The 72,089-nt window shown below is 37.7% G+C and overlaps 3 protein-coding genes and 1 non-coding gene across 11 annotated transcripts; 1 reads left to right on the plus strand and 3 right to left on the minus strand.

Moving 5' to 3' along the window:
- Nucleotides 1-13,607: 13,607 nt before the first annotated feature.
- Nucleotides 13,608-18,531, minus strand: LOC107807474 (BTB/POZ domain-containing protein At3g05675). 8 transcript variants are annotated; one of them, XM_016631882.2, is made up of 6 exons: nucleotides 18,424-18,500; nucleotides 17,638-17,689; nucleotides 16,491-17,550; nucleotides 15,101-16,017; nucleotides 14,884-14,995; nucleotides 13,608-14,773 (listed from the first exon to the last, which is right to left on the minus strand). In XM_016631882.2, exon 3 carries the CDS (start codon nucleotides 17,412-17,414, stop codon nucleotides 16,548-16,550), a length of 867 nt encoding a protein of 288 aa, XP_016487368.1. In that variant the 5' UTR covers nucleotides 17,415-17,550; nucleotides 17,638-17,689; nucleotides 18,424-18,500; the 3' UTR covers nucleotides 13,608-14,773; nucleotides 14,884-14,995; nucleotides 15,101-16,017; nucleotides 16,491-16,547. The 8 variants fall into 8 exon arrangements, with proteins under 8 accessions (XP_016487368.1, XP_016487369.1, XP_075093671.1 ...); XM_016631883.2 differs by having other exon boundaries at nucleotides 17,623-17,689; nucleotides 18,424-18,496; XM_075237570.1 differs by lacking the exon at nucleotides 17,638-17,689 and having other exon boundaries at nucleotides 18,424-18,531.
- A 20,504-nt stretch (nucleotides 18,532-39,035) lies between these two features.
- LOC142172783 (uncharacterized) lies at nucleotides 39,036-39,938 on the minus strand. The gene is made up of 3 exons (XM_075236470.1): nucleotides 39,823-39,938; nucleotides 39,597-39,780; nucleotides 39,036-39,485 (listed from the first exon to the last, which is right to left on the minus strand). Exons 1-3 carry the CDS (start codon nucleotides 39,936-39,938, stop codon nucleotides 39,036-39,038), a joined length of 750 nt encoding a protein of 249 aa, XP_075092571.1.
- An 858-nt stretch (nucleotides 39,939-40,796) lies between these two features.
- Nucleotides 40,797-40,903, plus strand: LOC142173088 (small nucleolar RNA R71). The gene has a single exon (XR_012702517.1). It is a non-coding gene; the product is annotated as a small nucleolar RNA R71 (small nucleolar RNA).
- A 4,826-nt stretch (nucleotides 40,904-45,729) lies between these two features.
- Nucleotides 45,730-47,935, minus strand: LOC107807473 (uncharacterized). The gene is made up of 2 exons (XM_016631879.2): nucleotides 47,529-47,935; nucleotides 45,730-46,524 (listed from the first exon to the last, which is right to left on the minus strand). The coding sequence occupies exons 1-2, from the start codon at nucleotides 47,813-47,815 to the stop codon at nucleotides 45,972-45,974; spliced, it is 840 nt and encodes a 279-aa protein (XP_016487365.1). The 5' UTR covers nucleotides 47,816-47,935; the 3' UTR covers nucleotides 45,730-45,971.
- Nucleotides 47,936-72,089: the final 24,154 nt, after the last annotated feature.

Consider the following 72,089-nt stretch of genomic DNA (forward strand, 5'->3'; position numbering starts at 1 on the left):
TTGGAAAGACACTCCTTTCTTGGCTAGCCAGGGAGGAGTTTTGGTGGTTTATTTTGTTATCACTTCTGTTTGTCCGGGTTATTTTAGGGTTGTAATCCGGATATTGTCTTGTGGCTCAAACTCTTCTTATTCTCATTTTGTCTAGTTCGTTTAGTTGTAGTAACTCGTCTTGTGTTATTTAGGATTGTTCCAGGGTTGTAACCTATGTCTATTTTCTTGTCTTGTTCAAACCCTTTTCATCATCTGTCTAATGCAATCTCCTATTTTCTGTTAGTTCTAGTCAGTTTATGTTTAGGTCATTTTTCCTTTTATAGTTCTTTTCATGCCGACTCTAGTGACATGACATGCACGCATAATTCTCAACCTGATCTTGAAAGTTAGTCTAATCATGAAGCAATGGCACAGTTTTGAATATGATAAAAGGATGTGTTTGAGGAAACAATTAAAGATTCACGCAGTCTGAGATGACCTGAACTTTGAATTGAGTGAAACTGAGGCAGTAAGTCTGGGAAATCAAGAAGTTGATAAGAGCATACAACAAGGAAATGTCTCTCAAGCAGTTTGAGGTAAATCGGTTAGTGTTGAAATGCATTCTTCCACATCAAGATAAGGTTGAGTCAAGTCTACTTCGAACTGGCAAGGGTCATTCATTAGGACAAAGGTATTGCGCATTGACACTTTTTGTTTGTGTTGATGCCATCAATAGATACTATGTGTGATTTGTTTGCTTATCTTCAATTGCATATTTGTACTTGGCATTTTTAAGTTTGGTGTGACGAAGACATTTTATTCTGTTACCCAAATACTTTTATCCTTTGCTACCCATTTTGAGCCCTAATTTTTTGTTTTATACCCCTCTTTTGGAATCAGAAATAGAGTTAGGAACTAGAAAAGGAAAAGAAAAAGAAGGAAAAAAAAAGGAAAAGAGAAAAAAAGAAAAAAGGAGAAAAGAATAAAAAGGAAAAAGAAAATAAAAGAGAAGGAAAAGAAAAAAAAACTTTGTCGTTTGAACTACGTTCGACCTGATTCTTGTCACCATAAGATACGTAGGCAGTCTTACAGTTCGGTCACGCCAAATAAAATATTTCATAATCCCCGAAGTCAAGAGTGGGGCAGATTTTCTTAGAAATCCCATCAAAGCAAAAATCAAAAAAAAATATTCCCCAAACTCCAAGAAATTGGGGCAGAAGTTTTAATTTTGCCAAAAGGCCTAATTCCAAAAGTTGTAATTTTGAACCCTTTTATATTAAATTATTTTGAGCCTCCATGCCACCCTTTCTTTCCAACCCTGTCCAAAAACCTATATTACGGTCCAAAGAAAGACCTTCCGACCAATTTTTTGAGGATGTCAAATCAAGTGTGTGGTGAAAGTCTGATCTTCTTGTATCATGGGTAATACCTTGTTCTCGGCACAAATAGAGAAAGTGATAAAATGAGAGAGTCCTATCGGTGAAAACCCCCATGGGCACCGTAAGGCGACAGTGAGTTGAGAAGGAAAAAAAGCAAAATGAGAGAGGCTTGATGGTGAAAACCCTTCAGGGCACTACAAGTCGATTGAGGATTGTGGATAAGATAGGACAATTGAAGCGGTGAAGCCCAGTTTCACAGCAAAGAGGTAGAACAAGAGTTGAATATTAGACTTGCTTGAGAGATTAGGCCACTTAATCCAAAGGTGCATGTCATGGTCATTAGAGTTGGTATCCACATCTGATAAGTTTCTACTTTGTAATTTTCTTGTTAGGTATCATCTCTTTCTCTTGTCCCTTATTTTGTTCCTCTTGTTTTGTTTGAGTCCCTTCTTGAGTCTGTTTGGTCAGAACAAGTGAGAAATGGCTTTAAAATTTGCTACCAGCTTTCCAATTGCACAAAACGAATTTGGCTAGCACATCAAAGTGGCATAAGTTAGGGAAAAGCAGCATGCGCACTGAGTTGGTAACAATCAACATGCTTTAGGATTCATGTGAAATGCAAAGGTTAGGTAAATGTCAATTCATGATCAAAATGCAACAGATAGAGGATATTGGGATCGAATGGAGCAGGGGTATTTTTTGTGATAAGGGTTGAAAGAAAATGGGTAGTCGATAACAGGCAAGGTCTTCCAAGTTGAAATCAAAGTTATCTTGGCAAGTGCAGAAGCAACCGCCTTCAAGGTCAAGGCCACAAACTAACCATCGTGTTTTAAACTCACAAGTTTTCTTTGTCTGAAATAGGGATGGAGGCTATGTTCATAACAAAGCTTGAATTTTTCAGGTGTAATGCCCTAATTCTGCTTGCGCGAAGGCTATTGAGAAGATCACACATCACCCTAGGAGAAGCACTTCCTAGTCTAGGCCTTTCAAGTTATATTTTGTTTTAAGAGACGCACTTCCTAAATTGAGATTTTACCCCTAGGAGATGCACTTTCTAGTCTGGGTATTTCAAGTTATATTTTTATTTTAAGAGACGCACTTCCTAATGTTGGTCAGTTAAATTCATCCCTAGGAGACGCACGTCCTAGTTGGAGTCATTGAAGTTTTACCCATTAGGAGACGCACTTCCTAGTGGGGGTCTTTCAGATTATACTTGTTAGGAGACGCACTTTCTAGCTTTGGTCATTTAAATTCATTCCTAGGAGACGCACTTCCTAGTTTTAGTCATTGAAGTTTCACCCCTAGGAGACACACTTCCTAGGCTGGGTTTTTCAGGTTATATTTTTATTTTAGGAGACGCACTTCCTAAATTGAGTTTTACCCCTATGAGACACACTTTCTAGTTTTGGGTCATTTAAATTTATTCCTAGGAGGCGCACTTCCTAGATTGAGTCTTGAAATTTCACCCCTAGGAGACACACTTCCTAGCTTTGGTCATTTAAGTTTATTTCTAGAAGATACACTTCCTAGTTTGAGTCATTGAAGTTTTACCCCTAGGAGACGCACTTCCTAGTTTGGGTTTTTCAGGTTATATTCTTGTTTTAAGAGACGCACCTCCTAAATTGAGATTTTACCCTAGGAGACGCACTTCCTAGATTTGGTCATTTAAATTCATTCCTAGGAGACACACTTCTTAGTTTGAGTCATTGATGTTTTACCTTTAGGAGACGCACTTCCTAGTCTGGGTCTTTCGGGTTATATTTTTGTTTTAGGAGACGCACTTCCTAAATTGAGTTTCACCCCTAAGAGACGCACTTCCTAGTTTTGGGTCATTTAAATTTATTCCTAGGAGGCGCACTTCCTAGTTTGAGTCATTAAAGTTTCACCCATAGAAGACGCACTTCCTAGTCTGGGTTTTTCAGGATATACCTTTAGGAGACGCACTTCCTAAATTGAGATTTCACCCTTAGGAGACACACTTCCTAGTTTAAGTCATTTAAGTTCAGGCCTAGGAGACGCACTTCCTAGTTTGGTTTATTCAAGTTTCACCTGTAGGAGACACACTTCCTAATCAAGGTCTTTCAAGTTATTCTTTTAGGAGACACACTTCCTAAATTGAGATTCCTCCCCTAGGAGACGCACTTCCTGGTTTGGTTCATTCAAGCTTCACCCGTAGGCAACACACTTCCTGATCTAGGTCATTCAGGTTTTATTTTCAGCAGACGCATTTGATGGTAAAAGTTTCTTGGTTTTATTCATAGGAGATGCACATCCTAATCGAGTCTCTAGTTTACTTTCATCATTGCATCAATAGCATAAGTGGTTTACAGTTTTGCTAACAACTCACAAATCTTCCGAGTGCAAACTGGGGCAGAATATTTTATTTGTTTTGTTGTTGTGATCGCAGGCACCCACCTGGAGAACAAGGGAATACAGTTCAAGTTTTGGTAATCAGGAGCTCACCTGGAGAACAAGGGAATACAGTTCAAGTTTTGGCAATCAGGCGCCCACCTGGAGAACAAGGGAATACAGTTCAAGTTTTTGGCAATCAGGCACCCACCTGGAGAATAAGGGAATACAGTTTAAGTTTTTGGCAATCTGGCACCCACCTAGAGAACAAGGGAATACAGTTCAAGTTTTGGCAATCAGGCGCCCACCTGGAGAACAATGGAGTACATTTCAAGTTTTTGGCAATCAGGAGAACAAGGGAATACAATTCAAATTTTGGCAATCAGGCGCCCACCTGGAGAACAAGGGAATACTGTTCAAGTTTTGGCAATCATGCGCCCACCTAGAGAACACGGGAAGACAGTTCAAGTTTTTGGCAATCAGACGCCCACCTGGAGAACAAGGGAACCTAGTTCGATTTTTGGCAATCAGGCGCCCACCTGAAGAACAAGGGAATACAGTTCAAGTTTTAGCAAGAAGGCACCCACATGAAGAACGAGGGAAGTCATTTCAGAATTCAATTCAAGTTAGAAGTAGCAGAAGCTCGCGGCAAGAATGCGAGTCAACAGCCCGAGATGACCAACAAAAGTAGTCTTAATCCAGAAAAAAAAAAAAAAAAAGTGAATCCAAAATGCAGAAGCAGAAAAAAGATGTGAACTACTCAAGACGTGGTTGAAGTCATGAGCGCTACATGTCCGGTCTTGATCCGAAAAAGCTAAAAAAGAATGAACTAGCATCGGCAGCTAGCAAGTGTCAAGGTTCAAATCTAAAGTCTGTATGAAAAATCATTCAAGACTCAAGATCAAGCTTCAGAAGACTTATACATAGAAATCTTATAACTCATAGTTGACAGACTTAGTTAGTCTTTTTCATTTTTGATTTTGATGTAATAACAGGACCGCAGACCGAAACCTCGACGGAACGGCACCTCGACCGGCTCTCTACCTCAGTATACTCCATCACCGTTCCTACTTATGAACAACACGTGGCCTGATTCCTTTATAGCCAAGGATGTGTAGGCAGCTCAGATACCAGGGCTCGGTCACAATCTCTTGTCCATCTTTGTTTCGTTTTGAATAAGCGTCGGGTCATAAATAAATTACGTTGCTTATTGTTCTTTTCTCCGAAAACTCTTTGTGTTTCCAAGCAAAGAGGGGCAGCTGTAAGCACGTAATTTTTGACCCGCGCAACTTTTAAAAGTTGTATTTTTGAAAATATTTACTTATTTTTATTTTAATAGGATTTAGCCTATTTTTCACTTTTACTCTAATAGTAGAACATAAAATTCGAAAATACAAAAATATTTTCAATTTTATCTTTTATCTTTCTACTTAAGTTGAGGTCATTAATCTTTTGTGGTAATATTAATCTAAGTTTGCTATCATTCTAATTAACTCTCTACTTTCATTTTAATATATAATCTTTGAAAAATGATGGTTTCATATCAATATAAATTTTATGTTAGTTAAAGTCAATTACTAGTATTCTAGTAGTATTTTGCTGTTTATTTTTAGTCTTTGAGCCCAATTTGGAAATCCAACAAGACTTCACTCATTACCCCTTCTTATTTAACCCTTACACCCTAACCTTTCTTCTTAACCCTACACACTAGCAAAACCCTAGAGAAGACCCCTGAACACTCCAGCCGTCGAACCCTCTGCTGCCCATGACCAAACCAACGACCCTTCTTCTCCAACACACAAAGAAGCAGCCCTAACACCCTAAAAACTCGCTGGAAAAACCTCCAGCCGTCGTCCGCCGCCCAAACAACCTAACACACAACAACCAGCTACCTGCCACCCCCATCTTTTCTCTATCTCCAGCGTCAAACAAACCCTAGTAACGGAACCCAGTAGCCGTCGTCGTTCCTAAAACCAGTGTCTCTGCCTTTCACCCTCACTGCACAAAGCCACCGACCACCAACTCCACCAGCCCTTCAGCGGCAAATATCCACCAAACGAGCAGCTGCTGCTGCTTCCTAACTCACTCCAAACGACTTTCACAGAACTAGCAACCCTCTCACCTCTCAATCCCAAACACACGCACACACGGATAGAGGTGAGGAAGATAGAAATTTTGAAGAGGTTTTTGGACATAAATCGGAGAAGTAGATCGAGAGTTTGGAGAATTTTAGGGGCTCATCATTTACTGCGTTCGATTTCAACTTCCAAAAAAAAAAGAGAATTAACAAAACATTTCAAATCTCTTTTACTTTATTTCTGATTTCAATGGGAATTTATGAAGTTTGGCTACAATGGAGTTAAGTTGAGGTTGTTTTGAGCTCGTCGCCGTCCGCCAAAATCCCGGTTCAAGTTCGAGGTTGTCTCTTGCTCTGTTTTCTCTAAAAAAAAATTGGCTTGCTATCTGATCTTATAACTTGACATTGAATGTGTTAATGGTTGTTGATTGTTTAAAGTACTTTGATGCCACAAATCTGAAATTTTAGTAGTTTGGATTAATTCTCTCGGTTATCTATTATTGTTGATAAAATCTATTAAAAATAGAGAGGGTGCAAAACAAGATGAATGTGTCGTGGGATTTGGGGCAAACAAAATTAAAAGTGTTCTGGCCTTAAAATAGTTTTTGTTTTAACTTTATTTATTTTAAAGTCGCTAGGAGCATGCTTAGGCCGGCAACACTCGGGTAGGCAAACCTTAGGATTTTGTTATTTCCGAGGCAAGAGGTCATTCCCTTAGTTAAATGTATCTGGGGAATGCCCCGAGGGGATTTGTATATATTTTATTTCAGGGGTATGCCCCGAAGTGAATGTAATTGAAGGTCGTGGTGAACATCGTGGAAGAAGTAGCGTAGGATAATTTAGTACTTTAATTTTTCTTCTTTTAATTTTCTTTCATTTAGGTGGGGATGACTTCGAGCCTCTTTTGATTGTTTATTTTCTTTTTGTGTATTATTACCTCAATTCAAATATTTTAAAAGCTGACTAGATCAAGTACGCAGTTGTACTAGTTACGGGACTTGGGGAGTGCCTAACACCTTCTCCCCGAGTAAAATGAACCCCTTTACCCGAATCTCTGGTGCAGACTTAGTTTTGAAGTCCATGTGTTTTGAAAGGAGAAATTGCTTTTGAACGGTGACCTGGCACACCGAAACCAATGTCAGGTGGTGACTCTGAGTTGTTTCTTTTTTAACACAATTTTGTCACGTTCTAACTGAAAAAATCTTTTCAAGCTTTACAAATCCTTTTATTAATTTTAAGAGGGTTAAGTGAGGTTGGTTAAAAAAGAGGTGTGACACCTTCAATATGTGAAAACAGCATGGGCTAGTCAGTTTTCGGATTGGTAATTGTAAAATAGTCAGCATTTGCAAAGTCATTGAAAAATAATCACTATTTTGCTATAACACGAAAAGTTCCAGCATAATATACTGGAGATTGATGCACATGTGTATGAATTTCCAGCATACGGAAGTTTCATCATACTGGAGATTGGAGCACCTGTATATGGACTTCCAGTATATTATGCTGGAACTCCAGCACACGAAAAGTTTCAGTAAAATATATTGGAGATATTAGCACCTGCGTATGAACTTCCAGCATATTATGCTGGAAGTTCACGTGTAAAAAATTCGAACTCTGGTACATTATGGTGGAATATTTTTCGGATTTTGAATAGTGTTTTCGTTCAGATTTATCTTTACATAAAAGGTGACTAAATTTCGATTACTTTTGAAATTGTAGCTATTTTTCAATTATCACTTGTAAAACTAACTATTTTGAATTTCACCCCTTCAATATTTGTATTGAGCCCTGACTAAATTTGGATTTACATAGAAAAATCCCACTTTTGAGGTAAAGGATTTCTTAACATAGACGACTTCATACTCATAGCTCGAACTCAAAATCTCTAATTCATGATAAATAAATACTTATGACTTCACCACAACTCTGTTCATACAACAAATCATATTTGTTCATCTTCGTACGAATGTTAGGGATATCAAGAAATTAAACGACCGATGAGAAAGAAATTGGTTCCTAAGGGCAAGATTACTTAATTTACCTGTTATTGATTTCTTTTGATTAAACAAATGATGCTTTCTTTTAGGGGCGTACATAGGTTGAGTTGGTTCGGATTTTACAATTATCAAATTAAACCAATTGTATCGGGTTATTAAATCTAAAGATCAAACCAAACCAATAAAACTCGGGTTTTTCAATCTCGATTTTTCTCGGGTTTTCAGGTTATTCGGGTTTTTGGGGGTTTTTTCAATAAAATCTTCATAGAAAACATATAACGTATGCACAAAATATTTTGTTAATCCTAGTAAGATACAACTATATATATAAAGTATTTTCCAAGAAAATAATACAAAATATGAGATGTGTCATGGCATTATCCTAAATTACTCAATAATAAAGACAATAAAATTATGTAATATAAATATCCATAATCTAAAAGCCATAATAAAAATAAACATAATCTAAAAGTACTAAGTCATGCTAAAATAAATAGACTAATAAGGGAGAATTAATTACATGACTAAACGCTAAAGAAAAATAAAAATAGGTTATGCATTTTTATCTAAATTATTGCAAAACAAAAAATAGATATTCAATACATTCACGTTCGTAATATTGAATTGAATGTCTTTTGTTAGCATTAGTATTGATTTGATTTTGGTTTGGGCTTTTGTTAGCATTACTTAATTTACTAATATTAACGGTAAAAATTGCACGGGGCGCCCTATTTGGTCGCCCCATTTAATCTATACCCATATTTTTAAAATTATTTAACATATATCCTAATTTTTACAACTTCAGGTCCCTCCTTCTTCCTGCTACCTGTGCGCTCCTTTCTTCCTCCTTTCTTCTCTAAATTTTTCTTTCTCCAGCTATCTCTGACTCAACAGTTTGAATGCAGTGCAGTGCCCAACATGGAACAAGATTGAGAGTTGGAATTCCATGTTTTCATTGTCAATTCATTTAAACATAAGAAATCAGATGGGAAGAGTTTATTCACTAGAAAAGAGAGAGAGAAGAAGCTGAAAGAATTAGGGGAAAGGACTGACCAAGATTGATGGAGGGAGAAGCGGATTTGCAGTAAGAGCGAAGAACATTATTATTACTGCTGCGGAATTTGGCGGATCTATGAGCCAATCCAATAGAAACAAAAACTGAAAGCTTTCTCATTTGCACAACCCCTTTTAATTTTGCTAACTACGTAGGAGTATTTGTTTTGAAACGGAGATGGAAGTGGAAGCGGCGTGAGGAGAATGAGGTTCGTTAGAAGCATAAATCAGCTAAAGTTTAGCAAATATAGAGCAAAACTTCAGCTAAAACATGCTGAAGTTCAGCAAATAGAGAACAAAACTTCAGCTAGTAGACTGTAGGACAAAAAACTTCAGCTTATTTAGTGCTGAAGTTTTTGAAAAAGCTTTATGATAAAACTAATGAATTCAGGACAAAACTTCAGCTTATTTAGTGCTGAAGTTTTTACAAATGAACTAAATAACTTCAGCATCTTCGGCTGAAGTTTTTAAAAAAGCTTTATGACAAAACTAATGAATCCAGGACAAAACTTCAGCTTATTTAGTGCTGAAGTTTTTACAAACGAACTAAATAACTTCAGCATTTTCTGCTGAAGTTTTTGAAAAAGCTTTACGACAAAACTATTGAATTCAGGACAAAACTTCAGCTAAAACATGCTGAAGTTCAGCAAATAGAGAACAAAACTTCAGCTAGTAGAATGTTTAAGTTCAACAATTACAAACAATTTCAGGCCCGTCTACTAGAATGTTGAAGTTTGCGTGATTGTTTTTGCTACTTCAGGCCCGTATGCCTGAAGTTTACGCGAAAAGTGGGTACGCTTGCAATTTTTTTTACAAAGCGGGTATAAGTTAAAACGTGGCCCAAAAAGCGGGTATAGATACAAATCCCCCATATTAATGGCTATAAAACTTATTGGAGCATTCAAAAGTTCTGAGTTCAACCTTGAAATAATACCTTAAAAGATAAAATTATGAAATTTTTTAAGAAATATTAATAAATTACATCACAATAAGTATATTTATATATTAAATATATCTAAAAAAATTATATATGTAATGTCGGGTTGGGTTGGTTTCGGTTTGACTTTCTTTAGTTAAAACCAAACCAAATCATTATGGTCGGGTTTTTTTCCAACATCAAACCAAATCATAATCGGATTTTTTTTCTCGATTTGATTCAGATTATCGGATTGATGCGGTTTGTCGGTTTCCTTTGTACACCCCTAATTTTTTTCTATTTAAATTTTGTATCAATCCATTTCTCATTCTTTCAATTAAAGAAAGGTCCAGAATATCAAAATATATCGATCGATCTTACTTAGACTGCATGGCAAATCCAATAAAATATTTTATTAAACTTTTTTTTTTCATAATTTGGTTATCTGAAATTTGAAATGTTAATTAGTTTTATTTTTTAATAAATATTTGAAGTTTAAATTTTATTTACAAGAATATGAATTCATTGACCTCGTTTTATCCTTAAAAAGATAATAACTAACCCTTGTAATATATTTTAGCAAGGGAAGAAAATACTAGGTGATTTTTTTTTATTTACCTAATCATTAATGGATAGAATTACCCGATATCTTTAGACTTCCTTTTTTGCTTTTCTTCGTTTCTTCTCTTGGGGAAGGAGGGGGGGGGGGGCGTCGATTTTTTTTTGTGATGTTTTATATGGCTTGCTAATGGTTTTCCTCTCTCCAAATCACGAGGATTAATCTATTTGTTTGACCAGTCCTCACTAATAATTAAGGACATCTCTTTCGTAATCAGAGAAAATCACTGGTCATTATCTACTAATATTACAGGAAAACTCTAATGGAAAATACTTACTTGCAACTTGAGTCCTAAATGTAATTAAAATAAATAATTTAACCTTAGCAATTACACATTAAACTAAATTTATATATCACTTAATCATGCTTAAGTGATAATAAATGTATAAATATATATACATGAAAGGGAATTCATTATTTTTATATAAACACATGGTGTCGATAAGGTTTTCCCTCTCATAATCTGTAAACTTAGCTTTTTTCTTTATTGGCATAACTATTATGATTTGCGAAGGATATCTGTGCCCATCTTTATTACTCACGTATTAATAAAAAGGGCCGCCCGGTGCACTAAGCTCCCGCTATGCGAGGGGTTTCAAGAAAGGGTCAAACCATAAGGGTCTATTGTACGCAACTTTATCCTGCATTTTTGCAAGTGGTTGTTTTCACGGCTCGAACACACACAAGATGAGACTTTACCACCGTGAAGCGTCGTGACCTCCTGGTCACATGGCAACAACTTTATTACTCACATAATAAAAATAAAATAAAAAAGGAACGTCCGATGCACTAAGCTCCCGCTATGCGCGGGGTCTGGAGAAGGGCCGGACTATAAGAGTTTATTGTACAGAGCTCCTACATATCTGCAAGAGGTTGTTTCCACGGCTCGAACTCGTGACCTCCTGATCATATGGCAGCAACTTTATTACTAATGTATTAAATAAATAAATTACTTTGGTATCTTTAGAAAGCAATAAATTGTCTATAAAAGGATTCAAGTGACTGAACCAAGAATATTAATGGGCAAAACATAGAATTATATAAATTGCAAGCGTGCAATCAAGGTTATGATGATAAGAAGCTAGGGAGGGGCCTATCATCCACTTCAACAACCACTAATTAAATCAAATTCCATTACAATAAATAAAATAAAATAAAATAAAAATTCCATGCTTTATTCAGTTAGTTGCAAATATAATCATGTAACTTTTCTTCTTGTTGAGCAACTTATTAATAATTGTAATTAAAAAGAAACAAATTGATATCCACAAACCACCACCATCCACCAATGATGATGATTATGGCTATGGTTTTCCTTTTCTTGATTTTTCTATCTTCTTTTTTTTTTCCTTTTGGAGAACACGTGGAATATATTGCTATGTTACACAATCATGCATTCTAGAAAGAAAGAAAGAAGGGGTTTAATAGTTTCTTAAAAGTCAATCTTAGGTTAATTAATTAAGTGCTTGGATTTAATCATGCATTCTAAAGTTGTTTTAATAAATTGACACTAGCTAGTAGTAGCAAGAACAAGTAAACCTAATACCAAATTCTTTAACAAAACAAACGTGCTCACAACACTAAAGTAAAACTTAAAATAAAGTATATTAAACAATAATTTTCTATATCTTCAAATCCTAAATCCTCCTCTATATATATATATATATATATATATATATATATATATATATATATATATATATATATGGATATACGAAAATAATAGTTTAATTTAAGGCAATTTAAAAAGAAGAATGTTTATAAATTTTTGCTCCAGATGAATATGAAGTACATAGATACAAGTTATGCTTTAGAATGAAAGACAATTTTAATCTGCTTTCTCTACGAACTTAAATTAGTCGTGGCTTAAAACGAGCACCAGATTGTGGTAGAAAACCAAAAAAAAATGAACTTCTATCAATGTATCACCTACTATTGAAGGAAATTTTAAGGGATAATGTATCAATTTATCCCGAACATTATATTCAAAAGTTTCAAGAACTACTTATAACCTATGGAAAAACTAACCCAAAATCTATAAAATCCCCAGATTAACTAAATTCACGTGCTAAAGATAATAGTGTGCAGAATGAAATAAATCTAAGAAACAAAAAATAAAAAATAAAACATGCAATCAATGAAATGGTGAGTGGTGACTAGTATGCTTTTGACCAAAATTATAGCGATAATGACTGACTACTCGTGCAGCCACAGCCATTCATCATTCCAATCTAATAATGCTATGTTTACCATAATTGATGACAATGGGGCGGGTGCGGGGCGGGTTTGGACTTATGTAGGACGGGGCGGGTTTGGCATTACTATGTTTACCATAATTAATTATATATGGCCGAAAGCCCGAAGGTGTCATTCAGAGATTGAATTTCATCAAAATCTTCAAGTCAATAAAAGTGTTATAACTCATTCTCTTTAATCATATGATATCTAGAGTTATTGATCCGACTAATTTAAATTTGCACTGCCAAGATCCATTAAAAGTTTTCCATATTTGTTTTACTTGCCCCTTATTAAATGGGAGGGAAAGAAATCTGGAAACCCTTTAAGTGAAGGGTAACGGGTAACGTAACATAAATTTAGAACAAAAAATTGAAGTATTCAAGAATCAAAGAATGATACTAATAGTTAGATAGAATAATATAACCATTTTTACTTGAAATAGATTTTATATTTTTTGGTTGTATAGAATCAACAATAACTTTGAGATCTCTGCACTTTAAGTTGGAGACCAACTCGGACAACATAAATCTTTTAAGCCTCGTTTGGTTGGGAAACAAGCTATCCCACAATTAATTATCCCGGAATTAGTTATCGCACCTTCCCATAGGTATAAAAACATTACAATCCCGAAATAACTAATATCGAGATCAATTATACCACGATTTATTTCAACCAGATATGGGATAAACACATCTCAAATTTAATCCCATGATTAATTATCCCTCATACCAAACGAGCCCGTCGTAGTTGGATTTGAGTTAGAAACTTCTCTATCAACATAAACCTTTTATTGAAAGATGATATCCTGATAATGACTGCCAAAATAGCAGACTCCTCCAATATCTAAAAAACTTGGATAAACTATGCTTCTGCAAGCTAATTACTAGGGCTAATACACTTGACTATGTATATGCTTGATGTGCTTTACGGCAGCACACAGAATACAGGGATCAGGTAACATTTGATTAAATTCAGGAAATTGTGCTTGTCTTACAATTGCTAGTCAAGATTAAAAAAACAGAATAATATGTCAACCTTTCAATACAAAATGTCTTTGAACTCAAATAACAACATTACATTTAAAGGCAGAAAAATTTAGGCAAAATCTATGCAAGCAGTATTTTATGTTCTGTCATGCACCTCTGAAGAAGCTGTACTATGGAAAGGAGAAGCATGAGAAGTCCTCACTAGCATAGATCACACAAGAGTAGTATCCATGTTGTCGTGATTTGTCAATAGCAATATCCCATTCATATTTGCTTACTGGACCAAGTCAACTATTAGATTTTTGTGGTTGAGAATTTTCTAATGAGCTTGTTCCACAAAGTAATATTTATAATCCTTTCTATTGGCAATTTACAAGTCGATGCCCATTTCTAGAATATTACTGAATTATGTTTCAGTTAATGATGAAGAAAAACATGGATATGAAGGTTTAAAACATAACAGGACACTCAAGAAGAGAATTGAAACTAATATTTTATAACCTTGAAGTACTAATTGACGATAAGCTTGTTAAGACCTATAGCCATGGAAACCAAAATGTGCAACTCCAAAAAGAGCAAGAAAAGACCTGCGAGAATTTCTACAAGCTGGCAAGTCTATTAGTAGACACTCCGAGATGGATGGAAAAAGTTTGGAGATCAAGAACCTTAGAAAGATCCTGCGAGAATAGGCTTTTGATTCTAGGAATATTGAGAATGATGATCCAGTTGTTGAAGCTGTAAGATCCAAAGTGTTGATAACTTCATGTGCGGCTGGACATCTTCCGAGGATGTAAACTCCTCAAAGAAGCTTGGTTCATCATAAGTGCCTTCCAAGGCTCTCCAAGCAATAGTTTTACCATATTTCTTCACTTGTCAATCTTGCAAATTCTATTTCCAAAATATGCCACTAAAATCCATTGCAAGTATTAAACAGAAAATTTGAGAAGAATCAACCACATAATAAGTGCAAAAAAATTCAGTTGTCCTCAAAGGGAAGGCATAACAAGCCTCTCCAAACAAAAGCTTGACCCCTATTTCTTAAATTGTTATGGCTAGAAATGTTGTTTCACTATCAACTCCGAACTTTTACTACTTTCAGCACGGATCCACTTTTACTGCTAGGTACTTGAAGCCTTATTTTCTTGAAGAATTGATCAGGTGGCATCCTTCCTCAGGCTGTCCTTTAAACCTTCACAAAGTTACATTAAAGGAAATATATAACTGCTTATTAAATGGCATGACAGACATATTATCAATCCAACTATGTGTATAATCACTGCAAACCACCTTCTCCATTACCTTCCGTTGAACACATTGAATATTTCCGCTTCTGTGTTTTGCTTTTCCTGAAAGAATGGCTGAACTGTTTTACAACTTCTGTGTTTAATTTTTAAAATGGTCGATGGAATGCCTGCAATGGATAAGAAAATCATACTTTGGGTTAGAAAGAGAGGAGCTAACATTGAAACAACATTTGTAGCAATAACAGTTGAAGAAAGAGGGAACAAGCATTTGCCTGGAGAAGCTTGTTACGGCCTTCCTAGAAGAACTGAACTTTTTTGCACTTATTATGTTTCTGATTCTTCTCAAATCTTTTGTGATACATCGACAACGGATACTGGCAGCATACTTGGATCAGAAACAGAGGAGATGACAGAGAAACAACATTTGCAAGACCGGAAGTTGAAGAAATATGAGAAACCTTTTGGCCGGAGAGCCTTGGAAGGCATCGACGATAAACCAAGCTTCTTTGAGGAGTTTGCACCCTCCAACAAAAGTCCAGCAGCATAGGAAGTTATCAGCACACTGATCTCGTAAATAAGGTTATTAATAGCTTCAACAAATGAATCATCATTCTCAATATTCCTAGAATCAAAAGCCTATTCTTGCTTGCAGGATCTTTCTAAGGTTCTTGATCTCCATGAATAATTTGTCCATCTATCTCGGAGTGTCTACCAATAGACTACAGGTTGTAGAAATCCATCTCCACTTGGTTCATCCAAATTTTCCCTTTTCCTGAGAGGTCTTTTCTTCCTCTTTAGTTTCAGCTCTCTTCCTCAGCATCTTGTTAAATGTCAAGCCTTCATACCCATGTTTTACTTCATCATCCGCCTAAATATTAGTATTTAGTAATACTCTGGAAATTTGCATCAACATCAAAATCGCAAATAGAAAGGATTATAGATATCACTTTGTGGAACAAGCTCAATCTTGGAAAATTATCAAGCACAAAATTCTAATATTTGACTTAGTTCATTAAGCAAGTATGAAGGGGACATGGCTCTTGACATATCGCAAGAGCATGGATGTGACTTTTGCGTGATCTATGCCAGGAAAGGACTTCTCATGCTTCCTCTTTCCAGAATAAAGCCCTCTTTGAAGGTGCAGATAGAAAAATACTAGATGCATGACCTTCACCTAAATTCTTCTGCCCTGAAATGTAAAAATGGATCAACCAAAAGAAAGCTTTACAGTATCAAGTCAACAAAATTATATCTACAGCCTGTAGACTACAGGTAACCCTTCCATAAAAAGCAGGTGTAATCTTGAATACAAGGCAAGTTACTAGCTATAATAGGTAAAGGCGACTTGATAATGTAAAAATTATTTACACCAGTTTTTTGCAAAAAAAATATTATAATAATTAAATAAATTCTTTACACCATGGGTGGATTTGGTAAAACTCAATGTAAAAGTACTTATTTGTTTGATTATTGTTGAAGTTGGAGGTTTTTTTTAATTTATGCATGTCTTTTTATGGTGCATCATTTCCTATCTTTAGATGTCTATTAGATGAAAGAAATTTTCAATTGCAATTAAATAAGCAGATTACAATTACACATCAAATGACTAAAATTAATCAGATAGATGCAAAATCATCACATTTTCACAAAGCTCCAACTCACCGGGGAATATGTTGGGCACTCTACTACAAGAGCCAGGTGAAGTTTCCTCTTCAGAAATTAGCTAGAGGGTGACAATGGCGTTGCTGACTCCGTCAAAGCCTCATCCAATCTTCTGTTTGCAGACTTTGTTCTGTAACACCATATCTCGAAGGCTTCACTAAGGTCTGGATATTTAACTTGCTCAGCACTTATCCAATCTGCTAGAATGTCAGCTTGATCATTTGATGGTAATGCTGAAACCAACGAAACTATTGCTCCCTCAATGCATTGGGAAAGGTCTTCACTCATCTTGTATGGAAATGCAGCCTCTGTTTTGCCCATTTGATCGGAAAGAAACTTCATTTTTCTTATGTATGGAAGCCATGTCTTGAGCAGTTCTACTCGACTTTCTGCTGGAAGAACTACAGTTCCATAACCTACTGCGTCCAATACTTTTGATGTCACTTCTATTAATTTTATCTTCAAACCCCACAAGATAGAATCAAGTCTTTTGTCTTCGATGACCTTCAATAAATTGCTCGATATATTAGCCCAGTGGGAAACGAAGTCCTTCATTAGATCCATCTTCAAAAGAGTGTTACACATCCATTCAAGGTCAGATAGACTCCGCATTACTTTCTTTTCAATATCCTTGTTTGCAATGTCAGGTTCCAAAATCAAGGAGAATAGTTCATTTTCAAAAGAACAAAATATTTTAGACACCAGAATTCCAATCTCCACTTTTATTTCATCATCAGCTATGGCAAGAGGAATCTTTTCATCATCCTCGAGCATGAACTCAACCTGTTCTTGGGCTGAGGTTCTTAGATCATCTTCAAATAAAGGGAAAGAATCACTGGTGGAAGTGGCAAAGCGGATAGCAGACAAGAAAACTTTTTTCGTACCACATAATTCTGTTTCTTGTATATTGGTAAATATGGGCATGGTATAAGCACTAAGTTCCTGAAAGGTTCCTTGTCCTCCTTATTCTCCGAGGGAAAGCCGAACGACTGAATGCAGGTATGAAGAAGCAGAGACTTCAAAAAATATCAAAAGTATATCCAAGACCAAGAGAGTCCACCTGAAGCAAAAAAGGGTCAATCTAGAGGAATAGAAAACAAAGAGTTGAAACAACAGCAACAAGAACAATAACCTAGTAGAATCCCACCAGTGGGGTCTGGTGTAGAGGGGTAGAGGGCAAAGAGGTCGACAGAAGCTCGCTGACAACAAAAACAAAGAGTTGAAAGAAACAAGAATTGTAAGGAGTTGCAAATAGGGAGACAACATGCAGATTTCAAAGACAGTAATAGGTAGCAAACAGCAAATAAATGCATTTCAGAGCAAACATCATCCTCATTCTTTTACAATGAGTTAACCTTTATAGTTTGTACTATCTTGTTTTGGTGCATGCAAGGAGTTATCTCTAACAATTAAAACAAAACCAATTTACAGATACTAGACACTAACAACACTGCTGACCTATGCAAGTAAGATAAATGACTGTCAATTTTCAAGCAAAAAGACCCTCTTTTTATTTTCATTTCCTCAAAAAAAAAAAAAAAAAAAAAAAAAAAAGGTATTCAGAGGCTGCTTCTGTACACAAGCGACGGACACACAAAAAAGAAGTTCCCAACTTGGTATTTCTTAGTAGATCTCCAGTTATGCAAGGAATATAAATTACTAAAAAAAAAAGAATCTTTGACTCCTTTAATTTTACTGGGTAACACAAAACCAAGATATCAAGATTTAAAATAAAAAACTTCTGTTAAAAAACTCAACTTAATAATGGAATACTTAAGAAATTAGGACATCATGCAATTAACTTGGGAAAAATCAGAAAGAACTATGAAAAATAGAAGCTTCATTTATGCAGTGGATTCTTTTTTGATAAAAAAATCTTGATAGAAGGTGTTCAAGGTTTAAGAAAGAGAGAAAGCGAGACAAAGAGAGGTACCTAAAACATCGGTTTCGCCGGAGAAAAAGAGGTGGAGAAGTAGCAATTTTTCAGCTTTAAGTACTGAGCTCAGCTAAAGAAGAAAAGTAGAAAACTATGGTGTCATTTGGATTTGGGTCTTGTTTTTCGGGTCTTAGTTGAGCCCATTAGTACATTATTTGGGCTTGCAGAATGGGCCCCCATATTCATATTTCTATTTCTAATGTGAGAAGAATAAGCTCAAATAGCTGCTCATCTAATCGCTTAAATTAGAAATAGCCGGTGGAGGTATAATATATGCATAATTTTTATATTATATGTGTATAATAAAAAATTAAATGGTGAATATAGCTGGCTATTTGTGTAAAGAGCAAAGATTACTTTTAGCCCGTGACCGAAACTATTTACATCTGGTAGTCACAGAAGTGTATAAAATTTGAGTATCTTTTGTGTATACATAATAACATACATAAATATATACTAATGTATGTGTGTGTATGTATAGGCCATTATTTTGAAGGTGACTATACAGTGTCATATTTCTATTGCTCATAAAAAAGTTACTATTAGTAAGGAATACTATGTTTCGCCAAACTATGATTAATGTCAGATTTAATTTTGGAAATACTATGACAAAAAGGGTGTCTATGACAGTAATACTTAAGGGTGGCAAGTGGGCTGGTCCAGGATCGGGATCTGCTTGGGACCGCGGGCCAAACAGGCCAAATGGGCTAAGTGGGCCGGTTCTTGGCTTTGAACCGTTTGGCCCACCAAGGGACCGGGACCGGACGGGTCCCTTGGCGGGCCAAATGGGCCCAACGGTTTTTTTTTAAAAAAGTAGCCGTTTGGAGAATTTAAACACAGTTGTTGGGCTTTAGAAAATAGTCGTTGGCTATTTAGAAAATAGTCATTTAACCCCCTAACTTTGTTTTAACCCCAAACTTTTTATAATTATATTTTTTTCCTATTGTTAACTATAAATACCCCCTCATTCTTTTATTTTTCTTACAACATCAATATCAATCTATCACAATCTCTCTCTAATTTTTTTCTATACTTGCTACTATTGCTTATTATTCCAAAAATTAGTAAGAAAATATTGAAGTTATTACAATTTGTGAAAAAATTGTGAAGTTGGTGAATTAAAGTCTTCAAGTCTTCAATAATAATCAATTTTCAATACGTTGTTCGTCAATTCGGTAAACTCGTTCCAACTCTTAAGTCTTAATATTATAGTTTTGTTTGTTTTATTTATTTGCTATTACTTGATTAATTAAGATGACTTCCTTAAAACATATTTTTGGTAAAAATAAGAATAAGTGAAAATCCAAGAGTAGCGCATCTAATGGTCATGTTGTTCCTACTCCCCTGCCCCCGGCTCACCGAACCAAACCCCATATCCGTCCTACACCTACTTTTTTTTTATAGCGATAATAATTTATTTCAATTTACCGAGAGTCAATTCTGCCATAATATTGCAGCCGGTGAATAATTAGACCATGAATTAATGAATGCTCTTTATTCTAATAATTATAATACTATTGATGAAAATGATGATGAGGAAATTGATCTTGATGAACCTCAACGGGATGATGATACACCCACTAGTCATGCTCATGATGTTAATCCAACTAGTGATAACCCTGTTAATCCAAAAGATGACTCATATGATACTCATGTTACTGCCCCTACTTTTTCTAGACAACCTACCAAACGGACGATAGCATCTCCTGTTTGGCCAATTTTACTCAACTAGTTCCGGAAAATAAGATTAAGTGTAAAACTTGTGGTATGGAGTTAGCTTTTAAATATTTTGGATCGTTGGGGGAAGGGGAAGGGGGGGACTTTGGCTAGACACATAAAAATACACCCTCAAGATAGAGTCAGATATCTTCGTCTGAAAGCTTTCGCCGAGGACAAAAGTATACCTTATCCTAGTTAGGTTGACCTTAGTACCGGTTTAACTCAATTTCAATCGGGAATTAACACTGATACCGGTAGTATTTTGTATTATGATTAAAAAAAAAGATCGAGAAGAATTGGCAAAAATGATATCTGTTATGTGCTTACCCTATAGTTTTTCTTCTGACCATTCGTTTGTGCATTATATTAGAAAAGTTTTTAATCCTACTTATAAAGGTTTTCTCTCGCACAACTGTAAAGAGCGATATTTATAAATATAAGCATGAATATGAATAATATTTGTTCTATGTATTTACTCATATAAATTGTCGTATTGCTATTACAACTGATATTGGTAGAAGTGGCAACGACTGTGATTACTTTACTGCTACTAGTCATTGGACTGATGAGGATTTGATGATGTAAAAGCGCATAATTGCTTATAGAATAATTAATTCACGTCACACATGGCAGTTTGTTGCTAACATAGTTGCGGATATCTGCAGATATTTTTGCATTAGTGATAAAATAATATCAGTTTTAGTGGATAATGCTACTAAACACAAATGCTATAGACTTGCTTACCACTACTCTAAATCCTGTATTTAGTAACATTTTTCATGTTAGATGTATTTGTCATATTTACCATTTAATTGTGGGTGATGGTATGAGAATTTTAAATATTGAAATTGAAAAGGTTAAAATGGCTCTTACTGGTTTTTTTATTCAAACCGTAGAAGTAGACTTATAGAATATTTTAAAAGATGCGATGAATGTGGCCTAAGAGAAAGAAATGTTCCTAAACATTGTCCGACCAGATGAAATTACACGTATGAAAGTTTGGTTGATGCATATGAATATAGAAGCCCCATAAACTCAACGTTTAATGCACATGTAAGTAATGATGATGAGCACCTTACGAATGGGGATTGAGCTAATGTTAAAATGCTTGTTGATTTTTTAGAAAAAATTCATATTGCTACAAATAAATTTTGTGGGCAATATTATCCTACTATGTCTAACCGTTTTGTTTATATTGCAGAACTTGCTAATTTGTTTGCTCATTTTTCAAAGGACGGGGAAATTTATTGTGACGACCCGCCCGGTCGTCTTAAGAATTAATGCCCCGATCCCTATTAACTACTTTTTCCAAGTTTATTTTTGCTAATTTGATTTGCCGGGATGTTCGGTTTTGAGTTTCGGAGAGTTTTCGGACACTTAGTCCCTAAATGAGAGCTTAAGTGTTGGAGAGTTGACCGTAGTCGGAACAGTAGGAAGATGGCCTCGGAATGGAAATTCGATGGTTCTGTTAGCTCCGTTGGGTGATTTCGGGCTTAGGGGCGTGTTCGGATTGTGTTTTGGAAGTCCGTAGCTAATTTAGGCTTGAAATGCCGAAAAGTCGAATTTTGAAGTTTCCAGTTCGATAGTGAGATTTTGATCCGTGGGTCGGAATGAAATTCCGGAAGTTGGAGTAGCTCCGTAGTGTTGAATGTGACGTGTGTGCAAAATTTCAGGTCATTCAGACGAGGTTTGATAGACTTTTTGATCGAAAGCATATTTTAGAGCTTTTAGAATTCTTAGGCTTGAATACGATGAAAAAGAGGTGTTTTAATGTTGTTTTGAGCGTTCCGAAGGTTGGAAAAACTTTGAATGATATTTTAGGATTGGTTGTCATGTTTGGTTGAGGTCCCGGGGGCCTCGGGATGAATTCGGATGGTTGACAGAAGGATTTGGAGTTTGAAAGTTTGCTGCAGCAGCTAATCTTCTGTCATAACCGCACCTACGGTTTGGGTCCTGCAGGTGCGGAGCCGTAGAAGCGGCGAATCAAGCGTAGATGCGGATTTGTGGAGGATCAGCAGGTTCCGCAGATGCGGGTAATTCACCGCAGAAGCGATACCGCATCTGCGGAAGGGTAACCGCAGATGTAGAAATTGGCCTTTAAGTGAAAGTCACAGATGCGACGAAGTCCTCGCAAATGCGGTCCCAGGGCCACAAATGCGGAAATCGCTGGGTAGAACATATAAATTCTTGTCTTCACGAAATTTAGCCATTTTTCATCTTTTTCAAAATGGGAAGAAGCTTGGGGAACACTTTTCAAGAGGGATTTTCAGATGAGTTCATTGGGGTAAGGTCTTTGGTCTCTAAACTCGTTATTGGAATAATTTTTATCAATTTAAGCATGAAAAATTAAGAAAAATCAGTGGTAATTGGAGGGGTTAGGGCTTGTCTAATTGGAGACTTTTGAGTGATGATTTGAGGGACAAATTGAGGTCCGATTTTGTTTTCTGGAAATATAAATTTTACCCGATTCCGAGACGTGGGTCTGAGGGGCATTTTGGTCATTTTACATAATTTCGCATATTATCTTAGAATTTTATTGTAGAATCAATTACTTGAAGTGTTATTTACATTATGCAATTGAATTGAATTTATTTGGGCCATTTGGAGTCGAGTACTCGTGGCAAGAACGTGGTCTCGGGTTGATTTTGAGTCGGTTCTAGGTAAGTGGCTTGTCTAACCTTGTGTGGGGGACCTTCCCTTAGGATTGGTATATTTGGTAATTGAAATGTCTTGTACGTGAGGTGACGAGTGCGTACTTGTGCTGATTGTTGGAAATCCGGTTTTCTTTAAGTAATTACTAGTATGTTTCCTTTCTTGTTTCTATTACTTGCACTATTAAGCCTGTTGTTAGCTTAGGAAAGCACGTCTAAGTGACTTAATTACGTTATTTTCTCAACCTGCCTTACCTGAATTCTGTGCAGCATGCTAGGCTAGAATCACTTGTTGCCTTAATATGAAGTTTGCCATTTTTGTATATTTTCCTGTTGCTGTTATGTATTTATTTTTGGGACTACTGATGTGGGATTCCGATAGCTCCCCCTTGTCTGTTTATTTTGGGACTACGGATGTGGGATTCCGGTAGATCCCCCTGCACAGTTATATGGAACTACGGGAATGCACCCGGTAGATTCCCCCAGTATTGGGTATTTACATTTGGGACTACGGAAGGGGATTACGGTAGATCCCCGCGCACTATGAGTTGGACTATGGGACCGGATCCTGGGAGATCCATTGGATATGTACACATGGAACTACATGACGGTATCTTGGGAGATCCCCGATCGTTATTATTGGTGCTGAGCTGTATTTCCTTTCCATGTTTACCTTATTTCTGTATAGTTGTTGATGTCTTATACATCCTGTTTTATTTTACTGTTGTATTTATTCATACTATTCTGTTCTATACTTGTGAACTTTATATTTTATTTAACCTCAGTAGGGCCCTGACCTTCCTCGTCACTACCCAACCGAGGTTAGGCTTGGCACTTACTGAGTACCACTATGGTGTACTCATGTCCCTTCTGCGTATGTTTTTCATGTGCAGATCCAGGTACCGCTATTCAGGCCTACCATCCTTGAGGGAGGCGACTTCTCTAGAGACTTCGAGGTACATCTGTCGCGTCCGGACACCGAGGAGTCCCTTTCTATTCTAGTTGCTAAACATTGCCTTTCTGTATTTTCTTTCTTGTTAGATATTCTGGAGTTATAGCCTGTTTGGCCAAGCTTTTTTTGGCCAAAAGTGCTTTTTTTTTTTGCCAAAAGTGCTTTTGGCCAAAAATTGAAGTGTTTGGCCAAGCTTTTGGAAGGAAAAAAAGTGTTTTTGAGGAGAAGCAGAAGCAGTTTTGGAGAAGCAGAAAAAAATAGCTTATCTCAAAAAGTACTTTTTTGATAAGCACTTTTGAGAAAAATACACTTAGAAGCAGTTTTTAAAGCTTGGCCAAACACTAATTGCTGCTCAGAAGTGCAATTCAAACTAATTAGCCAAACACAAACTGCTTCTCGCCAAAAGTACTTTTGAGAAAAGCACTTTTGAAAAAAAGCATTTCTCAAAATAAGCTGATTTTTGCAGCTTGGCCAAATGGGCTATTAGACTGTTAGATATTCCAAAGGCTCGTGTTTCCGTGAGTTTCCGAGTTTTGGGATAGTGTACTTGGTTTTGAGAATGTTGTGTTGTATATGCCAAGCGGCATTATAACTATTGTTTCCATTCAGTTATTTTGGTTTTTGATTATTTCTTCCGCAAGTTTCATTTATGTTCCGCATTTGTTAGACTTACCTAGTTGTAGAGACTAGGTGCCGTCACGACAGTTCACGGAGGGTGAACTGGGGTCGTGACATTTATAAACTTGCTATTGATTCTATGAGAAAAATATTTAAAAAATATATTTTTCATATTCCCCCAATTTATGGTGTTACTGCTTTGTTAAATCCTTATATGAAATTAGGAGGTCCTCAATTTTAGTATGAAACTATTTATAATGATTTAGAACTTGAAGATGATAAGTTGTCTCAACTTCCGGAAGTAATAGCCTCAATTAGAATAAATGCTCAAACTATTTATATTGTTTATCAAGTTGCATTAAATCATGCTACACCAAATGTTCCAACTCCGTCTTCTTCTATTCTCAATCATCTAAAAAAACTGCGGGAGTAAGAGCACCTAGTGCTTGGGCAGGGTTTAGGGGTTCTCAAGGTTCTAGTAGTAATGATTTTTCACAACTAAATGAGCTTGAAGTTTATTTATCGCAGGGAATTGAGGAAGTGAATCCCGACGGCTCCTTTAATCTTTTGTAATTATGGAAGGACAAAGAAAAATAGTTTCCGGTACTTTCAAGGATGGTCCGAGACATTTTAACTATTCAAGCTTCAACAGTAGCATCAGAGAGTACTTTCAGTCAAGCAAAACTTCAACTCGGTGATTATAAAGCATCTATGAGGGAGAGCTTGGAAAAATTAGTAATTTTTAGAGATTGAATCTGTTCGTAAAGAAGAAATTTTGGACTTGCTGAATCACAACTAGAGGAAGGCGAAACTTACAAAGAAATGTTAGCTGAACTTCCGGAGGATGCTGCTTCGCCGGACAATAGAAGCGGCGATAACCAAGCTACTTTTCCGCCACTACCAACGAAAATTCCTCCGGACCTTGAAGGATTTATGAAGTTTGTAAGAGATACCATGTAACTTGTATGAACAAAAATTAGTATGTATTATGTAACTTGTATTTTGGCACATCTTGATTAGTTTCTTTTTCTTCTCAATGGTGGTATTAGCACCTTGTTGTGCTCATTCCATAGGGGGGAGGAAGACTAAGAAAGATATTGCCATATTTTTTCAATACTATAATAAAATTATAACGCATTGCTTTGAATATCTCTTTACAATATTTTTGTTTTAAAATTTGAATTAAAAAATTTAGGTCACATATAATTTAATAAAATTTACATGGCATTGCCTTAGATATTTTTTAATATCTTTTTATCTCTACTTTTTATTTAATTAAAAAAAATATTCAGCCGTTGGGCCAACTTAGCCCGCGGGCCCGGCCCGTTTAGCCCGAGACAATGAGTTGGTGGGCCCGGTCCCGAGCCGGTTCCTAAAAAAAGACCGTTTAGTCCAGAATCAGTAGACCTATTTATTTAGGGACCGGCCTGGGATCGGGAGCGTTTAGCCTGGCCCACTTGGCCCGTTTAGGGACCGGACCGGACCACATGCCACCTCTATTAATACTCCTTGTAAAACATTAAAAAGATATTTATTTTAATGTTTTCCACTCCGTAGAACTTCATTAGACGGATTAGCTAGCTATAGTTTTACCAAACATTCCAGTATCTCAGTTCTTTTAAGGTCATACTTGATTATGTTCTCTGTGTCTATTCTAATTTAATGATACTAATGTTAGACGGAATATTCTACAATATTTAACACAATTTTGTTAGAAAATTATCCTATAAAAAAATAGAAATTTTTTAGAATACGAGAAGGTACTAATTAACATACATAGACACAATATTGAGTGGTTTGAATACAACAACGTTAGTTTAAATTAACTTAAACAACCTAATAGCTTGGTCTAATTCAAAAAAGGAATATCGTTCAACTGGTGAATATATTTAAAGAAGTGTGATCACGCCCAACTATGCCCTATAAAAAGGACTAAGCGGTCGTTGCAAATATATTTCAGCTAACAAGTCCGGAGTCGCATCCCACAGGGAATTAACCTACTAAACACAGCTATTGGACTCACACAAATTCACGTAATCAATCTTTAGAAATATTTAAGTAATAAAGTGGATGTTTACTAACTAAATAGTACGTAATAAAAATGCAATAAATAATAACTAACTACGAACTGGTTGTAGACAAGAAATGCAATGATCTAAGGTTATGATTTTCCCTATTGTCGGAATCCTTTCCGCTATGTTTTCTATAAATTTGCCTAAGTCTTCTCTACCGATCATGAGCATTTTGACTGTCTTAACTCTCTCCCAATTAATTACCACAATATACTAGACATATTCTCCCGAATTACGCTAGTTGGCTTTAGGAGTGATATTGTTCAACAACTGCCTTAATATGTACTCTCTCCTGAGTAATACATACTAAATTGGCACAGTCGATTAAGGGCCCTTCAATCAACATCAACAATAATATAGTTGAACAAATAGAGAGAATACTACGACAAATCTATACTAACATAATAAGAAAATCATCATCCAATAGGTTCTATCAAAACTCTAGATTAGGAGTTTAGCTATGCATAATTGTTTTCACAATCACAACAACAGAATTCATCATCAATGATAAAAACTAGAGGAAGAAAGATAAAAACTCGTTGTCGAATCTTCCATCTTGCTTCTTGCCTGTTTTTGCCTTCAAAATTCTTCTAAAAACCAAGATACCATCTTTTTGGGCGAGCTAGGCTTCATATAGGTCAAGGAGAGTCGTCTCTGAAATTACAAGTTTAGCCCTGAAATAATTTTCCTCGGAGAGACGTGCGCGGCCGCGCACCTGGGAGGGTGACCGCGCACTTTGTGAAATTTTTGCCTGACTTGCGCGGCCTAGTGCGCAGCCGCCCACCTGGGCCATTTTTCTGCACTCTTCTTCGTTCTTCTTTTTAATTGCGCTAACCTCTTTTGATCCTCTAAAGAACTCTCAATTTACTCCATAAGCTTTTACTTGGCCTTTAATGCTCTATATTAGCTCAAACCACTCCTTAACCTTATTGTAGCCCGAACTTGCTCCTGCAAAGCATAAAATACTCAATCAGAGCAATTTACTACCATTTAACGCTCAAACATTAGTAAAGTGCAGCTAATTTAAAGTGCAAATAGTGGTCAAAATACATAATTATAGCCTACTATGAATACCCCACACTTAAACCATTGTCCATCCTCGAGCAATCAAACCACACCTTACATAGACACTACCTCACTAAGCGACTTTCCTAACTCATCGCACCAAGAATATTTCAAATAGTCTAAGTACAATAGTGTAACATCTTCACCTCAAGAATTGACTCATAAGCACGACGCATTATTCACAACTTGCTCACTTACTCTACACAGAGGTCCAGAATCACCTTTCCTTCATGAATCAAGTGCCCTCACACAACAAAAGAGAGTAGTTCCACATAAAATACAATTTAAGAATAATTAGAAACTCAAGATAGAAAGAATTCACTCACTCTCATAAACGGCATTCATGTGCCACAAGAAATGCACCATAGGCATGCTCATAGTGTACTACTCTACTAATTGAGTTCATTCAGTCAAGGATCAAATAGGACTTTTAAGTGGTTGTAATGTAGGTTGCGGGACGGGTAGGATACATTTAGATATAAGAGTGACTACACCTCCCTAAGCACTTTAATACATACACTTTAGCATTTGGAACCCCAAACTTATGTCAAACCATACTCCACCTTCAAATCAATATACATTAGCTCCAATTATTTAAGTACCTTTTCATCAAGAGTTACCACTTATCAAGGAATTATTTTTTCACAACATTACTTTTTCAAATGGCTCTTACTTTTTCAAAACAGTACGCATTTCTCTTTATTTCATTAGTTCCACTCAAAAGTCAAACCAACCACCCCACACCTTAACTTTTACAAAGTTCATAATAATTCAAGTGCTCATGAGAGGTGAATAGGTTCTAATAGATGGTTAATTTAAACAAATGGGTATGGCTTGTAATGTGGTTGCCAAGAAAATAGAATTACAGGCTCAAAGGGGTTAACTAAGATACATAACAATTAGGTGGTAAAAGCATATCACTGGCTCAACAAAGAAACGCCTATATCACTTCCAAGACTGAACAAAACTACTATTTCACTTCGCAAACACATGGGGAAAGTTTTAGACATCAGATGTAATGCACAGAATACAACAAACCTCACACACACATGGCATATGACTCACTCAAGATTGGATCATCAACAACACTCTATTCAAAGCACTTAAGCCAAGTTAAGAACATATAATTTAAGGCACTTATATAAAAGTCAACAACTGAGCCTAAGCGTCACACTAAAGCACTCGCTATTCTCAAGGCATAACGAAGTTAAGAGACCTTGTTTTCATTTCAGCTCAAAGCCCAAGGGTTCCTAATTCTAAAAAAATAAAACTAACTATACCCGGTTCAAACAAAATCCTTGGAAAAGAATCTTGATCCAAAAAAAACCAAGGGGAAATTGCTACACTACGTAACAATAGAAAATCTTTTTGGCTTTTTCCTTTCGACTTTAATCCCTCAAGAAACCCGTCGAATGATATCCATCATCGAGAAAAGTCGAACATTTTTTTTTATATTACTCAAACTGACCAAAGAAACTGACACTAATATACATTACATATATATATATATATATATATATATATATATATATATATATATATATATATATATATATATATATATATATATATATATATATATATATATATACACACACACACACACACACACACACACACACACACACACACACACACACACACTGGTGGCATGTTCTCATATCACACAAAGAAAAATATAAGGTAAATGATACTTTCCTGATAGAGTCAGTCCTGGTTAGAGACAGTGCCGGGATAGAGATGGCAAGCCCTACCAAGCGCACGCAGCCACGCCAGGACCTTCCTCTCAGATTTGATATTTTGGGTAGCAAGGGAATCCACTCGAGCTCCCAAGTCCGTGACAGAAGTACGCATCCCCGCCATTTCCTGCTCCAAGGCCGTCAATCTTATGTCCCATCTGACCATAGAGGTTCCCTCAACAACCTTTCGTGTGGAGGTGAGTAGCCACAGCCTCAACTTTCCCTTCAGTACCCTCGTTAGAAGCATCAAACTCATCGCTACTTGACTCAACAAGTGTGTTGATACCCAACCTTTCCCTCATATATTTTAAATATGCATATATATATATATATTCAAAATAGTGCACACGCATTGTTATTAGATTTACAAGCATGTACAAGTATTTTTATAATTTTTCTATAAATTTTTAAAGGGCTTTAAATCAATTGATCCTTGCATTTCTAGTATACAAATGCCAAATAATTACCCCTCATATTATTTTATGGTAATTTAATCATTTAAATTCATCATTTATGTCCATAAAGTATTTAAATATTTTTATTGCATTTTTTATAATTACATTTGTATTTTGTAGGCTAGAATTACATATTTTGCAATAATAGCCCATATACATGCATAATTACATTATTTATATGAAAAGTAACTTTTTATATTTTTATAATATTAATTAATTATTTTAAATCATTTCATGTACAAATAATATTTTTATCATTTACAAATTATTTTATAAAATTGTTTTACTAAATTAAATGGGTATTTAACTAATAGCCCTAAAATTCCTATTTTTTTCGGACCTAACCCAATTACCCCAGCCCAATTATTTAAAACCCATTAGTCCATTCCCTTACCCACTTAATTAACTCAACCAAAATCCCGACCAATCATAGCCGTTGATCTCTGAGATCAACAACCCATAGTATTCCTATCCCTTTTAATTAACCTAGTCAGAAACCCTACCCCATTCCCCCAAAAACCGTCGTCTTTAAATGCACTCAACGCCCTCTCCATCTTTGTCAAACCCTAGCGTCGTCACCCTCAAATCTCTCTTATTATGGCTCAAACATGGAATCAATCCATGATTTGCTTACCTATTTTGTATTACTCTATCATTATATGCTCATCTACGGTATTACTTAGATTCTTGCCCTATTTTTGGCAAGAACTACCTCAATAACGGATAGATTCACCCTGATTCTATGAAGATCTGGATGATCTTCCGTCCATATACATGTTTTATTGAATGATTCTTGCATCTCTGGTCCGATTCAAAGCATCAGTCTCAACTAGGGTTTGAGACATTTCCTTGTTCTTTACTGATCTCTGATTGATACTCTTTCCTTTCTTGTATTTGACTAATATTTTCCTTATTTCTGTTTAATCTAACGTGTTTTCAATATTTTTTTACCTTATTTTGCCCTAAGTTAGGATTTCAGATCTTTCTAGTTCGATTCTGTGCTTCCATTTGAATAATCTCTCATCTTTGTTCGTTTTATGCAAATATGTGATTATTTGCTTTATTTTCGGTTGATTTTATGGTTTACCTAAATTTAGGGTTTCAAACCTTTTTTCTTGAACCAAATCTGGTGCAATCCTACTCTTCTTTTGAATAATCCTGTCTACGTTTATTTTTGTGCTATTACGTGATTCTTTGCCATTATTCTCTGCTGATTTTGGGATTTACCTAAATTAGGATTTCAGACCCTTTTTACCTGAACCAAATCTGGTATCTCTTTTCATTATATGCCTTATGTGATTCTTTACCTTTTTCCTACTGATTTTGTGTATCTTCACCTAAAGTTTAGGGTTCAATTTTACTGATTTTAACGCTTACCTTTCTAGTGTTTGACTAATTGATTTTTCATGTTTATGTGTTTAACTCCTACATTATTTAAACCCTTCCCCATTCCCCTTTAAAGACACTCACGCTCAGACTCAGATATCTATACTTACAAGCACATACTAATACACACACACACTTACACAATTTCAGTTTCGTTGATCTGGTGCACTGTCTAGCGGGCTGAAAGTCAAGGCTAGACTCTTGGATTTCTTTCGTCTTCACCTTCCTGTTTGCGATCTCCTTAACTGGTATGCCTCCATTTCTGTTATCATGTTCTTTTCTATATGCTATGTAGTTAGACTTCAATATGATTCTGTTTGCCCCTTCTGTTTCCTGTTTACTACTCTCTTAACTAGTATGTCTCAATTCCTGTTACCATGTTCTATTCTATATGCTATGTATTCAGTCTATTATAGACCTCGACATGTTCCTGTTTGATACATGATTCCTGGTCATCATGTTCTCGTGTGTTATGCCTCAGTTATTGTTGTTCCATGTGATTATATGATTAGTGTACTTCCAACTGCAATATGTTTCTGTTTGCCATGTGTTTCTTACTTGCATTCTCCCTGACTAGTATGCCTCAAATCCTATTAATTTGCTTTGTTCTATGTGGTTGTGTGATGGGCTTACCTTAGCATGTCTGGTCCTTGATTTCTGTTTACTTCTTTCTAGACTAGAGAGCTTTAGTTCCTGCTATCCTGTGCTATATGTTTGTTTGGTTAGTTATTTCAAACTCCATCATGCTTTTATTTAATATATGTCTATATGAGTCCACCTAGCGATAGTTAATAAACCAAGTTATGTGAAACCTTGTCTAAATCAGTTGTATGTTCCTTGTTCTGAACATGGCTGGATACTGCAAGCATGTAATCTGGCTAACTCTGTCTGTTAATTCAAGTGTCCTTGCTTTTTGTGATCACTGATATAAGTATCCACTCTAAATAAATACCAATCTTCCTGAATCATGTACTGAGTATGGACCCTATTTGTATGACTCTATTTGCAACCCCTGTATCCTGAATCTATTTGCTTCTAAAATTAAACTATTTTCTAAAATTGTCCCCCTTACCTTCTATGTACTAGTTTTCAAATTGCTACTCTTAGCCCTTTAGGTTCCTACCACCCCCAGTGTGAGCACGGCATAGGGTCCCTAAGACTCCTTTGAACTCTGATACATTGGGGCTGGTTTTCCAACCCTATATGAATTCTGTGTTGAATACATGGCTCTAGTGTGAGCGTTGCCCGGGGTCCCTGAGGCTCTTTGGGAACTTTGACACATTGGAAGTTTTGTTTAATGTGCTATGAATGAATATCTGTTACTGTTTCAAGACTGTTGTGCTGAAGGCCTGGCTCTCAGGTTTATGTTGGCCATGCTAAGGCTCCCTATAGTATAATGATTATTATTGTGTAATTTATTCATATTGGCCTGTAATGATCTCTGTAATAAATAGATATGGGGTTATTAATAAAAGTTGGGGGGTCTATTCTTATATCTTTTGTTGAAATTGGGTAGAAATCCTGCCTATAGGACTTAACTATATTGATTGCATTATGTGGATACTGTATTGTGATCCTGCCTGCAGGATTTTTCTGATCGTTTGATTCTGTGCTGCACATCTGCATGTTAGAAATTCTTCTTATAGGACTTTATGTTTAATTCTTTGCACTAGAAATCCTGTCCATAGGATCCATGCTTATTTTTATATTCATTAGTAACCATGTCAATAGGACCCTATCTATTCGATTAGTAATTTTCCTAGCAATGTGTTTAAAGAATTTTGCCCACGTGTGATTAATAGATATCATGCCTATATGTTTATAATTGTAAATGCCATGCCTATAGAATTTCAAAATTAGTTTCTGCATTTAGAAATCACGCCTATAGGATTTCAAAATCAGTTTCTGCATTTAGAAATCATGCCTATAGGATTTCAAAATTAGTTTCTATACTTAGAAATCATGCATGTAGGAAATAAAGGAATCAACTTCTGCAATTTAGATATCATGCCTATAAGTTTTAAAACCAGTTTCAGCATTTAGAAATCATGCCTATAGGATTTCAAAACCCGTTTTAGCACTTAGAAAGCATGCCTATAGGATTTAAAGATAAAATATGCCTGTTAAAAATCAGTAGTTGATTTACAGCTTCGATGCCATGTCTATAAGGTTCTGCCCGGTTATCACTAAGGCAAGCCTGTAGGTTAATTAAATTCTGGGTCTAAAAACTGTGATTGCTTATTTGGCATCTGCTCGGATCCAGAGTATTAACAAAGTTAGTAGGCAAACTGATAGGTATTTGTATGCTTGCTTTAATAAAACTGTTGTATATTCTGTTTGTGCTCATTTAGATATCCTGCCTATAGGACCCTAAAATTATTTAGAATTGTTTGAACAACATACATTTGTTTGTCTATTTGTGGAGGTTAACATGATCCCACTTAATTGCTTCTTGTGTGACAGTCCTACTTGACTTTTGTTTGTCGCTTAGTTTTCTCCTTTTAAAAAACATAGGTGAGTCTAGAACTGCCTTAAATAGAGGCCCTAAACACCTCCAGGTCAAGAGGTAAGGACGGATTTTGCACGCATAAGGTACGTACTGGATGTTATTAGAACGCTAAGGTAATAATTAAAAAAGGGGAGGGTAATTGGATAGTAAAAGGAAATGATGATCTGTGTGCTAATGTTATGTGTAACACCCTAACTTGGGGACGATTACCAAGTATTGCACAAAAGTGATCCTATAGGCTAAAAAACCTATGACCCCCTTTACTCCTTGTTTTAAAAGTAATATCTATTTGTTTAAATTGCTTTATTTCCTAATAAGACTAATTCACTTAAATTGAGTTTGGCATGGAACCACCGTTGTGGACCTCGAGGGGTTCCTAACACCTTCCCCTCAAGGTAATTTTGAGCCCTTACCAAATCTCTAGTGGTGTAAACTAGTTCATGAGTTATTTGCTCTAGGTGCCCTAACACACCTTAATCTGTTAGGTGGTGACTCTTCAAATCTCATACCCAATTCCCAAAAGGAAAGGAGTTGTACTCCAAAAATGTCAAAACCCCGAACTCCGCGAGGAAAAAAGGGGCGAGACAAGGTGCAACAAGATCCTTCCCAATTACCACTTTATCAGCACAGAACTTCTATTCTTTCTTTATTGTCCCATCCAAGTCTTTGTTTTTCGGTACACGTATTGCACGACATAATCTAGTGATTAATGAAGGAAAGAAGAACCCATACCTTTGCACCTGGAAACGAATGAACATTTCATCATGGATAACCTTAGCCACATCAAAATCGTGGCCATTGATGAAACACCAGATCAGCGCAGCACGAGGACCATTCACATTAGTGGTATTGGAAGAAGGCAGCAGGCGGCTATTGATGACGTAGAGCCAACACTTCCCTTCAAAGATGAACGAAGCCGAATGAAACTTCTTCTGTTGCGTAATCCACACTACTTCCTTGTTGGGCACACATATTTTCCTAAAGAACCCTTCCCACGGGATTGGTACTCTTCCATGGATGTCATAGTAGTCCTCTGCGTCAGGATCTTCCCCAAACATTGGCAACCGGTAAGCCCTCCGAATGGCCTCTATGGATGCGTTCACACTCTTTTTCCGCACTGTGTAGACGTGGTTCATTAAATTGGCTTCATCCGGTTCTTCAAACAAGATATCTAGCCTGCGCTGGACCAATTCATAATACATGTTGGGAAAGTCATTTTGGAGTGACCCCATATCAATTCCCTTCTCCGGTATGAGTTTCTTAGAAGACTTATGACCAAAACATTCCTGAGCCGCTCTATATACGAACTTGGTACTATCATACTGGCAAACATTAGCAGAACCTCGCGAACGGGATGATCCAGCATGACCACTAGAGGATGCACCCCTGGTTCTTCATTTCTTGGATGGCATCATACTACCTGAAACAAATACCACCATCAGCGAAAGGCACGATATGTTAACCAAGGGCGGTTACCCAAACTTAACCAGCACACTTGGTCACAAAATTACATTCTCAAACTCATCGTGGCATTTAAACAAACACCTAAACTTCCCAATTCACCTTAACTCGCAAACAGCAATTTGATAACCCCAATTCAACCACTGATATACCAATGTCAACCTAACCCATCATAATAAAATTCAACTATTGCCTCGACATACCAATGAGTATAACGAGAATACAATACAAGAAGAAATCCACTGCAATACAATAGGAATCTACTACAATACACAAAAATTAAAATAACCTAAGCAATGGCATACAAAACAAACTTAAACAAGGGTACTTACCTGACGGAATTGTGGGGGTGTAGGTTGGGGAGAAAATGACAGAAATTAGATAAGAGAAGTTAGAAGAGAAGAGATGAAAGGGGGTGGGGTTAGGTTTTGAAATTGGGGGATTTTAAGGAAGGGAGATAGAATAAAAGAGGGGGTTTAGGATTTAGGTTAGTAAGGGGGAGGAACGGGAGTTTTTAGGGTTGCGGGGGGGGGGGGGGGGGGTTGGTATTGTATTTTTTTAATAAAAAAAATGACTAAGGAAAAGATAAAAAATACAAACTAAAATTACTAGTTAAAACCCTACCAACAGTTCCCAGTGCGCGACCGCACATCTGTGGCAGAAAAATCTAAAACTGCGCAATCAATGCGCGGTCTCACACGTGATTTTTTTCCCAGTTTTTTTTCTAATTATTTATACAACATTACAATGGGTTGCCTCCCATAAAGCGCCTGGTTTAATGTCGCAACACGACGTAGGTCATCGCTCTTACGTCTCACTCAACATTGGTGGCTTGAGCAAATGAGTCACCGATACTACTTTCGCGTCATCCATGCCCACATAATATTTTAACCTGTGCCCATTGACTCTGAATGTGTGAGAGTCATTTTCTGCAACAATCTCTATGGAACCAGTGTGGTGAATCTCTACCACACTAAATGGTCCTAACAATTTTGACTTTAATTTGCCCAGAAATAACCTCAATTTTGAATTGTAAAGCAATACCATATCTCCGGGTTAAAACTCTATTCAAGAATATTTTTGTCATACATCATCTTCATTATTTCTTTGTATAGACTTGTGCTCTCAAAAGTGTGGTAGCAAAACTCATCAAGCTCATGCAAACTCTGTGACTGTACTTGTGCTCGCAGCTTCTATATCGAGATTAAGCTGCCTCAATGCCCACAAAGCTCTATGCTCCAACTCCACTAGTAGGTGACACGCCTTCCCAAACACCAATTTATATGGCGACATGCCAATCGAAGTTTTAAAGCGGTACGATAGGCCCAGAGTGTATCATCTAACTTTCTTGCCCAATATGTTCTTGTAGCATTCACAATCTTTGTCAACACACTCTTTATCTCTCTGTTCGAAACTTTCACTTGCCCACTCATTTGTGGATGATATGGAGTGGAAATCTTGTGGCATACATAATACTTTCTAACAACTTTGCGAAGGCTCGATTACAGAAGTGAGTGCCTCCATCACTGATTATTGCCCTTAGAGTGCCAAATCATGTGAATATATTCTTTCTTCAAAACCAATTACCCCTTTTACATCATTTGTAGGTAGCGTTGCGGCCTTCACCCATTTGTACTCGTAGTCCATAGCTACGAGTATGTACTTGTTGCCATATGAGCTAACAAAAGGCCCCATGAAGTCGATTCCCCATGCATCAAACACTTCTACCTCCTGAATTGAGTTCATAGGCATCTCATGTCGGCAGGAAATATTCCATGTACGTTGACATTCATCACAACCTATCACCCATAAGTGTGCATCTTTGAACAATGTCGGCCAGTAGAAGCCCGACTCCAAGACTTTTGTATCTATCCTTACTCCTTCGGAATGGCCACCATATGGTGACGCGTGACACTCCTACAAAATAAAAGACTGGTCTATCTCGGGGATACATCGCTGGATCATGTTATTAATATAAATCCTGAACAAATAAGGCTCATCCCAATAATATATGCGACAATCACGAAATAACTTTTTCTTTTGGACAGAGGAAAGGTCATAAGGAACAATACTGCTCACCGGGTAGTTTGCAATGTATGCATACCATTGCGCTACCTCAAGACTCGTGGATAATAGTTGTTCATCTGGGAAAGTCTCCACATTCTCTTCCACCTCTACCTTCTTCCCAGCTCCTTCCAGCCTAGACAGTGATCAGCCAATTGGTTCTCCGTTCCCTTTCGGTCATGGATTTCCAAGTCAAATTCTTACATCGGTAGCACCCATCGAATCAGGTGCAACTTTGACTCCTTCTTTTCGATTAAGTACCTGAGGGCTGCATGGTCTGTATAAATAATTACCTTCGAGCCTATCAGGTATGACCTGAATTTGTCAAAGGTGAACACCACTGCTAGCATCTCCTTCTCGGTTACTGTGTAATTCAATTGGGCACTATTCAGAGTTCTACTTGCGTAGTATATTGAATGCATGACTTTGTGTTTTCACTAACAAAGAACTGCTCCCACAGCATAGTCGCTCGCATCACATATTAGCTCAAATGTTTGCTCCCAGTCAAGTGCAACTATGATAGGTGTTGTTACCAGCCTCTTCTTCAATTCCTCAAAAGCTACCCTGCAGCCATCAAAAAACACAAAAAGGTGATCTTTTTCAAGCAATTTACACAACGGGTTAGAAAATTTGGAAAAATCTTTTATGAATCTCCTATAAAAACCTACATGTTCGAGGAAACTTCTTATTTCTTTGACGGACATGGGTGGTGGAAGCTTTTCGATCACATCAACCTTTGCACGATCCACCTCAATGCCTTTACTCGAAACTAGGTTCCCCAAGAATATACCTTCCTATACCATGAAATGACACTTTTCCTAGTTGAGTACTAGATTAGTCTTGATACACCTCTTTAATACTCTTCTCAAGTTCATAAGGCAATCATCGAATGAGTTCCCCACCACTGAGAAGTCATCCATGAACACCTCCATTATTTCCTCTACCATATCTATGAAGATGGCCATCATGCACCTTTAGAATGTGGCGAGTACATTGCATAGGCCAAACGACATTCTCTGAAAGGCATAGATACCATAAGGGCAGGTGAACGACATTTTCTCTCTATCCTCCAAGGCAATAAAGATCTGATTATACTCTGAGTACCCATCCAAAAAGCAGTAGTGAGACCTCCCTGCCAATCTATCTAGCATCTAACCAATGAATGGCAGTGATAAATGGTCTTTCCTGGTAGCCATGTTCAACTTTCTGTAACCCATACAAATTCTCCAGCCTATGATTGTTCGTGTTGAGATTAACTCGTTCTTCTCATTTTTCACTACCGTCATACCGAACCCTTCTTCAGCACACACTAAACTGGGCTGACCCAGTTGCTGACAGATATAGGGAATATGATTCCCCCATATAACCACTTAATCACTTCTTTCTTTACCACTTCTTTCATGTTGGGGTTCAGCCTTCTTTGATGTTCTCTGAAAGGTTTGTACCCATGTTCTAGTAGAATCTTATGCATACAAAATACTGGGCTGATACCCTTGATATCTGCAATGGTCCAACCAATTGCAGTCTTGCACTCCATCAATACCTGCAAAAGTTGTTCTACCTGCACATCTAACAAACTAAATAAGATAATAACAGGTAAAGTTGAGTTAAGTCCCAAGAAAGCATACCTGCGATGAGGTTGTAGGGGCTTCAGTTCCAACTTTAGTGGCTCTTCTATAGACGACTTAGCTGGAGGAATTTTCCTTTTCTCTAAGTGCAAAGGCTCAAATTCGAGCCCCCTTCTCCAAATACCTTGGACTTCAAGAGCAAGTACCCACTCCGCCAAGTCCTCTCCATTTGCTTCATCTAAGTTCATGAGACAGGCTGCTAGAGGGTCTTTAGTATTCAATGTCTCATCTTCCTCCTCCAAAATTACATCCGCGGCTTGTATTAAAGAGCAGTAAGCAAATTCACTTGGTCACCGCATAGATTTCTGCACGTTGAATGTTATTTCTTCATCATTTATTCTCATTTTGAGCTCTCCAGTTTCACAGTCAATTAAAGCTCTCCCTATGGCCAGGAATGGTCTTCCCAAAATTGTGGGAATTTTCTCGTCAACCCGACAGTCAAGAAGGACAAAATCTGCTGGGAACACAACTTTCTCAACCTGTACTAATACATCATCAAGAATACCAGAGTGCTTCTTCACTATCCGGTTAGCCAGCTGTTGTAACATGGACATGGGTCTAGCTCTTCCAATGCCTAACCTTTTGTAGATAGCCAGGGGCATCATGTTTATGTTTGCCCCCAAATCATAAAGTGCCATAGCAAATACATAGTTGCCTATTGTGCATGGGATTGTGAAACTCTCTGGGTCAAACAACTTCTCAACTATGGGTCTCATCATAGAAATACTACATGTCTGAGTCTGTGTAACCATGGCCAAGTCTTGAAAGTCGAACTTACGAGACATCAAGTCCTTCATCATTTTTGCATAACCAGGCATTTCCTTTAAGGCGTCAATCAATGGAATGTTTACCTGAATTTGCTTCAACATCTCCAAGAATTTCTTATACTGCTCTTCTTTCTGATACTTGGCCAATCTTTGTGGGAACGGTGGAGGTCGCTTCTTCCCTGTGATTTGATTTTTTTCTTGCTCAGGCACTGCTTCTACTGTCGTTTCATGTGCTACCTCAGTCTCCTTTGCAACCTCTTTTTCTTTGCTGGTGTTCTCATGTGCATTTTATACCGTCACCTCAGTTAACCCTGTTGAATCATCTATCTCAATGGGTACTGGCACAAGTGTTTCAGTAGGTTGGCTTTCACGAGCAATTTCTTGCTCCAGATCTAGGAATCTACCATTTTGTAGACTCACTACCATAAGTTGTTTCGGGCCATGCTCTTTTGGCTTGATTTGTGTGTCTGCAGGTAACGTCCCTTAGGGATAATTGTTTAAAGCCATCAAAATCTGTCCTAATTGAACCTCAATACCTTTTATCGTTGATTCATGTGAGTCTACTCCCTCGGTTAATTTTCTAGTAGTCCCAATTAGTTGTTGCAACATTCTGTTGTTGTTATTTAGCATTCCCTTAAGTTCAGCAAACCCATCATCTTGTCTCACAATTTGTTCTTGTTGAGGTTGTTGATAATCCAACTGCTAATTTTGTTGGTTGTAACCTTGTTGCCTTTGGTAAGGCACCACTTGACCCTGTGGTCGCATAGCTCCAAGATTGTTGTTGATGTTGTACTGATGCTGTGCTGGTATATATTGTTGCTTATGTTGTCCCCAATTCTGACCACCTTGCCTCTGCCCCCAATAGTTGGCCATATAGTTCATATTTTCCTGATATTGTTGGTTATCACCTTCCGCACTCCACGAGAAAATATATGGTTGGTTAATGCATAGTGTACATAAGCCCCCGTTAGTTGCATAAACTATGTGTACCTGCTGTTTCTGTCTTGATTCATCTAACTTTTGGTGAGGATACTCATTTGCATCACTAGAGTGGCCATATTTTCAGCTATAGAGTTATTTGGGTTTAAAGCCACTAAATGAACTACAAGAGTGATTGTAGAGTCTCTTGTCATCCATCCTGAGTTTTGGGCCATCTTATCAAGTAAGATCTTGCTTTCTCTGAATGTTTTACTCAAAAATGCTCCACCTGCTGAAGCATCAACATTGGCCTTTAAGTTGTCTGCCAATCCCATGTAGAACCACTACCCCAACATCTACTCTGGAATGCCATGATGTGGACACTTAACCAGGATACCCTTGAACCTCTCCCACATTTCTTTTAATGTTTCTTTTGGTTTCTGTCTAAAGCTCAATATCTCATCAATTTGTTGAGCAGTCTTATTAGGTGGATATAATTTGACTAATTCCTCCAAAGTAGTGATGGAATTAATGGGGAGTGAATTAAGCTAAGTCTGAGCCTCTCCCGTCACCGAGAATGGAAATAACAACAGCTTTATTGCTTCCGGTGTCACATTAGGTTGCTTTTACGTGACACATATCGATAGGAAATTCTTTAGATGCTGCTGAGGATCTTCAATATATGATCCTGAGAACAGTCCCTTATTCTGCAACAAGTGTAGCATGTTGTTTGTGATTTGAAATGATTCTGCTTGTATCTGAGGGATTGCAATTGTGGTTGATAGGTTGTCGGCTGTGGGTTGTGCCCAATCATACAATGTTTCTTCTGGCACAAGAGGCACCATACCCTGATTGTTCAGGTCATTCACATTGTTTCTGTTGTTTGGATTATTTACTCCGTCTTCCATGTCTGGTTCGATTTGTTCTGTTGAGTTCTGTTGTTGTTTGCCTTTCTTGTTTGCATGATTCAATGACTTGAATATTTCTCCGGATCTGATAATGCTTCGAACAATTCACCAGTTCTTGAGGAGTTTCTAGGCATGCACCTGTAACACCCAAGACTACAAACGTTACAATTTCAATGTATTTAGTTTAAATTGATGAAAATTGACTACATTAAGAATTCTAGCACTTCTTTTAGCTCCAATTAATAACACCGTTAAGTCTCCGGCAATGTTGCCAAAATTTGATTACGCCCAACTATGTCTTATAAAAAGGACTAAGCGGTCGTTGCAAATATATTCCGGTTAACAAGTTCGGAGTCGAATCCCACAGGGAAATAACCTATTAAACACAACTATTGGACTCACACAAATTCACGTAATCAATCTTCAGAAATATTTAAGTAATAACATGGATGTTTACTAACTAAATAGTACGTAATAAAAATGCAATAAATAATAACTAACTACGAACAAGTTATAGACAAGAATTGGAATGATCTAAGGTTATGATTTCCCTTATTGTCGGAATCCTTTCCGCTATGTTTTCTATAAATTTGTTTAAGTCTTCTCTATCGATCATGAGCACTCTGACTGTCATAACTCTCTCCCAAGTAATTACCACAATATACTAGACATATTCTCCCGAATTACGCTAGCTGGCCTTAAGTACAGCTAACTCAGATCGCACCAAGGTTTCGTTATCTCTAATCCCACCTTTAAACCCTTCGTATTGATCCCTCATATACGTTAGGAGTGATGTTGTTCAACAACTACCTAAATATGTACTCTTTCCCGAGTAATACATACTAATTAGGCATAGTCGATTGAGGGCCCTTCAATCAACAACAATAATAATATAGTGGAACAAATAGAGAGAATACTACGACAATCTATATTAACGAATCATCCTCCAATAGGTTCCATCAAAATCCTAAATTAGGAGTTTAGCTATGCATAATTGTTTTCACAATCACAACAATAGAATTCATCATCAATGACAAAAACTAGAGGAAGAAAGATAAAAACTCGTTGCCGAATCTTTCGTCATGCTTCTTGCATGTTCTTTCCTTCAAAATTCTTCTAAAAACCAAGATACCCTCTTTTTGGGCGAGCTAGGCTTCATATAGGTCAAGGAGAGTTGCCTGTGAAATTACAAGTTGAGCCCTGGAATAATTTTTCTCGGAGAGACATGTGCGGCCGCGCACCTGGGAGGGTGATTGCGCATCTGGCCGCGCACTTTGTGAAATTTCTGCATGACTTGCGCGGCCAGTGCGCGACCGCGTACCTGGGCCATTTTCTGCATTCTTCTTCGTTCTTATTTTTAATTGCGCTAACCTCTTTCGATCCTCTAACGAACTCCCAATTTACTCCATAAGCTTTTACTTGGCCTTCAACGCTCCATATTATCTCAAAACACTCCTTAACCTTTTTGTAGCCCGGAGTTGCTCCTGCAAAGCATAAAATACTCAATTAGAGCAATTTACTACCATTTAACGCTCAAACATTAGTAAAGTACAGCCAATTTAAAGTGCAAATAGTAGCCAAAATACATAGTTATAGCCTAGTATTAAAGTGAAAAGTCTAGGAAAGGCCGATAAATTTGGTAAAATATTATCAGTAGTCATATTCATATCAAATCAATAAATGCAAAACATACGTTATTATATAAAGACATCTACATTTTCATCATGATTAATTGATGTATTTTTTCAGAATATTTTTATACTATTAAAATTAAATTGTTTAGTTTAATATAAACACCAGATACAAGTAGGATGTACATTTATAATTCATGTATCTATCTAAGTCACGTATTGTCAATTTCTAGCCAAGATCTCCATATTACAAAAACTACCGGTCAATCTTATTAAAGGAAGGAAAAAAGAAAAAGAAGACTATTGATTGTAAATATTTCAAAAAGTACATATTTTCGTTTGTAGGAAAAACCAAGCTAAGTAATATCCAAAATATCTTTGCAACTAATATTCAACTTGGAAGTTTCTTCATGTCATTGACTCATCCTTTCCTATTGGGGTTTTTTCTTTTATTCTTATCATACTACAATGCTTTTTTAAGAGGCGTATCCAAGAATTTTAAATTTTATGTGTTCTACGTTTAAGATTATTAGTATAAACCTATTATATTTTTAAAATTATGAATTCATATTTATTATTTGTTAGGGATAAAGTATGCTGCAATTTTAGTAAATTTTTATATATAAATTTACATTTCACATCGAAAATATTGAATTCGAATAAACCTGGTAGCGTAATGGTGTATCCACCGTGGGGTGGGGGTGGGGGGGTGGGGGGCGACAGAGGGGTATAAATATTGGTTTGTTGGAAGCTCTTCTATTCTTATTTCTCTCTTCTAGTAGTTGGTTTCAAACTGAAACCTTTCTTTCCTATTTTTCTTCTACAATTTCATTTTACACTATTAACTTCTAACTAATCTTTTTTCACAAGTTGTATACTCTCGGAAAAAACAGTAAGGAAAATCTTTTAAAAGGAACTTTTTCTAGCTCCAACATGGCAATGGCTACGAGTTTTCCGGGTGAGTCAACGATTTTAATTTGTAGATTTTCATTTATTCTTTTTTTCTCGTATTATAACAAAGGATATATTATATGCAAAGTCATCTCCATATATTCTATTTTTAGTCCTAGTGCTTGTAAAATGGTACTAAACAGAAACAAATTTTGCATGTCTTTTTTTTAAAATATATTTTTGGCACTCTCTAATACATATTCTTATATTCATATAGTTCTAATAATTTATGTTCATGTTGAATATATATTTTATTTTTCTTTCTTCAAGCTACCATTTATTCGTGGAAGCTCGTTTCAATTACGTACTATATACTGCAACAATTTTCACTGCATTGGCTGGTTAATTTCTACGTTCTTCCTTTTTAGAATAATTTTCTGTTCAGTAAAGTTGATATATTTAATCAATTAGTCGAATGCATGTTAGCTACCTAAATTTCGACGTGTAGTTTTGACTAGTTATACGACCATATCATGCATATATTTCCTCGGTCAAGAAAATGAGTCCATTCTATACATGATTATATTTTCGTCAGACCATTAGGTGCTCAAATATTAAACTATACTATAAGTAAAAGCATTCCCATTATGATTAAAAGAAAAAACATAACATATGCTTACATGCAGAAGAAGATGTTATTTGGTTAATGAGAAATTGAAAAAAGAGGAACTTAAAAAATATTTCCAACTTTAGTTTAATTTTATATTTTTGAACGGTTAGCTATAGACCAACTTTTAGAACGTTGGTCATTATACATACTTTTCGCACCAACTTAAGGGTTGATTTGCATGAATGAATCTTTATTATGACAAGTAATATTTGCATCTTTAAGGTAATTTTCAGTCTCATTTTATTGGACCTTAAAACTATATTATTCGAGAAGTAAAATGAAAGTAAAATATGCATGTATATCTAGAGTTACCTACCAATCGCATGTGCAGTATATTTAAATAAACAGACTGGTAGCTGCTTTTAGTTGAAGTTCTGAATATTTGGTCTAAGGATGGTACTTCATGTTGTTGTCAAATATAAAGGAAGATGTAGACAAAACCTTGACAATTGAAGACAGGAAGAAGATATATTCCAATACTATTGTAGTCCGGTAAAAGAAAGTTAAGAAAATAAAAATAAAAAATTAGTCTTGTAAAAGAAAGTAAAAGTTGTGATGGCATGGATATATGTTGTTGCAGTTTAATTTTGTATCTAGAGCTTTGGAAGTTTAAAAGGAGATGATAAATAAAAAGAATGTTAGATTTGTTATTCATGTAAAATGTTAAGAGTCTATGCTTGATTTGAATTAATGTGAACTTTATATTCATCCTGATGTGTTAGGATTGCTTTAACTAGTTAAAGCCGCCTTGTCGTAGCAAGGAGATTGACATTGACCCCTACCTTATATATTAAAATTTTAAATATAATTACATAGAGGAGAGAGACCTAAAATCGAACATCCTCACAAAGTATAAGCAACATGCCCGGCCAACTCAATAGAATTTTGATGCAAGTGCATATCATTATAGGGTGTGTTAGACCCAAAATTTATTTTCTTAATATGGTATCAGAGCCAAATTTATTATAATTCTTAGTTTACTCAATGTTGAGCCCCTTGTTACAGTGTTCACGTACCAAATGTCTAGTCTTGGGAGTGAGAAGGGGGTATTTTGTTTACCACATCTTGTGTAATAAAATATATTGGGTTTATTATATGATTTTGGGTAATTCTTACATTTCCAGCTAGCTTTTGGGATTAAATTAGAGTCACAATATAATCCATTAATATAGTAACCAACAACTACGTACTGAAGAAATAAACTCAAACATATACTTATGGCATTACGATATGTGCAAACCTCACATACATATTCTATTACAAGATAACAGTTAAGATTCATACTTATAAATTACATATATAAACAATAAAGAGACAAGCTAGAACATCATCAAGAGAAAGAATGGTTTGCTTACAATTAATCAATAAGAATCCAAATTCTTCTTCTATTTCTTATACAACCATGGGAAGGTAATTAGAGAAGGCACATAAACATCTTCATTCATCCACTCTCTTGTTGATTATCCTGTGTAGGATTAACCAAAGGATCAAAATCTGGGAACATGCCATTGGTAATTTGTTGGTTTTGGCTATTGAACATGTCTTCATTGATCAAAGAATTCAGGAACGAGGAGAAGACATCATCCCTGCAACAATTCATTTCATCATCTTCCTCAACCACAATATTCAGATCATCAATATTATAATTGGCAAGCATCGCGTTACTCTGATATTGATAATCATCAAGACTCGTAATTTCTCCAGGATGATTAATATTGATACTACTTCTTAATGGCTCTTCCATTTGGAAAGGAATGTAAATGGGGTTTGAAATTGTATTGAAATCATTTGCTAATTTTGAAGATGAAGAAGGTGAAGAAGAAGAAGCTTTGTTGGTAATATGATCATCACTAGAGGAATTACGGTTTATTAATGGCTTATGAGTTCTTGGATCTATTCCTTGGCTGATTAACTTCTTGCTAAGGTGAGTATTCCAATAATTCTTTATCTCATTATCTGTTCTTCCTGGAATTCTCCCAGCTATCAAGGACCACCTACAACATTTCCAAAGTAATTAAAAAAATATAAGAAAAAAATCGTATTTAAGTAAAGAAACATTAAAGATTTAAATAATAGAACAGAAGGAAAAGAATAACATATAATATGTGAGTGCTAAATTGTCCTTTTCTTTTGAGGGGGTTGAGTTTAATCTCAAGATCTCTGACTTCACAAATGACCTTTCATTTAGACATTTGGAATTATAAAGTAAGATATAATTTAGGGCCTCTCTGATTTATTCCAAAAAATAAAAAATAAAAAATAAAAAATAGCAGCTGTTTGACTAATAGACATATATACTTTAATTTCCACAAACAAAACGACAAAAATACATTTTTTCCAAATAAAAAATAAAAAATTAAACCAACTTTTCATAAAATACCAACATAAAATGTTCTTGAAAATTTCTCTAATCTCAAAATTAATCTGCCAATATTACACTAAAACAAAAATTAAATTTTTAACCAAAAGCCATCATTGTGGTGTGGGGTTAGGCCGATACTAAAACCAATCTAAACAACACATTAAACTCAAAGATACTGCAAACCCTAATAAAAACTCAAAAGAAGATAAAAAAATTAGTAAAAGTAAACAATCCATGCTTATAGGTTAGTGGTATCAGCCGAAAATTCCCAACACAATATAGATCGACGTGTGAGTTTAATTAATCTCACTGTACACCTTCTACTTCCCCGACCCCTATGTAATTAATAGAAATGCTTTTTATAATAGAAAACAAAATATAGCGGAACCAAAATTTTTATTAAAGAATATCAAAATACAAAAAAATAAATATACGAAGAGATCAATAGAATTCTCTCTCTATATATGTATGTATTCTAAAAAATTACATAACTATACATTGTAATTTATCAGGCAAAGGGTTTTGAAGTGGTGGCTCCGCCACTGACTAAAGGTGATATAGATCAAGAGTAGAGGAAAAGAAGCAATAAGACAATAATATAAACAACAATTGATATAAGAAGAAAATTTGGAGGACCTGTTGCCAAGGAGGCGATGGAGGCGAAGGATGAGATCTTCTTCATCAGGCGAAATATGGCCGCGTTTGACAGAAGGACGGAGGTAATTCATCCACCGGAGGCGGCAGCTCTTCCCACAACGGAGGAGCCCCGCCTTTTTTGGCAAAGTACGCCACCGTCCTTCGCCTTCTTTATTTATATAATTTGTTAATATCTCGTCTTCTTCTGGTGTCCATGGCCCTCTCTTTAACCCTACTTTGCTACAACATGGTGTTACTTTTGTTTTTGATGATGTTGGTGTTCTCATCTTTCTTTGGTTTCTCTTTGCGAAGTTTTTCTTTTTTAGTTTGCTAAGGTGAGAAAGAAATGGAGATGAATTCTCAACATTTGGTTGAATGTTACGTTGGTTGAGTGAGAGTGATATTAATGTCTTACTATATTTGGGAGGGAGTTTGTGTTCGACGTAGTTACAAGCTTTTTCCTTGCACTTACAACACGTTTTCCCGAATTCATTTTGGAGATTTTATTTTTATATTTTTATTTTTTAATGAACTTTTAATTGGAACAAGTCACGTTTACATTTTTTTGTTTAACTACGAGGGCGTACAATAGACACTTGTGGTACATTCCTTCCCCAGATCACGCACATAACGGAAGCTTAGTGCACTGGGCTGCTCTATGAGGGTGTTTGGATTGGCTTTTAAGCGGGTCAAATCAGCTTTTAAGCGCTTTTTAATTTTTCTCAGTGTTTGGCAAAGTTAAGAAGTACTTAAAATAAGTTTAAAAGCTGCTTAAAACAAGCCAAAAGCAATAAACTGGGCAACCCTAACTTATTGCTTTTTGGCTTAAAAGCTATTTCTACTGAAAATTCACTTTTTTAAACCAATCCAAACGGGCGCTTTCTGGTATCAGAACAGCTACTATAAGCCCAATTAATCTAAATTCGTGATGTATTGGTTTTAAAGCGAAAGCACTATATATTGATCTATTAAAAAAGTTTTCATTGACAAGGATCAAATTCGAGAGTTCTGATTAAGGATGTGTATTCTTCCCTCGATAATGAGTCACTTTACATTTATATTTAGCTTTTATTTTTGAGATATATAACATGGCTATGGTCAGAGGCAAGATTTAGAAGGTGGAAGACATCGAAAAATTACACTGTACATATAAAATAAATTCATACAAAAATCCTACCTTTGCCATTGACTACGATAAATAGAGAAAAGAAGGGTCGTAGAACTTTTATAAGTAATATGGCCGCGATAAACAGCTCATGTACGAATTGATGGAAGTTGCACTTGGTTTTTCTTATATAATATTATGACCAAAAATAGAATACCTCATTAGATGCATTCTTTACCTCTTTTAGCGAAATAGTAACGATATGCATATGAATGGGGCTCACGCATTGATTATCCTTAGAAAACGAACATGCAAGCAAACAAGTAATTAGTTTTATAGAGAACTCATCGTTTGGTGAAAGTTTAAATTACAATATGAAATGTCAAATTTTGATAGATGACATGACGATAGTTTATCAATTGATATTCACAAAGATATTCATTGATTTGAATATGTAATATCGACTATTCAACATATATATATGTAACATATTTATGAATTGCATTAATTAGATCATATGTTTTTTTTAACTTTAATATTCACAAGAGTAAAGTCATATTCGAGGAAGAGATCTAGTTAAACATGATTAAATTAATTACTTGAGTTTTTTTTTTAATTTACTTGAGTGGATATATTTTTAGATTGGTTCACGAAATAAATTTACTCATTCACTTGAAGACTCAGATAGTATATTCTATTCTTGTTAAAGTAGCAAAACGTATAAAAGTAAATAATGACAAGTAAATAGAGGGAGTTTTTGGAGATCTGATTATTGGACGCAAAAAATAGATCAGCATTTACTCTATTTGTCACATAATTAATTTCAATCAAAACATTCCACAGTAGGAATTACTCACTTTCAAAAGAGCACAGGACAGTGACCTTTTCCCACCCAGAATTTCGAGTGTGTTATTCGATCAATTAGTGCAATCACCAACCCAATATCAAATCATAATATTTAAAAAAATTAATTTAATTTTAAAGAGAAAAGAAAAGCAAAATTGCAATTTTGATAAATGCAAATCGAACAAAATCTATCTTTCTTAATCGCCAGAATTATTGTGTGATGACCCAAAAGGTCATCTCATGTTTTAAAAACCAATCCGGGTTTCGAGACCTTCAAGACCTCATTTTCTTTCTCCTCGATTTGCGTGCACAGTCCAGGCACTCTTCCGGAAAGCCCTTATGTGAAAATTTGAGAAAAATAACAATTTTGCCTTTAAATTTGAATTTAAGTTGACTTCGGTCAATATTTTGGGTAAACGGACCCGGACCCGTGATTTGACGGTCCCGGAGGGTCCGTAGGATAATATGGGACTTGCGTATATGCCCGGAATCGAATTCCGAGGTCCCTAGCCCTAGAAAAGAATTTTTGAAGAATATTGTTTAACTGAAAAATTATAAGAAGTTTGAAAATTTAATAATATTTGAATTTGATGGTATCAGGCCCGTATTTTGGTTCCGGAGCCTGGTACAGGTTTAATATGGTATTCAATCTGTGTCTGTAAAATTTGCTAAGAAACGGTATTAACATGACGTGATTTGGACCCTCGGCTGTGAAAATAGTAACTTTAAGAGTTCTCGAGATTTTCATTGATTTTCATGCTAAATTCGTTGTTTAAGATGTAATTTTGGCGATTTAATCGCACGAGTAAGTCCTTATGATGTTTTTAGACTTGTGTTCATTTTTGTTTGGAGCCCCGAGAGCTCGGATGAGTTTCGGATAGGTTTCGAGATGTTTTGGACTTAAGAACTTCTGTTGTTTTGCTGCTTCTGGTGTACTGATATTTTATTCTTCGCATTCGCGATACAGCTCACGCGAACGCGAAGTATAAGCTGAGCTGGGGAGGGGTTTCTTCTACGCGAACACGAGGCCTTGATCGCGAACGCGGAGCACGGGGGTGATTGCTCTTCGCGAACGCGACTGGCCACACGCGAACGCGTAGTGTAATGGAGGAGGCTGGGGGAGTCCTTAAGTTGTTCTTCGCGAACGCGATCCCTGGCCCGCGAACGTGATGGTCAGGAGGGACAAACCATCGTGAACGCGAGCAGCTCATCGCGAATACGTAGGCCCTTCTGGCCACAAGCATCGCGAACACGACAGACTCTTCACGAACACGAAGAAGGCCTGTAGAGTGATTTTAAAACAGAACCTAGGTCGGGATTTCTTCAAAATTTCATATCCTTTTCCATAGAATCGAACCTTGGGCGATTTTTGAAGAGAAGTTTCAACATCAAATCCTAGGTTGGTGTTCTTAAACTCATTTCTTTCATTTTTCATCAACACCCATTAGATTTTTAGGCCTAAATCTTGTTCTTTAAGGGTAGAAATTAGGGATTTTAAGAGAATTGGGGATTTTATAAATTTGAGGATCTAGACCTCAATTTGGAGTCGGATTCCGAAACTAATTACATATTCGGGCTCGTGGGTGAATGGGTAATCGGGGTTTGGTCTGAACCTCGAGTTTTGACCAAGCGGGCCCGGGGTCGATTTTTGACTTTTTGAAAAAAAATGATAGAAAACCTATAATTAAGCATTGGAGTTGAATTCTTTAGCACTTATTGATATTGTTAAGTTAATTATGGCTAGATACAAGAGAATTAGAGGCAAAATCTAAAGGGAAAGCAATGTTTGAGGCTTGAGTTTGGCCGTAGAATCCGAGGTAAGTGTTTGGTCTAACATTAGCTTGATGGAATAGGTGTTGTGCCTTATTTGCTACGTGTTAATGTTGAGCACGGCGTATAAGTGAGGTGACGAGTATCTATACGTTGGTGTCAAACATGCCCGTGAGTCTTATATTATGATTGTTGTGACTTTTATAATGTACTATTCATGCTTACATTGATGATTATCATTGTGGAACAAGACTTATGATAAATTCTTGGAATTTGACCATTGTCGAGTATTGGTTCAAGTTGAGGTTTATTTTGTAAAGTAAATATTGAAATTGGGTTGGTTATAGCCGATTCCCATGTCGGGATATTATTGTTTCTGTTGTCAACTCCCTTGCCGGAACGATATTGTTCTATTATTGATTCCCTTGCCGGGATGTTATTATTTCTATTGTTTGAGTGAGGAAGAGTGTAAAGCACGAAGGGTGATGTCACACATGATATTGTGAGCGATTGTTAATGCACGAAGGGTGATGTCGTGTCGATATTATGAGTGATGCACGAAGGGTGATGTCGTACCATATATTGAAAGTAAAAGCACGAAGGGTGATGCCGTGCCATGATTATGAGAGAGTAAAAGCACGAAGGGTAATGTCGTACCGTTTCTGTTGATTTATATGGTGAGGACGAGAGTAAAAGCACGAAGGGTGATGTCGTGCACTTTATACTGTATTATCATTTCCGTTGCTTCAAGTTTGATCTTTACTTTATCGCCCTACTTTATTATTGTCATAACCTGATATGCCCCTCAGCATGTTCCCCTTTCCCCCATCTTATTCTGCTAAATTTTCGTTATTATTGCTTTTCGTATATGATTTAACTGCACATGTTTATATGGTTGTTGCGTCCTAGCCTCGTCACTACTTTGCCGAGGTTAGGCTCGACACTTACCAGTACATGGGGTCGGTTGTACTGATACTACACTCTACACTTTTTGTCCAGATCCCAGTACTGGACCCTATAGACCGTAGTTCGAGGTTGCTGCTTTCAGTCTAGTGGAGACCCGAGGTAGTCCTGCAGGCATCCGCAGGCCTTAGCGTCCCCTTCTATCATATTTTCATTCTGTTTTTATCTATTTCTGAGACAGATGTGTATTTTCCTTGTTCAGACCACTACTTGTAGTATTCGTAGATAGTCCGTGAATTTGTGACACCCGTTTTGGGTGGAACCTTATTATGGATTTCGTTTTAGTATTAAGTTAAATTGTTAAATTCTATTCTTCCACATTTTGATTTCCGCTGATTTTTCTTATATCATCTGGTAAATTGTTAAAGATAAAAGGAAAAGGTAAAATAATTAGTAACGTTGGCTTGCCTAGCAGATTCAATGTTAGGCGTCATCACGGTCCTAATGGTGGCAAATTTGGGTCGTGACAAGTTGGTATCAGAGCTCTAGGTTACTTAGGTCTCACAATTCACGGACAAGCTTAGTAGAGTCTGAGGGATCGATACAGAGACGTTTGTGTTTATCCCCCAGAGACTACAGAGTTAGGAACAGTTTCACTTCTATTCATCTTTGTTGTGTGGTTTGATTTCTCAGTGCTAATTGAACTTCTACTATGTTCTTTCGCAGATGGTGAGAAAACAAGCTTTTTTATCCGCTGATCAGCAGCCCGAGCCCCTAATGGCAGCTCCTATGAGGGGCAGAGGACGAGGCTGAGGTCGTGCTAGAGGCCGAGGCAAGGGCAGGGCTCAGCCTAGAGCAGCGGCACCAGTGGCGGAGCCTCAGGTAGAGTTTGAGGAGGAGGCTCTAGCCCAGACCGTTCTAGCAGGGCCAACTCAGGTTCCATAAGGGTTCATCGCTACCCCGGTACTCCAGGATGCTCTGGTCCGCCTAGTGGGCCTTATGGAGAGCGTCACCCAGGTAAGCTTACTTCCTATAGCACCAGCCGTATCTCAGGCTAGAGGAGGAGTACAGACTCCCGCTACCCGCACTCCAGAGCAGATGGCTCCTCAGTTTCAGACTCCAGCAGCATAGCCAGTTGGGGTAGTTTAGCCGGGTGTTGTAGGTCAAACCGATGATGGAGCAACTATGTCTGCTGATGCTTTGTGGATGTTAGACAGGTTCACCAAACTTTGCACTACTACATATGGCGGTACATCTTTAGAGGATCCCCGGGACTATTTGGATAGCTGTCATGAGGTTCTATGGAACATGGGGATAGTGGAGACCAATAGGGTCGACTTTGCTGCTTTTCATCTATCAGGTTCCGCAAAGACTTGGTGGAGAGATTATTGTGTGGCTAGACCAGCTGGGTCACCGGCTTTGACTTGGGATCAGTTCTCTCAGCTATTTCTGGAGAAGTTTCTTTCTATCACTTAAAGGGAGGACTATCGTAGGTAGCTTGAGCGCCTCCAGCATGGTTCTATGACCGTCACTCAGTACGAGACTAGATTTATTGCCTTGGCCCGTCATGCTCTTCTTATATTTCCCACCGAGAAAGAGAGGGTGAGAAGGTTTATTGAGGAACTGACTCAGCCTATCAGATTGCAGATGGCTAAGGAGACAAGGAGTAAAATTTCCTTCCAGGATGCAGCCAATGTGGCCAGACGAGTTGAGATGGTTCTATTGCAGGGGAGTGGTCAGGGGTCTGACAAGAGGCCCCATTATTCTGGCAGGTTCAGTGGTGCCTCATCTGGAGGCAGGGATTCTTTTGGTAGGGGCCATCCTCCCAGGCCGTTTCATTCAACACTTCAGGCTTCTCACGGTGCTCTAGGTGGTCGTGGTTCTCATATGCAGTATTTTGATCAGTTGTCCTACAGTGCACCACCAGCTCCTATCAGTGCACCACTGCTCCAGAGTTTTCAGGGTGGTTACTCAGGCCATCAGGGTCAGTTTCAGGGTCAGCAGCCGAAGTCTTGTTATACATGTGGTGATCCGAGGCACATTGCTAGATTTTTCCCTCTAGCATCGAGCAGTTCTCAGAATCAGGGTTCTCGTTCCAAGGTTCTAGCATCGGGTGTCCACGACCCGCTCAGCCAGCTAGAGATAGGGTCGAGGTGTTAGAGGTGGAGGTCATGTCGTTAGAGGTAGAGGTCAGGCCGTTAGAGGTAGAGGCTAGGTAGCTAGAGGTGGAGGCCAGCTAGCAGGAGGTCGTCCTAGGGATGAGTTCAGGGTGGTGGGGCCCTGCCCTGATGTTATGATTTCCTAGCCGGGCCTGAGGCTGAGGCATCCGATGCTATTATCATAGGTACGGTTTCAGTTTGCAGGAGAGTTGCTTCAGTTCTATTTGATCCAAGGTCCACATACTCCTATGTGTCTTCTTATTATGCTTCATATTTGGTCGTGCCTCATGATTCTTTGAGTGATCCTGTTTATGTGTCTATACCGAGGGGTGATTCTATTATGGTAGATCATGTTTATCGTGATTGCGTGGTCGTTACTGGGGGGTCTTGAGATCCGTATAGACCTCCTACTTATCGATATGGTGGATTTCGATGTCATTTTGGGGATGGATTGGTTATCCCCATATCATGCTATATTGGACTGTTTTGCCAAGACCGTGACCTTAGTATTCTCGGGGTTGCCTCGTATGGAGTGGAGAGGGAATCTTGGTCATTCTACCAGCAGGGTTATCTCATATATGAAGGGTCGGTGTACGGTTGATAAGGGATGTTTGGCCTATTTGGCGTATGTTCGTGATTCTAGTGTTAAAGTTCCTTCTATGGATTATGTGCTCGTTGTTCGTGTGTTTCCAGAGGTATTTCCTTCAGACTTGCCAAGGAAGCCACCCGACAGGGATATTGACTTTTGCATTGATTTGGCTCCAGGCACTCCGCATATTTCTATTCCACCATATCGTATGGCCCCGCCAGAGTTGAAAGAATTGAAAGAACAGTTGCAGGACTTGCGGGATAAAGGCTTCATTAGACCTAGTGTCTCGCCTTGGGGTGAGCTGGTGTTGTTTGTTAAGAAGAAGGATGGATCGATGTGGATGTGCATATATTATCTGCAGTTGAACAAAGTCACCATCAAGAACAAGTATCCATTGCCGATGATTGATGATTTGTTTGATCAGCTTCAGGGTGCCAAGGTATTTTCGAAGATTGATTTGAGCTCTGATACCATGTTGTCACAACCCAAAATCCACTAAGAATCGTGATGGCACCGGACGTCATTGTCAGGCAAGCCAACACCAAATAACTAGAAATTTCTCATTTTACTATTTTGGAATCATTCCTTTTTAAACATTAAACAATTAATAAAGAATTCCATTTAATCAACAATGATGTCTTTAACAAACCTAAATATTGAATAATCCCTTAGTCATCCCAGAACCCGGTGTCACAAGTGCATGAGCAATTTCTAGGGAACAATGTAATACACTAACCATCCGGAATACAAATTGGACAGTAAAGAAAATACAATACACTACTCTGAAGGAGACTCTGCTGGCTGCGGACCATCTCGAGAAATGCAGCTCACCCCAGTCTCCGTCTCAACCATGTCGCTGCGCCGAACTAAGCCACAAGACAAATATGTGCCTATGCAATAAAATGCACAACAAGTGTAGCATGAGTACAAAAATAACGTGTACCCAGTAAGTATCCTGCCTAACTTCGAAGAGATAGTGATGAGAGGTCGATTTTGACACTTACTAGTGGTCCAATGACATCAAATACAGTAAAGAAGTGAATAAATATGAAGCAGAGTAAACATATTAAACAAACATGTATAAAATACGTGAAACAATTCCCTTCTTTACGACTATACTCAAGCTCTCAACTAGCATGTTCCCTCCGTAACCGGAACATATACAAAAAGGTATAGTGGCTTTCATAAAATGGTTGTTACAATTTCAAATCAGGGAAAGATCCTCAGATACGCTGGCTGGTAGCCAAATGTTAAGCACGAGTCCCATAAGAATGATGTGTGTGTATATATATATATATAGGAAATGCTGAGACGTACAGCCCGATCCAATATAAAAGTAAAATGTGCACTGCCAAGGATCGAACGACGCGAACCATAGATGCATCTATTAACCTGTCGAGGCGAACGACCCGCTCCCATGAGAGTGTGGTACATAAATTCTGTCGAGGCGAATGACCCGATCCCATTAGAGTACTAGAAGGAAATACCCCGCTCGCGAATCATACGTACGACGCGGTAAAATATAAATTTAAGGAATCACCCCGCTCGCGGATCATACTTGCGACGCGGTCAAATATAAATTTAACATTAAAATCATATCTCATTCTTGATTCTTTTCAAAATAAGGGAAATTCAGCTTGTAGCCTTTTAAGAAAATTACCCCGCTCACGAAACATACATGAGACACGGTTATACATACATTTCTTAAGCTATTATAATTCCTTCAAATCTTTCCAAAAATATGAAGTTCAAATAAAAACTTTTAAGATCTCAATTTCAACTCTTTTCAAGAGATTTATTAAGCAAACTCAATCTCGCTTCTTCTCAAGGCAAACAATAAACATATATCAACAACGCATGGTGTAAATCTAAAACTACCCGGACATAGGCATAGCTAGTAGCTACGTACGGACTCTCGTCACCTCGTGCGTACGTAGCTCCCCACAAATAGAGGCACATATTAATTTGGTTCACCTACGGGGTTAATTCCCTCTTACAAGGTTAGAAAGGAGACTCACCTCGCTCCGAAGTTCCATAACCGGCATTCCACCCCCTTCCGAAGGCTCAAATTGATGCAAAATGCTCCAAAACTAGCCAATAATTATGTAAACCCATTAATGTTCAATTACTCATTATAGTCCAATTTATAACAATTCTTAACCCCGATCGAAAAGTTGACAAAAATGCCCTCGGTCCTACGTGCTCGGATTCCGAAAATTTTCGAAGATAAAGTTTACCCATGACTTCACGAACTCAAAAATATACTTTATTTCCAATTCCATGCCCAAATTCATGGTCAAAATCGAAAAATACTAATTTTTAGGTTTTTCTTTAAAACCCCAAATTTTCCTTTAGATTCTCATGAATTTTGATGTTAAATCTAAGGTATAATCACAAAATATAATTGAAATTGGTTAGAGGCACTTACCCAATGATTTGATACGAAAATCCTCTCTCAAAATCACCCACTCCCATACCTAGGGTTCAAAATATGATAAAATGAAGCAAAAACCCGAGTTACACAACTGAAAACAAGCTGCAGATGTCGCATTTGCGATCCAGGGTTCGCAATGGCGAACCCTTGCAAAAGCGAAGAAAGCCTTCGCAATTGTGAACAAGGAAGGGCTGGAAAAGGTCGCATTTGAGACAAAAAGTTCGCAATTGCGAATTGGGCATCGTAATTGTGATGGATATGTTCGCAATTGCGACCATACCAAAAGCAACAGTTTTTTCCGACACAAAAATGAGCATAACTTCCTCATACGATGTCCAAATTCGATAATTCTTTTTGCTATGGCTCCGTAATTACGATACGGATCTAATGGTTCAATAAAAACTGGATTTTGAGCTCATTTTCTTAATGTGGTGCCCTTTATTCCCAAATAAACGACGTTAAAACATCAAATAAGCGCGCGATACAACCCGAAACACACCCGAGGCCCCACAGATCCCGTCCAATCACACAACTCAGTCCCATAACATAACACGGACCTGCTCGAAGCCTCAAATCACGTCAAACAATGCTAAAACCATGAATCGCACTCCAATTCAAGCTTAATGAACTTTAAAATTTCAAACTTCTACTTTCGATGTTTAAACCTATCAAATCACATCCGATTGATCTCAAATTTTGTACACAAGTCATATTCGACATTAGAGACCTACCCCAACTTCCGGAATCGGAATCCCACCCTGATATCAAAAAGTCCACTTTCGATCAAACTTCTCAAAATCCTTCAAATTTCCAAATTTAGCCAAATGACTCCAAAATAACCCATGGACCTCTGAATTCACTTCCGATAGCGCTCCTAACACCAGAATCACCATACGGAGTTATTCTCAGACTCGGAATCCCAAATGGACATCGATAGTACTAAAATGCTCTTCAACCCAAACTTATGAAATTGTTCTGAAAATGCTAACTTCCACAATAGGTGCCGAAACATTCCCGAACCTTCCAAAATTCGATCCGGGCATATGCCCAAGTCCGAAATCATCATACGAACATGCTGGAACCTTCGAAACCCGATTCTGAGGTCATTTACTCAAAAATTCAATATTAGTCAATTCTTTAAACTTAAAGCTTCCGAAATGAGAATTCTCTCTCCAAATCAACTCCGAACTTCCCGGAATTCAATTCCGACCATGCGTACAAGTCATAATACCTAAAGTGAAGCTACTCAGGGCCTCAAACCGCTGAACGACGCGCTAGAGCTCAAAACGACCGGTCGGGTCATTATATGACTTTTATGGAATCATGGTATGATTTGGGATTCTTATCAGCTGGCCTAGTTTCACGATAGGCGCCATCACGACCGGATCAGTTTTAGGGTCGTAACAAAGTAACAATAAAATTTAATTAATGAGATTTATTTATAATAATAATACAACAATTGTCACACCTTCTTTTTCGCCCGCGCCGCCGTGAAAGGGGCGCGGAAGGGAGTTTTTTCCAATTAAAGGACAATCGAAACGGGATTTATCTATTTATTTCAGAGTCGCCACTTGGGAGATTTATGGTGTCCCAAGTCACCGGTTGAATCCCGAATCGAGGAAAATATTGACTCTGTTTAACAGTATGCGCACCAGAAATCCGGATAGGGAATTCTGTTAACCCGGGAGAAGGTATTAGGCATTCCCGAGTCCGTGATTCTAGCACGGTCGCTCAACTGTCATATTCGACTTGATTATCTGATATAATACATGTTGAACATATGTGCGGATTTTAACCGCTTTTATCATTATTATTATTTTTATCGAGAATTGCAACATCGTGAAAATATATCTCGAACCACGTCACATCAATGTACCCGTGGTTATCGACATATTTCGACTCTATTGAGATTTGGATTTGGGTCACATAAATGTGCACCCGAGTTTAAGAAAATAAATTGTTAAAGGCACGCCTAAAGCGACTAGCGTATCATTATTTTGGGTGAGGCCGTGAAATTTGCTAAAAGACCGATCCCGAAGTCTATACAATTATTAATCATTTATTGAGGGCCCCGCAACTTGTGCGTTTTATTAGGTGAGGCTCATCTCATTTATTTTAAAAGGATAATCCTAAAGTGCCTACATTTTTTCTATTAAATTTGTCTCTAAAAAATGAAAGAGAAAAGGTCCTAATTTATTTACATGCTTACGAGTTGTTATAGTCGGGTTCCGAACGCAATTTGTTAAAGCAGAATGTAAACACAATACGGACAGCCCGTTGGACAACGTGGACCCAGGCCCAATGTGTATGGCACAAAACTAGACCTAGGCCATCTCATTCACATGTTACTACCTAGTTACATTATACTAGGCATGCTCACAGTTTGTCAAATTAAAAAAAAAACTTGGCAATCTAATTTTAATCCTAGACCATTTACATGCTAAAATTAACAAATAATATCTAGCTAAACAATATTCCTACAAGTTCCGAAATGGTCTATTCGTTTAATGAGCTAATTGTTGAATGTTTAAGAATAGTCTAAATCAGCTAACATGCTTTTTGAGACATGATAATCATCAAACAATAACGAACTAACTGAACAAAATTACTACACCATTTATTTATTTATTAGCAATACATAGACAGTTCGTCCACTAAGCTACTGTCAGATGTTCCATTATATATCTTAAACAACTACATGATTCTGATTAGAGGAAGCTAAATAATGTGTATATATACAATTAAAATTCAGAATATAACTAAGATAAATTCAGAACTTCAACTCTTCATTTCATATTCATGCTTCATGTTTCAATTTACAGTAACCAGCGTGTCAGTTGTGTACCTGATATTGGAAGCAAAAGAAAAGGAAGATCAGCAGAAATGTAGTAGCATACGACAATATCAACACCCAGCAACATATTTTAAAAAAAACGAGCAGAAATCCAGCAACACCCAATGAAACAGTGGCAAATAACCAAATAGCAACCCAGGAAAAACCAACTTGAAACCCAGCAATACCAAACAATCACAGGCAGAATGCAGATTGAACCAGAAGCAAAAAATGCAATGGAACCGTTCTGATTTTTGTTCTTTTAGCACTCAAAATAGAACACGCTCAAACTACTGACTCTCAAAAAGAAACTGAATTCTTAACGTTAAAATCTAATTATTTTCTCTCAAATTTTGACTCTCCAAGATTTAAAAGTCAGTCAATTTTTAACTTGAATTCTGAATCTCTTCTCCTTTTTTTTTTTATATTCAGAAAATTCTCTATTTTAAACTCTCTTCAAATTCGAATCCTCAAAAATCTTTTAATCTTTTCGAAATTTTTTCTCCCAATATTCAGCCAATTCCTGTCTAATTCTGTCCAAGTCTGCTCTATTTATGCCTCATAACAGACCACTTAATCAATTAAACAAATAATAAAATAATCCACTTTCTCTTACCAAACCCACTACTACATAAAAAATGAAATTATTATTTTATTTAATTAACTTTTCTTGAGCCCCGTAATCCTACTATGTCTTGTTCCCTATTATTGATTAAACAAATTCATTATTCATTCCCCACCATTATGTCTTGTCCCCCACTACATATTATTTTATGCATTATTTTAAATAATTGTTCAAATTTTCAATTCCAAAAATGCCCCTCTGAAATTACTGAAATTACCATTTTACCCCTAGAAATACTGTCATTTACCATTCTACCCCCATCAGCTATAACCAATTCACCTAATCAATTCTAACCAAAATACAGCAGCTATAACCAATTCCTAATCAAATTTCATGAACAAATTTAGGCTAGAAACTCAATATTTTTGGCTGAACAATATTTTTTAACAACAAACATACTTTCAGATTCAATAACAGTAGCAAATTGAACATAACAAACAAGTAGATTCAAATCACTAAACTCAATAATCAATTGAACTTCAAATTAAATCTAATAACATTACAACCAACAATTTCTATATTAAACTAAACAAGAACATAAAACCAACTGAAGAAATAATCAAAAATGATAAACAACGAACAAGAAAAGAATCAAACATATATTGATTTCAAATCCGAGAATATCAAACAAAATATGGACATAAATGAAACTTAAACCAACTAACCGGAAATGACCAACGACGAACTCGAATGGAAATGGCAAACTCGAACCAAGACTGCCAACGACCTAACGGATCTTGACTTCAATGAAAACCCACTTTTTTTAACCTTGACGAACTCAGACCGGACCTCACCGAACGACGAACAACAACGGACTCAAACAAAACCAAACGAAACCTTAATAGAACTTCGCCGGACTTTAACTGGACTGCCTCACTTTTCCTCCGTGTGTGTGCGTGTGGTTGTGGAACCAGCAGCAGTGGGGTTGTGTGTTCTTTGCTGGAGGTCGATGAGGCAGTGGCCATGGGAGGGAAGCCATGAGAGCTGGACGTAGCAGGAGCGATGGTGGTCGTTTGGTTGAGGGTTGGAGTGGCTGAACGATGGTTGTTTGGTCGTGAGCTAGGCTGTGCGTGTGTGTGTTGAGGTGAAGCAGCAACAGAGGTTGCTGGAGCTTGATGGGAGATGGCAGCTATGGTTTCAGCCATGGGAGGGCAGAAAGGAGCTTGGGACGAGGTTGGAGGTCGTTTGGACTTGAGGTTATTTAGCAGATGGTCGTTTGGGACCTATGGGGACGAAGAAGAAGAAGCAGCAGCGATGGGGATTAGGGTGGACGACGCAGGCAGCCATGGGAGGTGAAGCAGCGGCCATGGTAGGTCGACGGAGCTCGTCAATGGAGGACGGGGACGGGGGTCGACTAGTTTTTGGACTAGTTCGTTTGGACGAAGAAGATGAAGAGAGGGGGGTCTGCTGGGTTGGGGTCAGCCATGGGAGCTTGGGACGAGGGGAAGGGGGGGTGGTTTTGGAGAAGAAGAAGAGGGGGGGGTGACTTTGGGTTTTATAAGGTTTTTTCAAAACAAATGTCCAAATGGAAGAAAGGGTGGGGAGGGTGTTTGCTTGGGATTATGGGGCGGACCGGGTCGGGTCGACCCGGTAGGAGTTTATTTGGTTTGGGCCTGGTTGATTTAAATTAAAAAGTGGCCCAATCCGATTTTCCTTAATTTTTTTACTCTCTTTTCTTTTACTTTCTAATTAATAAAACTAAAATTATAAATTAAGTTATAAACTAAATTAACTTATCAAAAATACTAATTAATTCCTAGCAACAATTATCATACATAATTAATCATCAGTTAAAACAAAATTGCACAATTTGACATTGAATGCTAAAAATGCAAACGATGAATATTTTTGTAATTTTCATCCTTGTAAAACAAACTTAATTACTTCTAATTGTAGAATTAAATCCTAAATGCAAATGCGACATATTTTTGTATTTTTTATTAATTTAACAAATAAACATGCATGGACAAAAATACAAATAATTATCCAAAATGCCACGAAAATTCTCAAAATTGCACACAAAGAAAAATTGATTTATTTTGAATTTTTGGGAGTACTTCTCATATAGGGCAAAAATCACATGCTTACAGCTTCCCTCTTTGTCCGAAGACACGAAGAGTTTTCGTGCAAAGATAAAGTGAGCGATTTTTGCCCATCCGAGTACTCCGTGTGAAGCATTTTTTTGAAAAATATTTAACCAAACCTTTGCTTCAAAGGTTTCCTACATATCCCTGGTTAGAAAGGAATCAGGTTAATGTAGTTCGGGAAGTTTTGGTAGCTGAGACTACCATGGAACTACAATTTTGCCGTTACTGTTGCTGCATGCTATTGCTACTGCTTTTTGATCTCCTTATTACACTGTGCCAAAAGAAAACAAGAAGCTAGACTTAAACTAGGAGTTGCCTTGCTTTCTTGTCGGCTTGTGCTTCCTCTGGTGCTTTTCTTTCGAAAACTGCTGGGGATGACACTGGCCTTTTGCTTTTCTGATGACATTGGCCTCTTGCTTTTCTGAACACAAGTTTTATTATTCCGCTCTGTCTGCTGGGGACACTGCTTCCTACATTAAAGCTTGTTATGTTGGGGATTTTTGTTGTAACCCTTCTCATTACTGACTTCTGTTTGATCTTGAAACATATTCCTCTGTTCTGCAGGCGGGCTCCTGACTCCAACTTGACTTTTGAAAGATGACACAACCTCCATTCTCCAGGCGGGATCCTGACTTCTTCCAATTTAAAAATATAACAACCTCCGTTCTACAGGAGGGCTCCTGACCTCAACAACTTCTTGAAAAATAATTCAGCCTCCATTCTCCAGGCGGGCTCCTGACTTCTTTAAATATAACAACCTCCGTTCTACAGGCGGGCTCCTGACTTCTCCAACTTAAAATAAACAACCTCCGTTCTACAGGGGGGCTCCTGACTCCAACTTAAAATTTAACAACCTCCGTTCTACAGGCGAGCTCCTGACTTCTCCAACTTAAAATAAACAACCTCCGTTCTATAGGCGGGCTCATGACTCCAATTAAAATTTAACAACCTCCGTTCTACAGGCGGGCTCCTGACTCCAACTTAGAATTTAGCAACCTCCGTTCTACAGGCGGGCTCCTATTTTCAATAACTTCTTAAAAATGTCAGCCTCCATTCTCCAGGCGGGCTCCTGACTTCCATAGCAACTTTGAAAATAAATCAGCCTCCATTCTCCAGGCGGGCTCCTGACTTCAACAACTTCTTAAAAATAATTCGGCCTCCATTCTCCAGGCGGGCTCCTGACTTCAACAACTTCTTAAAAATAATTCGGCCTCCATTCTCCAGGCGGGCTCCTGACTTCAACAACTTCTTAAAAATAATTCGGCCTCCATTCTCCAGGCGGGCTCCTGACTTCAACAACTTCTTAAAAATAATTCGGCCTCCATTCTCCAGGCGGGCTCCTGACTTCAACAACAACTTAACAATAATTCAGCCTCCATTCTCCAGGCGGGCTCCTGACTTCAACAACAACTTAAAAATAATTCATCCTCCATTCTCCAGGCGGGCTCCTAACTTCATCAGCAATTTTGAAAATAAATCAGCCTCCATTCTCTAGGCGGTCTCCTGACTTCAACAACTTCTTAAAAATAATTCGACCTCTATTCTCCAGGAGGGCTCCTGACGTCAACAATAATTTAAAAATAATTCGGCCTCCATTCTCCAGGCGGGCTCCTGGCGTCAACGATAACTTAAAAATAATTCAGCCTCCATTCTCCAGGCGGGCTCCTGACTTCTTCAACTGCTTCCTTCCAAACTGGTGTTTTATTCCTCTGAAAACTGCTGGGAATAACACCGATATTTTATTTCACAAATATGTCATTTTCCTTCTTCAAAGACTATTTCCTTTAAAGCTTAGTGCTTTCACTTCCCTGAAACCTGCCGGGAATAACACTGCTGGGGAATTATCTTCCTCCTTTTAACAATGGTGGGGATGATATTGATTCAAAGGTCATTGCTTTTACAATTTTGGGTTATCTTGCTTCTTCCAAGATTGTTTTTCTTTTAAAACTTGTATCTCCCTTCTTGTATACTGCTGGGGATTTTATTTCCTTCAAAACTTGTGTTATCTTCTCTCTTTCCCAAATGACTATCTGGTTTCAAGAAAATTTTCGTAATGAGAGAAAATCTTCTGACCCAGTTTAATAATCTGCTTTGTGACCCTGTCTTCCTGTGGTCAATAATATTTCCTTTCCCTGCTTTAAATCAAAGAAAAATTTGTTAGTTTAAAACGGGGCGAGTGGTCGTGCCACTTCTGCTAGGGATGGTTTTTCCCTTTTCTTTTCCCTGCTTTGCTATAAAACTTGCTGGGGATGATACTATTTGCTGGGGATGATACTCCTGCTGGGGATGGTTTTTCTTTTCTCTTCCTTCCCCGCTCTGTGTTGTCCGACCATTGCGGAACTTGGTCGAGAATCTGTCAGAGTTGTTCTTGTATCTCGCAAATCTGCTGGGGATCCTCATAAAATTTTAATTGTTGCTTTTCCATTTTTCTCCAACTTCCCTTGGAAATTTGGTCCTCTTGGGATCTAGACCCATTCATTATTTGGTCTTCGACCAACTTCTTTTTGATTTGTCGCCTTATCTTTGGCCTGTCCTATTCGCATTTTGCTTTGCACCATTTTGGCAACTGGTAGTAAGCTCTGAAGATCCTTTTCAAAAACAAACCGCTGGGGAGGTAAAGTCTTTAAACCAGGAAATGAAAAAGTGATGATTTCAAAAAATAGAAAAAGAAGAAGTCTTTCTGAATAAATACTGGGGAAAAAGAAAGAAAATAACTTATCTGAATGATATAACCGATCCCAACGATCATGTCATGTATTCCGGATTAATCAACCCAATCTATTTGTATCAATCAATCTTTCGGACGGCCTTATCCTGCCGGTGATAAACAAATACTCAACTTTCGCCAAATGCGGACCCTTTCCGCCAATCTTGCTTTGTCGCCTCATAGTGCCCTTCGAGGGGTTTTCACTAATAAGACTCTCTCATTTCTCTCAACTCTCGTCGCCTTATAGTGCCTGTGAAGGTTTTCACCGATAAGACTCTCTCATTTTATTTTATCTTTTCAGCTGGGGATTGGAGTGTTGTCGATATGACTCCCTCTGCTGGGGATTCTTTTCGGCTATCAATTCATTTCCAGTTTATGGTCCTCTTCTCTGCTGGGGATCGGGGTGTTATCCCCGACTTCCATCTGCCTGACTTGGCACTTCTCGAATACTGATCAGGGGGTCTTTTTTGGACATCAATATGGGTTTTCGTGTCTGACTAAAAAGAAAAAGTGTATCAAAAGGCTTAAAATAATTCTGACGGGTAAAACATTACAACTCTTGGAATCAAACTTTCTTTCCCAAAATTATAAACACAACTTCTGCCCCAGTTTTTCTTGCTTGGGGATTCTTATTTTTTGTTACACTATGACCGAGCCGTGAGGCGCCTACGTATCCTTCTTTGAGGAATCAGGTCAAACGTAGTTCCCAATTCCTTTTTTTTCTTGTGATTTTTCTTTTGTCTTTGTTATCATTATTATTTTTATTATTTTTCTTTCATTTTAATTATTGATTCCAAAAGAGGGATATGAAAGAATAAATAAGGCTCAAAAAGGGAAGCAAAGGTTAAAGTGTTTGGATAGAAGAAAGAATTGCCTCCGTCATTTCATTCTCCGATAAATGCCAACCACAAACAACAATTACAATCAAAAGAAATCATACATAATATCTCTTAACTGCATCAGAATTGATAGCCATGTCGACGCATTTCCCGTCGATATCTATTAAACATAAAGCGCCATTGGACAACACTCTGATTATAATGAACGGTCCTTGCCAATTCGAGGCGAACTTGCCTTTTGCTTTGGCCAGATGTGGCAGAATTTGTTTCAACACCTGCTGCCCCACCTCAAATTTTCTGGGGCGCACCTTCTTGTTGTAGGCTCTCTCCATTCTCTTTTGATATAATTGGCCATGACACACAGCTGGCAATCTTTTTTCATCAATCAGGTTCAACTGCTCCAAACGGGTTTTGACCCACTCGTCATCATCAATCTCAACTTCAGCGACAATCCGAAGGGATGGAATTTCAACTTCCACCGGTGTTACTGCTTCAGTTCCATATACCAATAAATAAGGAGTTGCCCCTACTGAAGTACGTACCGTGGTGCAATAACCCAACAATGCAAATGGTAATTTTTCATGCCATTGTCTGGATCCTTCTACCATCTTCCTCAGTATCTTCTTGATGTTCTTGTTGGCTGCTTCAACTGCTCCATTCGCCTTGGGACGATATGGTGTGGAATTACGGTGTGTAATCTTAAACTGTTGACATACCTCTTTCATCAAATTGTTGTTAAGATTAGCACCATTATCCGTGATAATCACTTTTGGGACCCCAAATCTACAGATGATATGGGAGTGAACAAAATCCACCACTGCCTTCTTGGTTACCGATTTGAAAGTTTTAGCTTCAACCCACTTAGTAAAATAGTCGATGGCCACCAGAATGAACCTATGACCGTTGGTAGCTGCCGACTCAATAGGTCCAATGACATCCATGCCCCATGCGACAAATAGCCATGGCACTGACATTGTATGCAATTCTGTCGGCAGAGAATGAATCAAATCTCCGTGTATCTGACATTGATGGCATTTCCACACGAAATTGATACAATCACGCTCCATAGTGAGCCAATAATACCCTGCTCGAAGAATCTTCTTCGCCAATACATATCCGCTCATATGTGGCCCACAAACTCCAGCATGTACCTCTGTCATAACTGTCGTGGCTTGACTGGCATCTATACATCTCAGCAATCCCAATTTGGGGTTCTTTTGTACAACACTCCTCCACTAAGGAAGAAACCACTTGACAATCGCCGAATGACTCTTTTTTGATCTCCGGTGGCCTGCTCCGAGTATATCCCCATCCTGAGGTACTCCTTGACGTCATAAAACCATGGCTCACCATCCACTTCTTCCTCTATCATGTTGCAATAGGCATGCTGATTACGAACCTAGATGTGCAATGGGTCAACATGAATTTTGTCTGGGTGGTGCAACATCGATGCTAAAGTGGCCAATGCATTGGCAACCTCATTGTGAACTCTTGTGATGTGTCTGAACTCCACTGATCGAAATCTTTTGCTCAGATCATGCAAACATTGTCGATATGGTATGAGCTTCAAATCCCGTGTTTCCCATTCACCCTGAATCTGATGCACCAGGAGGTCCGAGTCTCCCAAGACCAAAACGTCCTGGACATCCATGTCTGCAGCTAGTCGCAGACCCAAAATGCATGCCTCATACTCAGCCATAGTGTTGGTACTATAGAAACGCAGCTAAGCTGTAACAGGATAATGACGTCCTATTTCAGAAATAAGTATCGCTCCTATTCCAACACCCTTCGCATTTGTAGCTCCATCAAAGAAAAGCTTCCAACCTGGTTCCTCAGGTATTTCCAACTCATCTATATGCATTACTTCCTCATCAGGAAAATACGTCCTCAACGGCTCGTATTCTTCATCAATAGGATTCTCAGCCAAGTGATCGTCCAGTGCTTGGGCTTTCATGGCCGTCCTCGTCACATAGATGATGTCAAACTCCGTGAGTAATATTTGCCATTTTGCTAACCTCCCTGTGGGCATAGGCTTCTGAAAAATATACTTTAGCGGATCCAAGCGGGAAATGAGATAAGTAGTATATGAGGACAAATAATGCTTCAATTTCTGGGCCACCCAAGTTAGGGTGCAACATGTCTTCTCGAGTTGAGTGTACTTAACCTCATATACTGTAAACTTCTTGCTGAGATAATATATGGCTTGCTCCTTTCTTCCTGTAATGTCGTGTTGCCCCAACATGTAGCCAAACGAATTCTCCAAGACCGTTAGATAAAGAATTAACGGTCTCCCTAGCTCAGGTGGAACCAATACAGGTGGATTTGATAAATATCCTTTGATCTGGTCAAATGCCTCCTGGCATTCCGCCGTCCATTCTACTGCGGCATCCTTCTTCAATAGCCGAAAGATGGGTTCACAGGTTGCTGTGAGTTGTGCAATAAATCTGCTGATGTAATTCAACCTTTCCAACAGACTCATTACTTTTGTCTTGTTCTTCGGCGGTGGCAAATCTTGGATAGATTTGATCTTTGACGGGTCCAGTTCAATACCTCGCCGACTGATGATGAATCCCAACAGCTTTCCAGATGGAACACCAAAGGCACATTTGGCCGGGTTGAGCTTAATATCATACCTTCGAAGTCTTTGGAAAAACTTCCTTAAGTTTGCTACGTGGTCTTCCTGATGCTTGGACTTTATGATCACATCGTCCACGTACACCTCAATCTCTTTGTGGATCATGTCATGAAACACGGTGGTCATTGCTCTCATGTACGTTGCCCCAACATTCTTCAAACCAAATGGCATTACCTGGTAGCAATAAGTCTACCATGGCGTGATGAATGCCGTCTTTTCCACATCTTCTTTATCCATCAGAATCTGATGATACCTAGCATAGCAATCTACAAAAGATCCAATCTTACGTCCGGCACAATTGTCGATCAAGATATGGATGTTGGGTAAAGGAAAGTTGTCCTTTGGACTTGGCCTATTCATATTGCGGTAATCAACACACACCCTGATCTTCACATCTTTCTTCGGTACCGGAACCACATTAGCTAACCAATCAGGATATCGAGTGACACGAATAACCTTTGCTTGCAGCTACTTGGTTACTTCCTCTTTAATCTTCACACTCATATCCGTTTTGAACTTCCTCAATTTTGCTTGACGGGAGGGCATGCCGGGTCAGTGGGCAATTTATGAACCACTAAATCCTTGCTTAAACCCGGCATGTCATCATACGACCATGCAAAAACATCTTTGAACTCAACAAGTGTTTTGATTAATTCTTCCCTGATATTTGGTGCAATGTGGATGCTTATTTTAGTTTCCCTGATATCGACTGCATCCTCTAAATTGATGGCTTCTGTGTCATTTAAGTTGGGCCTGGATTTTTCTTCAAACTGGCTTAGATCTCTATTTATCTCTTCGAAGGCTTCATCCTCATCGTATTCCGATTCATTATCCTAATCGACCTCTTGTACAGTTAGTTCGGAATCAGATTGATCTTTTAGACTAGGTTGAAGATCCGTTGTGCATGCCATGTCGTTAAGACCAGCGTAAAGAGAACTGTTCAGAAAAAGAAAAGAAGGAAGCAAAAATTAAAAATGAAATAAAATAAAGAATGAAGAAGAAACTTTTCATTTTATTGAATATTGGGATAACAAGGTTTCACACTTTGTTGAGCAATAATAAAATAAAAAGGAATATGGATTACAACCCTGGAATAATCCAGAAAACAAGAAAGTAATTCAGAGCCAACTACCAAGACTCCCTCCAAGTAGGAAGAGGAGTAGCTATCCAATTGTTGACCTTGGCCTTAGGACCCACAAACTGTATGTCTGCCTTACTGGAACCCTCTCCAACTTCTATCATGTTGACATCAGCGAACATCCTTTCAAAACCCTCGTTCAAATCTCCATCTGGCCCGATCAAGGGTCCAAGAACTTCCGGGACTGGCAACTTTCTGCACCCTGATTTGACAAATGATCTGGAAAGGCGTGGGATTGGCTTAGGAAGGACCCAGACTCTTTTCTTCAACTTGCGGGCCCGCTTTACATTTGCTGCGATAGGCTTCAATCCCAACCCAAACGTATCCAAGTTCTTAGGCAAAGAAACTGGCTGGATCATTCCCTGCAGATCAATTCCCAAACCTTTTCCTGGTACAAACCCGTTGTTCAACATCTCTGAGGCTATCATGAAGGTTACAGCTGTGATTCTGGGAAGTGGAAGGTCCGCATCCTCAGGAATTTTGTTTACTGAGACTGCGTCAAAAACCTGATAAACCCATGGGCCCTTGTCATCGTCGGTTTCTATGAAGGGCACGATGGCATCACTGACGGTATGTGTACCGTCATCCCCGTGTACCACAATCTCTTGTCTATCTCATTCAAATTTGACCATCTGATGTAGTGTAGAAGGCATTGCTTTGGCTGTGTGGATCCAGGGTCGTCCCAACAGAAGATTATACGACACCGCTACATCTATCACTTGAAATTCCATGGTGAACTCAACTGGACCAATTGTCAATTCCGGTATGATATCACCCACTGTGTCAGTACCGCTCCCATCAAAACCTCGGACGCAAACGTTGTTCTTGTGGATCCTATCATCAGGAATCTTCAGTTTGTTTATAGTGGCTAAAGGACAGATATTAGCACTTGACCCATTATCAATTAGTGCTCGAGTGACCACCGATTCTTCGCATTTTACCGTCAGGTAGAGTGCTCTGTTGTGTTCAGTACCCTCTACCGGTAACTCATCGTTAGAGAATGTTACTTAGTTTACTTCAAAGATTTTGTACGCTATTTTCTCCAAATGGTTCACTGAGACTTGTCCGGGACATAGGCTTGGTTCAGAATCTTCATTAATGCCTGACAATGATCGCTTGAATGGATCAACAAGGATAGCAACGAGATCTGGGCTGGGGTCTTCCTTAACTGCTCTACAATGGAGTAGTCTTGTACCTTCATCTTCTTTAAAAACTCCTCTGCTTCTTCCTCCGTTACTGGCTTCTTTATTGTTACAGGATTGACCCTTCTCAATTCTGCGGGAACAAAACACCTTCCCGAACGAGTTAGTCCCTGAGTTTCGCATACTTCTTCCACCACCTCCTTCCCCTTATGCATCACTGACACTTGACTGTAGCTCCATGGCACATCTTTCTCATTTGTTATCGGCAACTGCATTACTGGCCTGATAACAAATAGTTCTATGCGGGCCACCTTCACCACCAACACTGGTGTGCTTGATACTCCCTGCAACACTGCCTTGATTGACTTTGGATTCTTCGCAGCAACAGAAGAACCTTTCCCCACTACCACAAATGGCTTGTTATCTACCTTTCCCAACTGTACCACTGTCTTTCCATTGGTCAACGTTTCGATTGGACTGGCACGAATCATCATTACCGTTTGTGAGGGTGTTTTAGGTTTCCCTCCTTCGTGCACTAGTTCGATCATGTGGGCCTCATGGTGCACCGATAACGGGTTTTCATTGATGTTGGGTGCCTCTGGTGCCTGAACCTCAATCCTATTTGTGTCAATAAGATCTTGTACGGCGGTTTTCAACTTCCAACACTTCTCAGTATCATGCCCGGGAGCCTCCGAACAATATTCACTGCTTATTGAGTGGTCCAGATTTTTGAGAAGAGGATTTGGTAA

Source organism: Nicotiana tabacum, chromosome 18 (genome assembly GCF_000715075.1).
Source record: "Nicotiana tabacum cultivar K326 chromosome 18, ASM71507v2, whole genome shotgun sequence".
In the NCBI taxonomy this organism is placed as follows: domain Eukaryota; kingdom Viridiplantae; phylum Streptophyta; class Magnoliopsida; order Solanales; family Solanaceae; genus Nicotiana; species Nicotiana tabacum.

What these genes read in the sequence shown, in the direction of transcription:
- LOC107807474 (XM_075237570.1), bottom strand. Translation starts at nt 17,414, where the DNA reads ATGCCCATATTTACCAATATACAAGAAACAGAATTATGTGGTACGAAA.
- LOC142172783 (XM_075236470.1), bottom strand. Translation starts at nt 39,938, where the DNA reads ATGGTAGTGAGTCTACAAAATGGTAGATTCCTAGATCTGGAGCAAGAA. An exon ending in GAGATAGATGATTCAACAGG is followed by an intron (nt 39,781 to 39,822) that starts GTTAACTGAGGT and finishes TGAGAACACCAG; the next exon opens with CAAAGAAAAAGAGGTTGCAA. An exon ending in AGATGTTGAAGCAAATTCAG is followed by an intron (nt 39,486 to 39,596) that starts GTAAACATTCCA and finishes ATGGTTACACAG; the next exon opens with ACTCAGACATGTAGTATTTC.
- LOC107807473 (XM_016631879.2), bottom strand. Translation starts at nt 47,815, where the DNA reads ATGAGAACACCAACATCATCAAAAACAAAAGTAACACCATGTTGTAGC. An exon ending in CATCGCCTCCTTGGCAACAG is followed by an intron (nt 46,525 to 47,528) that starts GTCCTCCAAATT and finishes GAAATGTTGTAG; the next exon opens with GTGGTCCTTGATAGCTGGGA.